Source organism: Pinus tabuliformis, chromosome X, assembly GCF_031772625.1.
Source record: "Pinus tabuliformis cultivar Carrire ecotype Pingquan chromosome X, CPIR1, whole genome shotgun sequence".
NCBI classification, from domain to species: Eukaryota; Viridiplantae; Streptophyta; class Pinopsida; order Pinales; family Pinaceae; genus Pinus; species Pinus tabuliformis.
In genome coordinates, this window is record NC_142308.1 from 333,008,019 (window position 1) to 333,080,107 (window position 72,089).

Here is a 72,089-nt window from a genome sequence, read left to right on the forward strand (position 1 = left end):
GTCTCGGCGGAGATTGGATCTTCAAAAGCAAAAGAGGACTCTGCAACTGTTATTGGGAATCTTTGTAATCACAGTGAAGATATTCGTGCATGTGTTGAAAGTGCAGATGCTGTGCCTGCACTGATTTGGTTGCTGAAAAATGGTAGTCCAAGTGGAAAAGAAATTGCTGCAAATACACTGAAACATCGGACTCTGTGGCGACTCTCATGCCATTGGGAAGAGTCGTGATGCGTGTGGCAGGGTACGCGAGAATGGGCGTGTGGTCCAACAACCTCGGCTCCGGAGAACCGTAACGAAGAAACCGTTGGACGCGTTATTGAAATAACCAGAGGGTTTCTTCAAAACTTCCAGCAAGGAAGCCTTTTTCCGGCTGCAAAGAAAATGAATTTGGTTTTCCATGAAAACCATTATGGTTTCCGGAAACTCGTACCCTAACAGCCATACGTTCAAGGCCGAGGATTTCAAGTAACGCAGATCTTCAGAAGGCGGAGGGGCCGCAACCGTTATTGAGTAGGCAAAACCCCAGAAAGCCTGTTTGTTCTCCTTCCAGTTTGTGTAGAAGGTCTTCATTCTTTTACAGAACAAATCTGCGTTGATTTCGTAACCGCCAGAAGAGGCCTTATAGCCCATTTTATCCTCTATCGATGGATATTATTTTCGTCCATTTGGACTCTTGAATTTGAGAATACGGGCAGTTCAAAGAAGGTACTGCTCGATACACCGGCCTGCCATGTTGTGACAATGGGGAACCCTCCTCGTCTCTCCTTTTCACTCTCGTCATGTTGCTGAGAAGACTATATTCACGTTTAACACCGACACCCATCACATGCATAGTATTATTGCCATTATTACTGCTGTTCTCGGAATGACTCATTAGCTGCAGCGAAGGACCAGACTGAGACAAGTAGTTTTAGAAAATTACTGTGCTACGGTGAGTGAAATTTCTCTGATCCGAGCATAAATTTAAGAGCACCGGAGCCACAGCTGCTGACATTGATAAGGGTAATTGTTTTGTTTGAATTTGTGATATATTTCCATACAAACGATGAGTTGCTGGCGACGCAGAGCGCTGGGCTTTGGGCTGTCATTGTAAAGACGTTCCAGAACTTCCACCTGCTCTGCTATATACCGAATGTACTTGCCGGCTTCCATTCCAAAAGGAGAAGCTACTGAATGAGCTGGATTGGTGGTTTCAAGTATCCAAACATACATGGCTGCCTGTAACGTTGGATAGATTCAAACGAACACTGGAGAGAAATCTATAATGCTTAGGGTATATTCAATAACGTTGGGTTCTATGGGAAATTCAGTAAGGTAGTCATGCTGAGCAATAACATCAAGGCCTCTGCAGCCAACTAAATACTTTGGGTGAGATCACCATTTGTTAACATGGGAAGTTTTGAATTTTGCTTCTCAGTATGATGCTATTTATTATCTCTGTATTCTTTTCTTGAAGACCGGTGTCTAGTAGAGTAAGTAAATCTAAGAAGCAGTAAGTAAATCTATATCTAGTCTCTAGTAGCAGTAAGCAGTTCTCTTTTGGTCCAAGGGCTTATAATTTCAGTTTTAATGCAAAGAACTTGCTTTGGAAATATAAGTTTCAACTGAAGTGACTACAATTTCAATATTTTGATTTTGTAACCTGGAGGGACGAGATATATCAGTGTTTGCCGTTTCAGCAATTTGATTTTGTATGTAAAAGGGGGCTGAGATTCATTGGGGATCATTTGTACCAATGCTAAAATATCAAGGGCGCATTGAGTAAGGGCAAGTCCAAGCCTTTCATTGATTAAAATAATGGGCACATTGTTTCATTGAATTTTGGTCATATATGAATGGTGTTTATTGGGTTGATGAGCATTTGAATGATTTGAGTCATTGGGTTTAAGAAGTTATAAATTTGCATGCAAATGGTACAGTTGTGAAATTGCCAGCTATTGAGGTTTTTGATTTGGGTAAAAAGCTGAGATGCATGTTACTAGTCCGTTTTAAAGAACCTGGATTCTGGGAACTTTTTGCTGATACTGATTTGAAAGTGAAGGAGTACTTGAAGGATCCAAGCAAGTTTGCAGTTGCTGCTGCCCTAATTGTGGCATTGTACTTAAAACTCATTATAGTGCATTGTTTCCTTGATTCAACTGCTTCATAAAGATTTTGGTGAGCTGATTGTAATCTTTTATGCTGCACACTGATCATTTGCTGACATTTATAAAGGATATTGCTGTGTATTGTGAGTAGATATTATTTTTCTGCATTAAGACAGATGGCCAGAATCAGTGAAGTATTAGAGTTCATGAAAACTCTTATATAATCTACTGTTGATGACACATTAAAAATCAGCAAAGGATCTCTCTCAGAAATTCAGACATGCTTATATAATGCCCAGGAAAAGATTGATTTTTTGCAGCTTGAATCACAGCTACAGCAAGAAGAGCTACATAGACATCATTCTGAACCTGTTTTTGTTCAGAACATTGAGACAACCACCCATCAGCAGCATGTTAATAATGTTACAGTTCATTCAAATAAAGCAGCAATTGTATATGCAGATGCAGAAACTCAGTCTGCACTTCCCAAGCCCATCATCAGACCTTGGGAACAACTTGTCCACAACAAGCACAGAACTGGTCTTGGATATGACAAGGACTTGTCCTTTCATATTCCAAACTATGCCAAGCCCATTCAATTTCAGAGTGCTGGATTCATTCATGATAGTTCAGCTGCTCCTCATGACAGTTCACCTCCAGCTGTTCCAGATTTTGCCCCTCTTCTACAACAACAACAACAACAACAAAAACAACAGATCGTGAAAATGCCAACACTGTGATCGAGTTGGCCATCTGAAAGATCACTCTTTTGATCTTCATCCATGTAAGCACTGCCATAAAACCAGTCATTCTTCACACAGATGCTTTAGAAATAAACGTCCTGCAAGAACAAAGATTCATCTTGGATGGATCGCTTCTTGGCAATGGGCATCAACAGCCAAGAAGATATTCCAAACACATGTCAGAACTTGTTCCAGAATATTGAACAGTCTTGCAGTTGAGTTTTCTCCATCTTCTCACCTTGTATCTGACAGGGGGGGAAATGATGGTCATCTACAAGCTTCAAAGTCACATCAAGCGAGCCTGAGCCACAACCTGCCACACCAGTTTCAGAGTTGTAGCCAGAGACAAAGATGCCTGAACATGCCTTCAGTTGGAAATCTGGGACACTTCCTCTAGCAGAAGACTCCAGCTTCTTGCCAGTTTTGGAAGAGTTCCAGGAATCGCAGAGTTGTTGGTCATCCTTAAACCATCACAGATTAAGAACACTTCCTCTAGCAGAAGACTCCAGCTTCTTGCCAGTTTTGGAAGAGTTCGAGGAATTGCATTAAGCATTCCAGAGTTGTTGGTCCTCCTTAAACCATCACAGATTGAGAACACTTCCTCTAGCAGAAAACTTCAGTTTCTTGACAGTTTTGGAAGAGTTCCAAGAACTGCACTAAGCGTTCCAGTGTTGGTGGTCATCCTTAAACCACCGCCCTTTATACCAACATTTCATAGAGCACATTCAGCCTAGTGTTGCCATGTATTTTTTGCACATTTTGTATTACAGCTCTTTTCTTGGACTCATACATAACCCTTTGAATTAAGGGGGGGAATGTTGGACACCTAATCCTAAAGGGTTAGTGTGGAAGCCGAAAAGACTAAGCAGTCCAAGAGACCTTGGGATCTGAAACCCAAGAGTCACATATTGTACTATAAATGTATATCTGATGTTAATAAAAAAATGTACTCTCCTGATTTATCTTTCACATTGTCTTGCTGTCCATCTGAGTTTAACACTATAGATAGAGATATCCTCTTTGTGCAAGCATTTTTATTTTAAATTGGCACCATTTATCTTTTAGGAACAAGGAGTAGGTTTTGGATGGTTTCTTGCAATTTAATACTCCCAAAGAAAGGCATGCCATGGTGCTCAAATTTGTTTCTAGGGTTGAAACCTAGTTTTCCATCTCCTACAAAAATATTTGTGTTTATTGCATTAAGGCCTTTAGCTATTTGTTTTTTCTTTCTAGGTGATCCATTCTATTTTATTCATCAAATATGAGGAGTGCCATCTCCTCCCCCATCTTCTTCATTTCTTCTTCCATTTTTCCAATATCAACAACTCCATTGGATTATCGAATTTTATTCCATTTGTGAGTCTTAGCCTTCTCTTGCTCAACCTCAAGTAATAATTGTGGTGCTAAGTGTACAAGGCACATTTTTCCTACCTTAATCCAATAATAGAAGGAAGTAGATCCTCCTGGGGATGGTTGCTCTATCGTTCTATCAACCTTGTGTAACTCTATTATCTATTCTTATCGCTCTATAATTTGATCCTGTTGTTGAGCACTTGGTCCTTCTAATTGTGTTGACAACTTCATTTCTTCATTTCTTCAGGAAGTGTTGGTTTTTGTACCACTGATATCACTACTTTCTTCTCTTATAACTTCTGAGGATCTTCTTTCTTAGGGCTAGGGATTTCTTCAATGGCTATAGGAGTGGGAGATGGAGGTTTTGGTTTTCCAATATACCACACTCTGGTACTTTTTCTTCTTCTAAAGTAAGAAGGTGGTTGAGTGGGCATTCTTGCCTTGTTTTTTGTTGGATTGCTTAGTGATACAAATGTAGCAAAAATTTCATTCTCTTCCTCCTCCAAAATATCTTCCCTTCCTTCCTGTTCCACATGGATTTATGCTGCCTCTTTATTTCTGCTTTTAGTTGGCCTTCTTTGTGGTTTTCCAAATTATTTTTGAGGTTTTTTTGACCCCTCTTGAGGCTCTGTTATCTTTGTATAATTCTGTCTATGGGGCTTCCATTTTAGCCCAGGCCCTTGCCTCTGCCAATTTTAACTCAACCATTATTTCCTCAACCATATCTACCTAAACCACTTCTTATTGTGGCTTTGATAATTCTATCTCACCCAATTCTGCCTCTAGTTTTCCTAATTCAGCTTGGGCCTCTAAAAAGACATGTTTATACATGTCAACAAAATCTATCCAAAGAATAGGGTTTTGAAGGTGTTATAGGGAATCCATGACTATCAATTTTATTAGGACATGATGGGCCAAGTAATTTTGTTTTCCCTCCACTTTTATGCTCATCTCTTTCATGGATTGGAGGTGGAAATGTGGGATGTTAAGCTCTCTTGACCCCGCAAGTCAACTTGGAATCTGAGTTGATACAGGAGCCTAAACTGATAAGCATAAACTATGCTTAATATTCTTTCATAAGAAATATATTTAAAGATATGTTATGATATCTCATCCCAGATATGTGGTAGGATTTCCCTCCTGATCCCGTTCTTCTCATCTCATGATTTCTCATCAGGGAGGGAAAATCTTATTTTTCCACTGATTGATTTGTGTCTCTCATTAATACATTTAGTCCCCTTTAGAAGGGAAATGACTCTATTGATGAGGTATTCATCAAGATATATGATCAAGCCCTTAACTATAGTGATTATTTCATGGCCTTCGAGGTGTTGTAGGTTTAGAGAAATTTCTAGGGAAATCTCATTATTACCTGTCAATTTCTCAAAGAACCCTAGCTAGTGACAATTTTCTAAGATATCACAGACCTTAGGATTTTGATGAATCTGAGTTGTTTTTGTAGTTTTTCTCCTATTGAATCCCCCTCCCATGGCACAAATTTTCATAAATATGGATAGGAACATTTTCAAGGGAATGCTTGCTCTTGTGTTGTTATAGGAATTAAAGTTTTCATGTGGTAGTAGGGGATCTTGTGTTGGGTGCAGGAATTACACTTACGCAAACTCCTCAACACTTAATTTGTCAACCCGGGGGATCCGTAAACTTAGAGATGAAGCATAGGAAATGCCAGAGATGGTATGAATCTTTCTAATATAAATCCCTACTTTCTTTAAAGGAAAGATTGCAGAATCAAATTAAAAAGAGAAAAAGGCAACTTGAACCATCAAAATAATCTAAGACTGGAACAAGGAAGAATGCATTTGCAAGAGGGAATTAAAGTTAAAGGGAAATCACTCTAGCTAATTATTGTTTAACTACTGAGTGTGTGTTTTTCTTTAGCAGAGACACTTAGTAGTCTCATCAAATGGGCCCTTAAACCTGCTCCTTTAGAGATTTCCTTCTTGCACTAATCTTTCCTGTACTATTGCAGTTTGCTGGCACTAGTGCAGGAACGGAGATTTATGCAGAAGGCATAAATGGTGTCTTTACTAAAGGCTTTTTACTTCCTGCAAGGACTTGAACTTTTCCAGGTTCAAAGCACTCATATCCCGTGGCAAGAAACTAGTTCTTGCACTAGATCAGAGCTTCTTGCACTTAGCATTTAATTCTTAAAATGAGTGCTTAATTATCACAAGTGATATTAGACTATTAAATCAAATTGAACACATAAAAAGTGAATGTTTCTGATCTTGATAGAGTGCAGGAATAAATAAACAATCAATATGCATTTATCCTGTCATAAGCATTTAATGAAAGAAAGAAGATTGCGGGAAGTATACTAAGAAGGCTTGCTGCATCACACCAACGTGCCCTGGTGCATGTTCATTTCTCCTGCTTGGACTAGGCAGGGAAAACCAATCAAATAGAATTGTAGAAAAGGAGATATCACACCAACGTGCACTAATGCAGGGTTATTTCTCCTGCTTGGACCAGGTGGAGGAAAACCAATCTAAAATCAAGTGCCGGAAAGGAAATTTATCTACTTCACACAATGGATCCGCTTTCACTCAGATAGGAATGTGTGTGCTTGAAATTAAATCACACTTGACAATGTAAACACAAATTACAGGAAAACATGAAATGGGGTAAATGTGCTGGGTTGGCTGGGCCCTAGCCAACCAGCATGTTTCCCCTTTAAATAAAAACGCTGCTCAGTACTTTAATCAATTCATCAGCTCAAATATAGAAATGCAATTTGTGAAACATGAGGCGGAGCTCCCTTTTATTAATTCACTGAGGCAAGTACATAAGTTAATACATCGTCCAGCCCAAATTCAGGCAATAACAAAATGCAACAACTTGTTACCACCTCTTTGGCTGTGTCTCCGTTCTATAAAAAAAACTCCCCCCTTTAGTCCTATTTACATTCTACATTATATAGATCTTTGGCCAAAGGCCAAAATATATCATTCAACCAACTACATAACCAAACGCAGAATTTAGCTTTTCGGCCTTTAAAATTAGACAGTTAGCAAAACTGGCTGTAGCCATTCTCCAGCTTTCTTTCTTCACAGATTCAATCTTGGCTCCCTTGGGTCGATCTTGCTGTCGTGGTTGAAGCTGCTCAAAATGAGGTGATTCGATCTCGGCTGCCTTTGGATCGATATTGCTATCATGGTTGAAGTTGCTCAAAACAAGGCGATGATCAAGGAGGTTCGGATCTGCTGCAAGGATTTGCTGTGCTGGCAACGGTGCAAGATCTGATCCTGCACTAGGATCAACGGTCACGGTAAGTACTCTAACTACCAAATAAACATTGGAGATATTGGTAAGTTACAAAGAGTGATTAAAAGTAAGAAATCATGTAATAAATGATTAATTAATGCCAAGTTAAATTAAAAGTATGAAAAACAAAGTTTATACGAAATATGTCACCGTGCTTGGACTGGTGCAAGATGAGGGTGTATAAGAGAGGTAAAACAATGGTAAATGGTTATGATTTAGGAAGGGGAAAATGGAAAAAAGAGAACAAATTAGGGGGCTAACATCCTCCCATCCCTAAGCTATTGTGTGTCCTCACACAACACTTTACCTTTGCAAAAAACCTTCAAAACTTTGAGCATTCCAGCTTAATCCTGCTCTGGCATAGTGATATCAGCCTATAATGTTTCGGACTTCTTCTTTCTGATGTTCTTTAGTTTCTTTGTCACCTTTCTAAGTCGCTTGAAACATTGCGCAGCTCGGTACTTCGAAACTCTAACTTATCTTTTCTTTTTCTGGATCTCCGCAGTTAATTCTTCTTTACTCTGTTCTTTATCCTCCTGTGCTTTAGCTATGAGCTGTTCTAAGTTCTGCACTTGAAGCCCTAGTTCAATTATCTGAGCAACAGGAGTTACCAAATCTTCTTCCTTTTCTGTCTCGACAGGGGCCGTGTCTTCCTCAAGGACCTCAATATCCCTCATGGTTACAATAGGAAATTCTTCTTCTTCTAGTTCTTCTTCCTCTGGTTCTTCTTCTTGCACTGGTTCTTCTTCTTCCATTGGTTCTTCTTCTTGCACTGGTGCAGAAGCGGATTCAACGTCTTGTGGGGACTGTGGTTCTTTGCCTGCACCAGATTCTTTATTCTTTTTCTGGGGCTTTTTAATGAAATTTTCCAACAGAGTGTCATCTTCTATCTCTGTAAATTTTGCTACGTCCACAAGGACTGACAAGTTGTCTTTTTCGGGGGTCTGTGCCTGTACTGGTGGCGTAGAAGGAGTCTCTTCAACAGGTGCACTAGCTATCTTCTTATTTGGAGATGGGGCCCTTTCTTCTTTTGATTTTTCAGGTCGTTTCCTTTTTGCACTGGTGCAAGAAGGACTCCCCTTTACATTCTTACTCGGACCCTTGCTTGTGCTGGTGGGGTCCTCTGTCTCCTTTCCAGTAGCTGTCTTTTTAGGTAGTTGTTTTAACAACGCCTCCCAGGTCATGCCTTTAACTTCTAATTGTTTCTGAACCAAAATATTTATCAAGCCATGGTGATATAACTTCTTGTCGGCCTAGTCTGCCCGTCCGTCCCACACACCTTTTGCCATTTTTCTAAGCTCTTAAGCAAAAAATAGGGGAAATTCATCCTCCATCGAATGTGCCGGGTGGCTTCAAAATGCTGCAACATCCTAAAATGGTACACAAAAGTGCGGGAGTACCTTCCCTCACAGGTTACAAATTTTTGTAGGATGAAAAGGAGGTCCTATCACTGTCCCAGCATGGCACTGCGCGAAACTCCTTCCTTCCAATCTACCTTCATCTTCTTGTCGACGACAAAACGCTACAATCGCTTCCTTTCTAGTTTCTGATTTTTAAACCACTGCTCACCAGTATTTTCCAAGCCTGTCGCTGCTGCTACAAACTCTTCCGTAACCTCAAATTTTAGAGGCCCAATTTTTACACGGCCATTTTTGAAACTTTTGGCAAACTGTAAGGCCACTTCACTATTGTGCCCGTCAAACTTTTGCAAGAATTGAAGAAAGCCTGAGTCTCGCAATAGTGCAAGACTATTGCGATACTCAACAGTCTGTTCTACCCTACTGAGAGACGAGGGTTCGCTTCGAACAGGCGGCATCACTGCTTAACGGTTATGAACAGTTGAGAATTTACATGCAACACTGGAAAAATTGGTTCTTATAGATAGGGATCCAACTGTCCACCATCTCTTCCATCTTATCACCCATTCATTCCACTGAAATAGTTGTGGATGCATGACATCTTTGAGATCACGCTGGATTGGTACTTGTGACGACATTTTAACAGCTAGGTGAGGTAATCATTACGAGTGAAGGACATCTAGGATTATGGCGGAAAGGGGAAATTATATCCAAGCAACGGTTAAACACTTCCGCACTCCTTCATAATTAAAAAAAAAAAGAACTTAGCATTCATTACAAAATGATCATGATTCTTAACTTAAAAATACCTTGTACTTTAAATAATTTTCTCCTAGTTAATATGATAGCACAAGTACTCATCGACTAAGTGAAAGGACTTCTTATAAACTTTCATGATGACCACTTTCCTATGACGTATGCTATGGAAAGAACAAATTGTACTAGGTTTCTGATAGGGTGCATGTTTGCACCGCTTAAACTATGCTATTTTGCTAGTACCTTTTTGCTTGCATTATTATATAGGATGACATGCTTCCACTAGTGCAAGCATAATATCTAAAAAAAGAACAGGGAATTTAAGTAAAATATAGGCTAGAATTCCAACGTGGCTTCCTCAACTTATATTGGAAATTTGCTTCGTCTTTTCTGATGTTTCATAGCATATCCTTTTGCTCTTTATGCACGAGATCCTGCAATGAATTCATGAGGGAACAAAGAAGTGGGAAAAGGGAAATTTCAGAATGGGAAGGAATTCTATTACAAGGATTCCAGGAATAGTACCACAAGAGGGAATAAACAGAAGTGGGACAGGGAAAAAAATTCAAGGGTAAAGTGGGGTTTTTACAAAACGGACAGGGTAAATTTAGAAGAATATGGGAAGGTTAATAATTCTGGGATTGAAGAAGAAAACTGAGGGAATATTACGAAAGTGGAATATGAAGAAAGGTAGAAAATTTTCTGGAAGGTCTGCCTGCACTGGTGCAAGAAAAATAACCGCAGTGAAAATTAAGCATTACTTGAATAAAAATATCCATGCTAATTACCCCAATTGTATAAGGTTGGTTCTGCTGAACCCGCTTTTACTTGGTGGTCGCTAACATATCTAAAGATCAAGCAACATTTTCTTTTTATTAGAAATTTTTGATCTTCCTACTAGCAAGCTAGTTTTCAGGTTGATCCTTCTGCAATCATGTCAACGAACTGATTTTCATAATTACAGGAAAATGTTTTTTTTTTCTTTACTTTTTAAAAAAAAATTGTATTATTTTTAAGAAGAAGAAGAATTCATGTTTTCAAAAGGTTGGTATTACCATTCACCACTACTGTCCCGAATTGTTGTTGGACTTGCTGTGTAAAATCTTTCCTGGCAAGTGGCTGAAAATACTTCTTTAATCTGTGTCCATTTACCAAGAATACTGAATTTTGTCCATCAATAGTTTTAACTTCTACTGCTCCATTCTCGAATACTCGGACCACTTCATAAGGTCCCATCCAACGTGTATGGAATTTCCCTTTAAAAAATTTAAATATAGAATCATAAAGGAGCACCCAATCACTTGGTTGGAATTGCTTTTTCTGAATAGACTTGTCATGCCACCTTTTGTGTTGCTGCTGAATTAGTATGTTCTGCTGAACAACATCCCTACGAAATTCATCTAACTCATTTAATTGGAGAAGATGCTATTGTTGTGCCTCAGAGAGATGTAGTCCTAACTGAACTACAGTTCTAAAAGTTTTGATATGGAATTCAATTCATAACAGAACCTGTCTGCCATATACTAGCTCATATGGTGTATGTCCCATGCTATTTCTCCAAGTGGTTATGTATGCCCACAAAGCTTCTGGTAATCTTTCAGCCCAGTCTTTCCAATGCATATTTACTGTTTTTGTAAGAATGGACTCGATCACTTTGTTTGTGGATTCCACCTGGCCATTTGCTTGCGGGTGATACGACGTGGATTTCTTGTGCTAGATCTTGTATTGCTCCATCACACCCTGTACCAGATTAGAAATAAACTGCGGAGCATTTTCAGAAACAATTTCTCTAGGCACACCAAATCTAGTAAAGATTTTAGTAAAAATAAAATCAACAACAACTTTTTCTGTAGCAAAGGAAACAACTTTAGCTTCTACCCATTTTGTAACAAAATCTGTACAAACCAAGATATGCTTTTTACTTAATAACGCTGGATTTATTGGCCCTATAAAATCAATAGCCCATTTTTCAAACGACTCAATCATAACTTGGGGGCATAAAGGCATTTCATTGGTTTGATTAGGCTAGCCCATTCGTTGAAAACTATCACATCGCCTAACATACTGTTTGGCATCCTTAAACAAGGAAGGCCAAAAGTAACCATCACGTAATACTTTATATGCAGTCCGCTTATCAGCGAAGTGGCCTCCACAAGGTTCATCATGAGCAGATTTCAATATGTCAAACTCTCTCTCCTCTCTTACACACCTATGGATAATCAGATCTGGACCAGTGTAAAAGAGATCTCCTTGAATCCAGAAGTATGCAACACTTTTCTGAATAATATTCTACTTTTCATGAGCGGACAAGTGGGGTGGTGTTTTCCCAGTAACCAAGTAATTAGTAATGTCAGCAAACCATGGAGAATCTGTTGACATAACAAAAATATGTTCATTCAGAAAATCATCCTTAACAGGAGTTGCTTCACCTGGATTATCTAATCTAGAAAGAAAATATGCTACAACATTAGATTTTCCTAGTCTATCAACAATAGTAATATTAAATTCCTGCAACAATAGTAACCACCTAGTCACTCTACCGCTAGTCAATGGTTTGTTCATCAAATATTTAATCGCGGAATGATCAATATGTACAAATACTTCATATCCTGTAATATAGCACCTGAATTTATTAATTGCAAAAATTACAGCTAAAAACTCTTTCTCTGTAATTGTATAATTTAATTCAGCGGAAGATAAATTCTTATTAATATAATAGATAGCATAGGATTGCTTATTTTCCTTTTGTCCTAAAGTCGCGCCAATAGCCAAATCTGAAGCATCAGAGGAAATGTGAAAAGACAGGGATTAGTTAGGACCTCTCAAAACTGGTGCATGTACTAACTTTTCCTTCAATGTTTCAAAAGATTGTTGGCAAGCTGTGGTCCAAGAAAATTCACTATCCTTAGCTAGAAGTCAGAAAAGAGGGGCAACTATCTTAGAAAAATTTTCAATGAATCTTCTATAGTAACCAGCATATCCTAAAAAACCTCTTACTTCCCTTTGAGTTTTAGGTGCAGGAAGATGCAGAATGATTTCAATCTTTGCTGGATCAACCTAGATACCTTTACCAGAAATCAAATGGCCAAGTACCACTCCCGCTTTGCACATTAATCTACATTTCTTGTCACTCAAGGCGAGATGGGCTTCCTAACAACGAAGAAGTACTTTCTCCAGATTTTTGAGAGCTTCCTGAAAAGAATCACCAAACACAGAAAAGTCATCCATATAAATTTATACAAATTCTAGATCAGCAAAAATGGCCAGGAATGCCCTTTGAAAGGTAGCTGGGGCATTACATAAACCAAAGGGAAGCATTCTATAAGAAAATGTACCCCATGGACATGTAAAAGTAGTTTTATCCTGATCTTCGGGTGCAATCTATATCTGGTTATAGCCACTGAAGCCATCCAAAAAGGAAAAGTATTTCTTTCCTACAAGGGTATCAAGCACTTGGTCAATGAAAGGAAGAGGGAAATAATCTTTGAGAGTGGCTTTGTTTAATTCTCGATAATCAATACAAATATGCCATCTTCCATCTTTCTTAGGTACTAGCACTAATGGAAAAACCCACTGATTGTTGGAAATAGGATAGATAAAACCGGTATCCAAGAGTTTCTATACTTCTTCCTTCATAATATCTCTTAGAGTTGGATTCATTCACCTTTGGGGTTGTCACACAAGTCGGGTTCCTTCCTGAATATATATATGATGTGCACAAGTTTAAGGATGAATACCCTTCATATCTTCATAGCCCCAAGCAAAGGCACTAAGATGGTTTTGCAACAAATTCACAAGCTGCTCCTGCTGAGATGAGTCCAAATATGAACTAATATGCAAGGATTTACTGGGGCTAATATCAACAAGAGTAGTATTAGGCTCCGAAGTACTCAAGGGAGTGGTCAAATGCAACGGTACAGAAGAATGAGAATCATGATTATCTTGAAAATCTGGCTCAATGGCTCAAAATTAGGCATAGTGTCTAGATTATTCAGGAAATCTTGAATTTCATCTTCTTGTGAAGACCCAATATAATGATGAATAAGGGAAATGGGTTGAGTCTCCTCATCACTACTTTGATCCAACCATAAAGTATCTTGAAGGTCTTGAAAGGATCTGGCAGGGGGGTATAAGGTAACTTTCTTCCTAGAATCTCCATACGAAATATACATATCATTGGAACGACATCCAATATATGCATCGGTTGTAGCAAGCCATGGTTGACCCAAGATCAAGGGATGTCCTCCTACTGGGTTCTTTGGCTGAAGCACAATGAAATCAGCAGGATATTCCCAAGAATCTAATGAGATGATCACATCATCCAATACTCCTTCTGGCTTAATTTTAGATCTATCTGCTAATTCAAGCACAGTGGGAGTAGGGCGAAGATGAGATAACCAAAGTTGATCCATGGTTTTCTTAGTCATGACATTAATGGCTACCCCCAGGTCTATAAGAACATTAGAGACAAGGACATTACCAATCTAAACTGAGACAACAGGGTTTCCGGGATCAGTATATTTTTCCATAGACACACATCCTGTCATCAACTCTGCTACCCTACCAACAAATTGAATGGTTTGGGGTTCCAATCTCTTCCTCTTGGGTTTCTTGAGACAGAGTTCCTTAATAATCTTGGTACAAATGGGGATCTCTTTGATGGCTTGAAGCAAAGGTATCTTAATGAAAAGATTTTGAAGCTCTGATGCTAAGCTAGTCTCAGAAATAGGCTCACTTCTTTCCATTACTAGCCTCTCTGGGAAGGGAGGCTGGTTGGAAGAAGATGGCAAGGATTCAGAGGGTAAGGGCTGCTTAGTGACAACTTTTGGAGAATGGTTAAGAGTTTCCTCTTCTCCTTTCTCTTCAACAATCACTCTAGGTTGCTTCTGATTTTCTGATGTTACAGTCCTTCCCGATCTTAATTGAATATCATGAACCCCAATTGGAATAGACTGGTACTCGAATGGTAAAGGTGGGTTTGTTACATAGATCATTTTCACTGCTTTATTATTGTTAGGATTGGGCATAGGTTGAGCAGGCAACTGAGGAGGTCGAAAAGGTGGAGGTAAAGACAATGGTGGAGTAGACTAACTTGGAAGTTCAGGCATTGAATAAGGTAGATGTATATGACTGCATAGGTGGATGGTAGGAATATGGAGAATAAGTTGGCCCTCTCCAATCTTGTTGCCACGGTTGAGAAGGTTGCCCATGCTGATATTGATTCCCATACTGCCATTGTTGATTAGTGTTAGGATACGAATATGCATGTGAATTATAACCAAAATAGTGTGGAGAAAATTCAGGAGCCATACCTGCACCTACCTGAGGCTAATTCCTTCTTGCTCCCATAGCATACAAGTATTCAGCTTCAGGCTGTCCCCCTATAAATACAGCTTTAAGTCCTGGTATAGAGGGACATTTTTCTGTGACATGGTCTTTTGCACAAATAGCACATTTATTAGTTTCTTTCAAATTAAGAAGACACTCTTTAGGAGGATGCTTGTCTCTACATTTAGGACAGAAAATACATAATGATTCTTGTTCCTTCATGAGTTTTTGCTGAAATTTTAAAGAGTCCAACTGTTTGGTTGTAGAAATTTCACTTGTAGAACAAACCGATATATGCAATGTCCTAAAGCATAATACTTGTTCTACTTCTACGAAACATCAAGCGTAAGCATAATCGAATTCATGAGCAACATCAAGTATAAACATGCATAACTGATCAAGAGAAATAATCACACATAACAGAAGATATATCCAGGGGAAAGCACCGACATAAAACCCCAACCATGTATTATCAATCAAGTCGAAATCCTCAACAACATACTAAAAGAATCAACTCAATAGCTATCCTGCTCTCTCTGTAATCAGAAGATCCTGATGATCTTCAATCAGAAGATGAAAATTATGGACTACCTAGGCCTCATTATATAGGCTGAAAATTGGCCTAATCATACTTGTTGTCACCTCAGGTCCACCTACATAGTCATAGAAGAAAACATATTTCTTCGTCATGCAAGGAATACTTACTAGTAATATCCTAGCATCTAATAGTACACTGTCCCTCATCTGATCTCAATTGGGTCTCTCACAGAACAGACATGCAACAATTATCCATGAGTGAATCCTCAGTTATCTAAAATAATAGTTGTCACATGCATGAAAGCATTAACAAACTATATTTTATTATTTTAACAACTTGTTAAAATAATCTAACTGGACTTGACTAGTTAGAACTAAGTCAACTGATTCTCTCATTATAGAACTCATACTTATTCCCTCAATCAGTGGAGGAAATTAAGGATAAATTCCTCAATCAGTGGGACAACTCATGTGCATGCTCACAAAGACTTCAAATTCAACTTTCCTTAACTAGTTAACTCAATTGAATTAATTAATTAACATTTCCAACTGCTGTTAAGACCAAAATTAATTTTACTTCCTATATATAGACTAGGGACTGCTATAAATAGGAAGGGACCCAGAAATGCTATTTTTAGCAGTTTCACCTCTCACCCAAGGTGGCCAATGACCTCACTGGCCAAGCTACTATTTTTAGACATGCCATTTTTAGACATGCTATTTTTAGTAGGTCTATTTTTAGCACATTCTAAATTTAGCATTTTTTGTTGCACATTTTTCAACACTCCCTCTTAGCAAGAAAGGCTTTCTCTCAAACCTGAGCCTGTAACTCTGGAATGTTCTGCATGCAACACATCTACCCGGTCCACTTGCTCCAACAACACTTGGAACAAAAACACTCTCAGCTGACCACTCTGTTGGACTAGGAACATACTCTGATGCTGAATCTCTACCTGCTGCTAACAAGTGCTCCCTCTCTGACATCTACGCTACTGCAACATCTCCATGCATCTCGCACCATTGCACACCTCATTGTGCCACCTAGCACTATGCAAAACACTTTTGCCTCTCGCATTGTTGCAGCCTGCTAGTTATGCACTGTCCTAGGATTCCCTGCACTCTTGGTCTCTTTGCCGCTCCATCCGCATTTTTCTATACCCAATCAGTTAGTTCCTGCTACTCCATATCAGGGCTCTTGTAGCAAGGTCTCATCCAAGAGGTTGGGCACCTAAAGGATCCTGACCCTCCTCCTTGGGGCGATCACTTTATATCACCCCACCTCCTACCTGGAGGTATGGCTGCATGTGATCCCTCAACCCACCTAGCTCGAATTTCCCCCCTACTGGAGGTCTCTGCATGAGTAGATGTCTCTACTCGATCTCCACTTAGCTTCCCTTGTTGTGGTTGCTCCACAACCTCCTGAAGCTGCTGCACCAATTGTGGCTCCTCCACAATCGTCTGAGACTTCTTCTAGCTCTGCATGTTGAGAGGTAATATACCCTCCCTCTCAACCACTAAGTCTCCATCAGTTGCCTTGCTGCTCAAGGCTTTGCATGCATCTTGAATCTCAAGATCATATAGGTTCTTGACTCGTGAACCAATCTGCGTCACCTGTCTAGTGATGATGTGTCTAAGGAAAACCTTTCCCTTACTGAAGACTACATCATAGCCTTTATCTTCCAGCATCGTGATCAACACCAAGTTTCTCTTCAGTCTTGGTATATACTTGACATTGGTCAAGGTAAGGCGAGCTCCATGCTCCCCCTAAAAAATAACCGTGCCTACACCTGAGACACTATACTTCTCATCATTACCCATCGTTATGAGTATCTGGATATCTTTCTCCTCCAAAGTACTGAACAAACTCTTGTCGCCAGTCATGTGGAAAGAAGCTCCACTGTCAAGAAACCAACCACTTCCCACCCTGGATGAAACCATGCATGCGAAGAGTGTGAAATCCAACTCAAACTGTGAAGCAAGTGCCTCACCTTCATATCCTTCCCCGGATCCCTTCTTGGATTTCTTCCGTGGACAATTTGCAGCATAATGGCCCACCTCATGACAATGAAAGCATCGCACTTTCGATTTGTCAACCTTCTTCCCATCATTGGAATAATTGGATTCAGAAAGAGAAACCTTCTCCTTCCCCTTCTTCGCCTTACTTGCTAAGGCATAGTTCTCCTCATCATGCATGGATGAAGAACTGTCTCTGGTGCTCCGTCTGATCTCCTCCTACATCAAATCCGACCATAGTCATTCCCAATCTGGTAGTTTCTCCCTTCCATTCACCGAGTCATGGTAGCTATGCCAGCTCTTAGGAAGGCCAAGGAGTGCTAGACTCACCATATCCTTATCTGATGTCACAACCCCTACACTTGCAAGCTCATCCCTGCATGTGATGAGCTTGGTTAGATACATAGAGATCGTCTCATCCCTCTCACACTTGATCTTTCGAAGTTTGTCCTTTAGTGCCAACTTCCTCTGATCACTGCTATTTTGATATAAATCTTTCAATGTTTTCCACATTACATGTAGAGTCTCCTTCCCATGGAGGCTCGAGACAATGTGATCTCACACTCCCTCCAAGAGAATTCTACTAGCTCTAGCCACACATTTCCTCCATTCCACCTGCCTATTCTTGTTAGTAGGCTTAGGGATTTCTTGATCAATGAAATCCTTAAGGCCATTATCTTCCAAAATTGCCTCCATGCGATCCTTCCAAGATATATAGTTTGACCTGCCATCAAGGGCATACTCAAGCCTCAAACCATAGAACGCCATCGATGAAATAGATGTGATAAGAACTTGAGATCTATATCCTTAATAATAAACTTCAAATTTCTCCTGCTAGTATACTGTTCTTGCTTGATCACCTGCGCTCCGATACCATGTAGAAATTTCACTTGTAGAACAAACCGATATATGCAATGTCCTAAAGCATAATACTTGTTCTACTTCTACAAAACATTAAGCGGAAGCATAATCGAATTCATGAGCAACATCAAGTAGAAACATGCATAACTGATCAAGAGAAATAATCACACATAACACAAGATATATCCAGGGGAAAGCACTAGCATAAAACCCCAACCATGTATTATCAATCAAGTGGAAATCCTCAACAACATACTATTGTGCTCTACAACAACCCCCATTTCATATCATTTTTATTCACAAAAACTATCATATGAAATGGGTCCCTTTTTAGTTTTGATTGGTATCAACATTGTATTATTCAAAAAAGGTCCGAAAACAAAATGAAAACATTATAAAAAAACCTTTTGGACAAACCAATTTTGGTCTTATAATATAAATAATCAATCTTTTATCATTGCGATAAAGCGATCGCAAGATCACATATCGCAATGACATAGGAGGCATACTTTAAAGGCCCATTGGTTTTCTCCGATGCGATAAAGTTCCTTTCGCTCCGATGTGATGCGATATCGCTATCGGCGATCGGCGATATACTATGCATGTTTTTAAAGCACCCTAGGTAATACACCCGATGTGATGCGATATCGCTATCGGCGATCGACAATATACCATCCATGCTTTCTTAAAGTGCCCATACTCCCGATGCGATGCGATATCGCTATCGGCGATCGGGGATTTCTAAAGGTGTCAATGTGAGGATTTAAGTTTTCCCGACGCCCGATTGCGATAAAGCCAAAAGCGCAAACTTCAAAAAAGCCGTTAAAACAGAGGGATATTACGATTAATTCATATTAAAGACCTTATCTGTCGAACAGTGATTTACCTGCGCTCAACCGCCAAAACATCCAAGGCATGCTTAAACAAATCATTCGGCCGATTAATGATATGATGGGCATTTAAAGGATTGGCAGGTTTTAAATGGCCATTTAATGTAATAGTAAGTCCTAAAATCTTCTCATAGATTTTATCCGCGGCCACTTTAAATTTAATCCCTCATCACGCATTGATCAATATATCTCGCTCATACGTGATTTTCACTACCAATTCTCTGTGTTACGCTTATTTTCACTCCTGTGCAGAATTCTTCCAAAGCAGAAAACTCAAGCAGAATGGGGAAGAAGTCTAAGAAAACCACAGTCGCTTCCGCTGTGCCAGCCACAGGACAAGCCGTCGCTGATCCAACAAATAAAAAGAAAGGATTGATATCTGATACTACATGTTCTGGTCTCGGCAAAACTACTTGGCAAAGTACCTATAATTTGATTGAGGCCGAAGAACCTGAAGTGACAACAGTACAAGCCACTGCAGATGCGACTCGGAAATCTGATGGTACTTTAAAGGACTTAGCCGACTCCTTCCTTCATCAGATAGCAGCTCGGGAACAAATTCTCCCATATACGGACGTAGTGAGGTGGGAAATTGAGGAAATTCCAATCACAGACAGAACTTTCTGCACCAGAGATGGGAGAATCTTCGGTTCATTCAAGGTTGATGATTTAAGGCAAATGTATCATTTGCTTGAGCCAGAGAAGAAGTACAATAAGGCGTTTTTGGAGAAATTCCGAAAAGAGAACGAAATTGAATCCGAACCCATCCGGGATTGGAGACAAAATCCGGCAAAACACAAGCATGAATCTTCCGGTAAGTACTCTGTTGATTCCCTATGTTCTCCTTATTGTTATGCTGGGATAATGATGTGTAGATTGTGGGGGTTGCACGATTCCTCTAATTTCACTATAGAAATGGTTCCCTTGATGGAAGCGGCGTGTAACAGTGAAATAATGGATTGGGCAACTATACTGTCAGATAAACTAGCAACAACTGTTCTTGATTTTAGAAACAAGACCTGCATTACTGAAAGGTTAATTCCCTCGTTCTACTACAGTGCCTATATTCTAGATACCCTGTGTTTTAATTCTGAATTTCCCATGCTCGACTGGAGGTGGACATCACAAGACCCCATGCCTATTCACATATACCATCAGAAATTGTGGAAATCTTCTTATAAGCACCATTTATACCAAGTCTGCAATGGCTTTATGTTACCCATTCATTACTCTATTTTTGATAAACCTGCTCCCAAGATTTCCTACCAAGCCAGGATTGATTTAACATCAATAGGAAGATGGTTTGGGGAGGAAAATTTCACTTATATAAGAGTTTTCGGTAGCCAAGCCGAACCTCATGTCCTTCCTTTGTACATACCTGATAAATTGCTGGCGAGGGAAATAGCTTATCAGATCATTGCCGAGGGAGTTACATAGACTCTCAAGAAATATAAGAAGCAGGTCTAGCCCTCTTTTCCTCTGATATGTGGTGTCTACACGTTGCATGACTTCAAACATGTAGAGAAAGAAGCTACAAAGATAAAATCATTAACTCTAGCAACTCTCCCTAATAGGCAATTTGATCCCAACAAAGTTGCCTATAATGCACTTGAACAAGCCAAATTGGCAAAGTTTGATCATAAAGAAGATATGTTCGATGACCTGTTCTCCTCAGCCGAGTCAATAATGCAGGTTAAGTCATTAGCCAGAATGAAATATCAGGATGAAGGGTTGGTTGAATTCAACAGACTTAGAGAACAGAGGTTGCAAACTCTGCCTCTAGATCTGTTAGCAACAACCCCAACAACAGCATCAAGCGAGCCTGAACGACAACATTCAAAGGAACCTCCGGTTACAACAAAAGAACAAGAGAAAGCACAGGAGGAAACTCAGACTAAAGAGCAGGAGAAAGTGCGGGAGGAGACCCAGACTAAAGAGCAGAAGTAGAGCAACATAGAAGTAAATGTGGATACTCATATTGATCCAAAACTGCTCCAGGAATGGCAGCAATTTGATTCTATTATCAGCAGTCTGGAATGTTCAAAGGACACTGAAACTTCGAAAGCAGCAGACACACAGGAAACCACTTCACAACAGGTTCCAAGTGGAACCAGCGACCTACCTAGTTTAAAGGAAGTAGAAATAATACCAAAGGACCCCTCCGATCAAATCATTTTGCAGGTAGAAGAGATTCCTCCCTTGGATGTCTTCTATAGCCCAAGGCATAAAGCTGTAGTAAAACGATAGAGGAAGAGAAGAAGGACTGATCAACCTTCCCTTTTCCCAGAACAGACGGTCACGGGCAATGTGGTTTGGAAGGAGGAATTTGACCCCTCTGATGACCTAACAAAACTATCACAATATGCTGGAGCCTATTCGGCAGCAACAATAGACAAAGCATCAGAGGTGAGTCTTTTATTGAAAACAAAAGACCAGGAAATCTTTTTATTGCAAGCACAGCTAACAGAAGCATAGCAGAAAGCGGAGCAGGCAGAACAACAATTGTTGACACAACAACAAGTAAATAATCAATTAACTCAACAATTGCAGGCAGAGAAACAAAGGATTGATCACAGCGCAATCCAGAAGCAGAAAGAGTTGTCTGAAGCCTTGGCACAACTGAGGACAGCAAATGAACAAATGCTGAAAACAAAAGATGAGCAAATTGCTCAACTATCAGCACAACTTGAGAAGACAAAGGGCATTCCACAAATAACTGAATTCAGAGTAGAGGCACTACAGATAAATACGACATTAATAGCCCAAATCAAGCTTCTATGTCAACAAATCGCCCAGGCGGAACCACTATGCGAATTGACGGCATCAATAAGTGAAAAAACAGAAAAGGCTAGAGCGGAATTGGATCAAGCTGAAGAAACGATAGCTGCATTTCTTGACTGGCAAGATACTGATCAGGGACAAGCGGCAAATTTACCAAGAATTTTAGAGTCACATAAAGATATATTGTTTACAGAATGGCAGTCCCAGTTAATGAAAGTAGAGAGGGCAATTTCAAGGTGCAAATCAACTACAAGCAATTTGGTTGAATTGGTTAATAATACTCTCTACTTGTCAAACATGATTTCCCAATGCACTCCAGGAAAATTGACAGCGATGAAAACATTGGAGCAGTCATGTTATCCAGATCCAGAGGAAAAGGGGAGATTAATTGCTGGAATTAAAAGTTTAACATGGGACACCTATTGGTTCTTCTTGGTAAAACCACACAGTCAAAGAGCCGCCCTCAAATGCCTTACAGATGCAATCGGGTATATTATCCCCGATATTCAGGATGCCACCTATGTCGCCCAGCTTAGCTCTTGCCTCAACAGACCACCCGAAGTGGAGCCGATGCTTGCGATAAGTCATCTCAGGTTTAAAGGCAAACAGCCTACTTGATGATTCATGCCGCCGACTGCCAGGTTGCTGAGAAAAATATGATCAAAATCAATTGATACCAATTAAGTAGGATTTCAGTTTCATAGATAGTTAGTTTAATTAAGTATTTATAGACCCTTTCATTGTTTTGGAAAGGATCGTAAAGTTTTGTACTTGACTTAAAGACTGAAGTTGCACTACTGTACTTCAGCCATATTCTTTTATAAAACTGGACCAGTTATTCTAATTTTGACAAGGAAGCTTTTATGCAAATGTGCACTACTGTCTTTGTTTGAAAGTATTTCCATGTTGGAAGAAGAATCTCAACTAGCGATTGATATTGGGAGTGACTAGCAGCTCATATGGTACTATTATCTATGTCTGAATTCATTCTTTTCATATGAATTGTTATTTGATTGCCTTTGCTATTATCGAATATATGTATGTGTTTTAACAACATTTCTTTATTCCCTCCACTATTGGATGTTTATGGGATGCTTTTCCTTTGATCGTATATGTATCGATGATATATAAGTGTAGCAATATTGCGCTAATCCCTTTGTTTAACGATTTAAGCAAAGTAATCCTTGAATGAATAAAAGTCCATGTTTATTAAATAGAGTCATCTACATGCCTGTTTATAAACATAGATCATCAAGCGCTACACTTTAAAGTACAATAGTTCCCGGGATTAGTAGTAGTTCTTTTATTTCACTGATAAATTAAGTTATTCACCTATCATTAGATTAGTCAATCAATCATTCATTCATCCCATTTACTCATTGCTGGGAAACTGATCCCATTATCCCCAGTCGGAGCCACCATTCCGAACGAAAAAGGAGTTGTATTAAGGTCCGGACCGGGTGGTTATCCCCCAATGTTGATACAACGATTTTCGGGGCATCAACACATACAAAAAGAATCAGCTCAATATCTATCCCGCTCTCTCTGTGATCAAAAGATCCTGATGATATTCAATCAGAAGATGAAAATCATGGACTACCTAGGCCTCATTATATAGGCTGAAAATTGGCCTAATCATACCTGCTTTCACCTCAAGTCCACCTACGTAGTCTTAAAAGAAAACAAATTTCTTCCTCAGGCAAGGGATACTTACTAGAAATATCCTAGCATCTGATAGTACACTGTCCCTCATCTGATCTCAACTGGGTCTCTGACAGAACTGACATGCAACAGTTATCCACGAGTGAACCCTCAGTTATCTAAAATAATAGTTGTCACATGCATGCAAGCATTAACAAACTATATTTTATTATTTTAACAACTTGTTAAAATAATCTAACTGGACTTGACTAGTTAGAACTAAGTCAACTGATTCTCTCATTATAGAACTCATACTTATTCCCTCAATCAATGGGACAACTCATGTGCATGCTTACAAAGACTACAAATTCGAATTTCCTTAACTAATTAACTCAATTGAATTAATTAATTAATATTTCCAACTGCTGTTAAGACCAAAATTAGTTTTACTTCCTATAGATAGACTAGGGACTACTATAAATAGGAAGGGAACCAAAAATGCTATTTTTAGAACTTTCTATTTTTAGTAGTTTCACCTCTCACCCAAGGTGGCCAATGACCTTACTGGCCAAACTGCTATTTTTATACATGCTATTTTTAGACATGTTATTTTTAGCAGGTCTATTTTTTAGCACATTCTAAATTTAACATTTCTTGTTGCACATTTTTCAACATTGATAACAGTATTCATTATATCAATTTTCATGTTTTCCATTTCGTTTTCTAGTCCAATAATCATAGCATCAGTAGATTCAGTTTTTCTATTTCTGTTTCAAGTTCCTCTACCGGATCTATACTGATTTCGTGAAAATTTCCTGCATAATTCACAAATTTGTTCAAAATTTTGCGGAGAAATATCACCTTGTCCTAACAGATTTAAATTATTTCTAGCATTATCAGTAAGTCCTCTTAAGAACAAGGTTCTAATGGTACTGGGATCAAGCTTTAGTTTCGACCTTTGTAAAATATACAGAAATCTTTCTAGGTAATCTTGAAGAGTTTCATCATCATCCTGTATGATTGTAAAAATCTCATCCTACATGTCCCAAGTTTTGCAATATTCTTGATATTTAGACAAAAATACTCTCTTCATTTGATCCCAAGAGGTTATATTGTTTCCTCCTAACCCCATAAACTAGCATAGAGCTAAGTCCTTGAGAGTAACAGGAAATAATATTAACTTCTAGTGTCAGTTGAATAATCATAACTTCTACACAGACTATCAAACTTGAATAGGAAAGAGTCAGGATCTTCATGAACTTTACCATGGAAATGAGGGAGAGCTGATGGTGGAATATTCATCATTTGCGCCACAGTATCAGAGTCCACAATTGGAAACACAAAAGTGGATTGTTCTCCACTTACCTGGTTTTCACCAGTCCTTTCCACATGATCTTCATGGTCCGCCATTGTTTCCCTTTTGCTCTCAACATGCTGAACCACACCTGAGCTATTGACACCAGAATCCAAGTGGACTATTCCTACGTGATGGGTTTGAATTGGATTGGGCTTCCTGCTCACAGAAGGAGACCCAATATGAGAATTGTCTTTAGAATTCTTTCGACCCTTAGTGGGCTTCGAACCCTTACCTTTTTAAGCAGTCATTTCAAAAAAGAAAGAAAAATAACCAACAACTTCTAATAAAAATGCTATCAGAAATCAATTAACACCAGTAAAATTCCTTCAAAGAAGCTTTTCCAAACAATACTGCAAAAATAAAGGAAAAATTACCTCTATTGTATAATCAGAAAATTCTTACCAAATCAAATCGCCTCCCCGGCAACGATGCCAAAATGTTGGGTGCAGGAATTACACTTAAGCAAACTACTCAACACTTAATTTGTCAACCCAGGGGATCCATAAACTTAGAGATGAAGCACAGGCAATGTCAGAGATGGTATGAATCTTTCTAATATAAATCCCTACTTTCTTTAAAGGAAAGATTGCAGAATCAAATTAAAAAGAGAAAAAGGCAACTTGAACCATCAAAATAATCTAACATTGGAACAAGGAAGAATGCATTTGCAAGAGGGAATTAAAGATAAAGGGAAATCACTCTAGCTAATTGTTGTTTAATTACTGAGTGTGTGTTTTTCTTTAGCAGAGACACTTAGCAGTCTCATCAAATGGGCCCTTAAACCTGCTCCTTTAGAGATTTCCTTCTTGCACTAATCTGTCCTGTACTATCGTAGTTTGCTTGCACTAGTGCAGGAACAAAGATTTATGCAGAAGGTATAAATGGTGTCTTTACTAAAGGATTTTTACTTCCTGCAAAGGCTTGAACTTTTCTAGGTTCAAAGCATTCAGATCCCGTGGCAAGAAACTAGTACTTGCACCAGGTCAGAGCTTCTTGCACTTAGCATTTAATTCTTAAAATGAGTGCTTAATTATTGCAAGTGCTATTAGACTGTTAAATCAAATTGCACACATAAAAAGTGAATGTTTCTGATCTTGACAGAGTGTAGGAATAAAGAAACAATCAATATGCATTTATCCTGTCGTAAGCATTTAATGAAAGAAAGAAGATTGCGGGAAGTAGACTAAGAAGGCTTGCTGCATCGCACCAACGTGCACTGGTGTAGGTTCATTTCTCCTGCTTGGACCAAGTGGGGAAAACCAATCAAATAGAATTGTAGAAAAGGAGATATCACACCAACGTGCACTAGTGTAGGGTTATTTCTCCTGCTTGGACCAGGCAGAGGAAAACCAATCTAAAATCAAGTGCAGGAAAGGAAATTTATCTACTTCACACAACGGATCCGCTTTCACTCAGACAGGAATGCATGTGCTTGAAATTAAATCACACTTGACAATGTAAACACAAATTAAAGGAAAACGGGAAATGGGGTAAACGTGTTGGGTTGGCTGGGCCCTAGCCAACCAACGCGTTTCCCCTTTAAATAAAGCGATGCTCAGTACTTTAATCAATTCATCAGCTCAAATACAGAAATGCGATTTGTGAAACATGAGGCGGAGCTCCCTTTTATTAATTCACTGAGGCAAGTACATACGTTAATACATCGTCTAGCCCAGATTCAGGAAATAAAAAATACAGCAACCTATTACCGCCTCTCTGGCTGTGTCTCTGTTCTATAAAAAAACTCCCCCCTTTAGTCCAATTTACATTCTACATTATATAGATCTTTGGCCAAAGGCCAAAATAGATCATTCAACTGATTACATAACCAAATGCAGAATTTAGCTTTTCGGCCTTTAAAATTAGACAGTTAGCAAAACTAGCCGTAGCCAATCTCCAGCTTTCGTTCTTCACAGATTCAATCTCGGTTGCCTTGGATCGATCTTGCTGTTGTGGTTGAATCTGCTCAAAATGACGCGATTCGATCTCGGCTGCCTTTGGATCGATCCCACTGTCGTGGTTGAAGCTGCTCAAAAAGAGACAGTGATCAAGGAGGTTCAGATCTGCTGCAAGGATTCATTGTGTTGGCAACGGTGCAAGCTCTGATCCTGCACTAGGATCAGCAGCCACGGTAAGTACTCTAACTACCAAATAAAAATTGGAGATATCGGTAAGTTACAAAGAGTGATTAAAAGTAAGAAATCATGTAAGAAATGATTAATTAATGCTAAGTTAAATTAAAAGTATGAAAAATAAAGTTTATACGAAATATGTCACCGTGCTTGGACTGATGCAAGATGAGTGTGTATAAGAGAGGTAAAACAACGGTAAATGGTTATGATTTAGGAAGGGGAAAATGGAAAAAAGAGAGCAAATTAGGGGGCTAACATCTTGTAGCTCAGAGAAATTCACAATATTCAAATATTTTAAAAGAAATTTATCAACCTATCACCCCATGCAACTTATAATTTCATGTTCTAAATAATTTTTCCACTTCAAGGAAACAAAATTATTTGATTGCTCCTCTAACATAGGAAATTCTGCTGACAGATAAACTGAAGAAATTTAAGCATCAAACTGCATACAAAATGTGAGTAGGAGAAACAAACTTATGTTTTCTTTGAGGAAAGCCTTGTTTATTAACTTATTTGAGACTCTATGGTTGTTTTGAGAGATAATTCAATATCTTGTAGTAGTTCTTTTGTAATCTATAACAGTGCCTGTAACAATTTCTCTGTATCATGTAGCAATGCATATAGAAAAAAATATCTAAGCTTAATATATGTAATTTACTCTTATAAGGTGGTAGGCATCATCAAGATTTTTTTAAGCACTGTTGCATGAAAAAAGTGAAGTGGAAAGCTCACAGTGTTCCCAAGTTAAATGGATTTGTTGTTGGTGGGTGATGAGAGGAGGATCAACATGCAATGGGTGAGATGGTCCCCACCTACTTCTTGTCATCCCTGAAATCACTCATCTTCCATGTATTTTTCCATAAATAAGTGACAACGCCTTACTTTTCAAATCATCCCCATTTTTTGTCTTACTCTCTTTCACATGTGTGGAGGACTTCAAGAAAAAGTGAAGTCTCCTATCAAATTTAGCTGAGACCCATGCTAGACTATATTGGCTATAAATCCCTACGTCTTTTTGCAATTTTAACTATTTTTAATGCTCTGGATAAGAAAAAATGGTGAGGTTAGGAGATTCATACCTAGTGCCTTACCTTGTGATGCTTTGGAGGTTGATTTTGATGATTTTGTAGGTGATCTGGTGTTGTTGTTGTTGAATAGGTGATCCTGTAGCAGTCTACAATAGAGCTTGTAGCTACTCAGGGTGATTTTTTGGGATGAGAGGTGTATATTTTCTATCAATGTTGCTTCTAAATATGTAGAAATTTTTTGCATGCAATGATCTTTCTAAGGACTTTTGGAGACTTGGGGGTATAGGGTTTTCATAGGCTACTATATGATTGTTTAGTCTCTTGTAGTTGTCACTAAAACTCTTCATGATCACCATTTTATTATTTCGACACATCATGGAGCTCTGATAATTCAAAGAGGAGGTGGTGATGGTGATGGAAATTTTTTTGATGGTATCTTGACAAAAAGACAAGGAATTTTGAGATGTTGATAAGAAGAAATGATGAACAAAGGAGGAATAACTAAGTGGTAAGGCATGTTTATGGAATGGTTGTGTCAGGGTGCATCTGATGCTTTTCCTCATCCTATATGTAGAGAAAATTTTCAATCAATGCCCTTTTAGCAAATCTAGGTTATATGTAGCATTACAAGACTTTCTTATATGAGCTCAGGGAAGTGGACATAGTTGCATGAAAAGGGGCTGGAAATGTTGAGATAATGTTGTAGATGATGGATGACGATGGAAAATGGTGTAGGGTTACCTTTTGGTTCTTCTTAGAGTGCAGAGATATACACCTTGGGCCAAATGTGTAGGTTGGTCTATCCAGTCAATCTTGTTTTTCTCAATGATATATGCACACAAATCAAGGTAAGATAAAAAAATCATAATTTTTCCCTCTTTTTTTGTCTTTATTCTCTTTTTCTTTTTGAGACCCACTAGATACCTTGTGGAGGTTTTCGTCTAGTAGGTTTTCCCTAGGGCCTCAAAGGAGGTTTTCAGTCAGGGATATTTATTCTTTTTATTTTTCTCAGACTCACAGACTACCTCACTAAAATTTTTAGCTAATGAGTATGGATCAAGTGCCTCAAAGGAGGTTTTCACTTGAGGGTTTCTCTCTCTCTCTATCTCTCTCCCTCTTTTTTTTTATTATTTTTTATTTTCTTGTTGTCATAGGTTGAATGGAGTGGGAGATTTGATGCTCTCAATCAAATTAAGCTCCTTCATTATTGGATTAGTAAATTCATCCATAGAGAGGGGCTTCTTGTAGAACTTAAAGCGATGACCATTTACCAAAAGTGGAATATACTCTTCATCTATTGTTATAATTCAGATTGAATAATTATAATAACATTTTTCAACTAGATAGGGTCCCATCCATCTGGTTATGAGCTTCCCTTTAAAATATTTAAACTTAGAGTCATATAAGAGGTGCCAATCACCCTCTTGGAAAGATTTGGTATTGAAATAATTGTCATGCTAGATTTTTATTTGTAGTTGGATGGATTTAGTATGTAATAGGGTCCACATCCTATATTCATCAAGTGCATTTAATTGTTGTAGCCTTTCTTTCTGCGCTTTGGTGAGATCCATGTCAAGCAAGGTTTCCATCCTTAGTGTGTTGTACTTTAATTTAATGGATAGTAAGGTCTTCTTTCCATATACTAGCTCATATGGTGTGAACCCAATAGTGGTCTTCCAGGTGGTTTTCCAGGTCTAGTTGGCCTCATCAAGTCTCTCTTCTGAATCCTTTTTGTTGTTGTTGATTACCTTGGTCAGTGTGCTTTCTAATGCTTTGTTAGTCACCTCTACTTGTCCATTTTATTAAGGGTTATATGGAGTGGATTTATTGATCCAGGTGGAGATGGGTATCCACTCGCCTATTCCAACTAGATTTCCTTTCGGTTTCATCAGTTTCCTTGTTTATAGCAGCATTTACTATTTTTCGCATTTTTTTAGGTCCTAAACTTCCATAACAGTTTTGACCCCCTAAACAATGTCTATTTGAGGTCCACAACAAGCCCATGGCCATTAGTAAGGGCCTACAGAAAATCTTGTAGTACTCAGAGAGATCTTTCCAAAGTGGTATTGTCCATGCCAAACAAAGATAATATGACCAAGTTACGATCCCGGGAAGTTGGATGCCCAACTAACCCCAACGGGGCCCACAAACTCTTGGCGTTCCATCTCACGGGGTTAGGGTTTTGGTTGTTTAGGGTTTTCCCTTGTTTTTTAATGATAAAAAGTCCCTTGAGCCTCATTGTAACACACTTCAGAGGCATGTAGCCACCACATCTCTTTTCAAAGATAAGCTACCATCATCTGAGCTAGTTTATTTCCATTTCTGTATGTAAGCATATTACAGTTCTTTGATATTAATGAAATGAAGTTTTATTTCTATTACATATTTGTGTTTATGTGTATATTTGTATTTTCTTGTGTTCCTATAGAAGTTTGGATTAGTGGTATCAGAGCAGTTTTCTCTTTCTCTATTTTCCTTTGCATGTCCCCAACGAGGTCAGGGTATAAGGAGTTAGGCCTCGAATTGGTTTAACCTTTGCAAGGCCAGCCTCACAAACCCTGATGACCTTGGTGGAAGAAAAGAAATATGAGGGGGCAGGAGATCCTTTCAAAATATTTCTCGAGGAAGCCATAGAGCGACAAAGGAATGCGATGATGGATAACTTTGTTGAGATCCTTCAGCAACTACCCACAGGTGACACATCTTCATCCAACAACTAGTCTGGAGCCGCCATTACTTTTAAGGTACATGTTAACTATTACATTCCCATATTTGAAGGGAAGATAGATGTAGACGTCGTAGATAGATGGTTAAGTTTGTTGGAAGGATATTTTCTAGTTCATGAATTTTCTAGTCGGGAAATGATTACTTTTTCACTCCTCAAAGTCACCCCACATGTCAAGGACTGGTAGGAAACCTACTACGAAAAAAAGGATGAGAAGGAATCCTCACTATTTTCAGTTGCACCCACTTGGAATTATTTTCGAGACATGATCAAAGAACAATATTACCCTGTTGGGAGCTATGAAGATAAATAAATAAAGTGGACCACACTACGGCAGGGAAGGGACCAAGATGTGCTGAAGTTCGTAAATGTTTTCCATACCCTTCGCACGAAGTTGGGTATCAAGGATACTGAGTAAAATTTGGTACTAAAGTACCGTGACTATCGACACAAGTACATCCAAGATGAGATGGAGTTCCTGGATATCTCCTCGCTTGGAACCACCTATCGATACGCTATCAAGATCAAGAATAAATTTAAATAGAAGAAGCGAGACTTTGTATCTGCGAATCCGAAGTAAGGGAAAGGTGACCCCAAACCACAAAACAAATGACAAAGCGAAGGCGAGGAGACCCAAGAAACCCACCGAAGCTGCAAGAAAAGAACAACACCACAAAGACAAATAAGGATACTGGGAAATGGTGTGATTTCCATAAGAGTCCCACTCACAACACAAGTGAGTTTCGAGCCAAGAAGTCACTGGTGGCTGAGTTGAAGGCTTATGAATTAGATGCATGTTCCGACTCTAAGTCAGAAATCAACAAGGGGAATGAAAAAGGGAAGAAGATTATCGATGCAGAGCTTAGTGCCACATTTGCCACCACCAAGATTTAGAAGGATGAGCCCGAAGATCCATAGGAGGGGGAGAGACTCTTCCAGTCATAGATGTGGGTGAAGGGTTCTCTGTTGTAGTTAATTGTTGACAACGAGAGAAAAAATAATCTCGTTTCAGCAGAAGTAGTGAATTTGTTGGGCATACTGAGCACACCACTCTAGCAGCCGTACACCATTGGGTGGCTTCAACAAGGGTGATATCTCCGCGTCAGCCAACAGTGTCACCTTCCCTGTAGCATCAATCCCTTCAAAAATGAGGTACTGTGTGATGTTTCTACTCTTGAAGTTTGTGATGTATTATTAGGCCAACCATACTTGTGGAAGCGACAAGTTGTGTATGAGTCTAGGCCTCACATTGTTATTATTACTTCAGGCAATAAGTTGTACAAGATATCAGAGGTAGCACTGCCTACCGCCATGTCTTTTATCATTGCAAAGCAATGTAGTAAGATCATTTCCTAGACTGAGAAATTTGTTTTCCTTATTATTTTCCCTTAGGGAAAGAAGAAGATTGTGGCCATGGCCTCTAGACAGGGCTCCTCCACATGGCAGCAACAGATGGACAAGGTTGTGGAGGAGTACAGGGACATCTTCACCTCACCCACATGGGTACCTCTACACTGTCAGGTTAAGCACTCCATTTATCTGACCCTGGGCATGTCGCTACCCAATGGACAGATCTATCAATGCTTTGTTATGGAGAATGATGAAATCAAGAGGTAGATTTAGGATTTATTGTAGAAAGGGCACATCAAGCCAAGTTTATCACCCTATGGGAGCTCAATAATGTTGGTAGAGAAGAAGAATGGTACCTAGAGACTCTGTATTGGCTATCGGGCACTAAACAAGATCACTGTCTGAAATAGGTATCTAATTCCACAGATTGATGACCTTATGGACTAGCCTAAGGGGGGGAAATATTTTAGCAAGATTGACTTGAAGTACATTTATCACAAAGTACCAATTGAACCCTCTGATGTGTGGAAGATTGCCTTCAAATCCAAGGAGAGCCTTTTCGAATGGCTGGTCATGATGTTCGGGTTGACAAATGCCCCCAAAACCTTCATGAGGATGATTGACAACATCTTGCGACCCTTCACCAACTCATTCATGGTGGTGTATTTGGATGACATTTTTATCTTCAGCTAGATTTGGGAAGAGCTCCTCCACCATATCCGACAGGTCCTACAAATCCTGTGATAACAAAATTTGTGTGCCAATTTGGAGAAATGAACTTTTGGTATGACCTAGGTTCAATATTTGGGTTACATCACTGATGAGCGGAGTGTGCATGTGGACCCAACCAAGATACAATTCTTTCAGGATTGGCCAACCCCAACCACTCTAACAAAGCTTCGTAGCTTTCTGGGTCTTGCCAACTTCTACCATGAGTTCGTGTTGGGGTCTATCATATCACTTGGCCTTTGAGTCAAGTCACCAAGTGATGAGTGAAAGCGAAGTTATTTTGATCCGAATCCGAATAGAAAGTGTTTTCCGAGTTGAAGCATCACCTCTACTCTGCACTAATGGTCACATTACCAGAACTACAACAACCATTTTAGATAAGACAAATGCCTTTGACTATGCTATATGTGCAGTTCTTACTCAGTAGGGGCATCTAATGGCATATCACAGTGAGACACTTTCAAACGCATTATGAAATTATCCCACCTATGAAAAAGAGATGTATTCCATTGTGTAGGCTTGCTGATAAAGGAAGAATTACATTTTAGGGAAGGAAATGGTCATCCACAAAGACCAATGACCTTATAGTTCATACAAACACAAGGGAAGTTGCAGAATGATCGCCATAAAAAATGGTCCACATGCCTACAACTGTTTCATTTGAACATTAAATACAAGAAGGGAAACACCAAAAATGTTGAAGACTACCTCATTCGATCGTTGGTCATGGTGCTAACCATTGTGCTCGACTCCTGTGGGCACAAGACTGCGGGGTGGCCGCATCTTTACAAGAGCCATCCAGAATTCAACAACACATACTAGACGCTCTTGGAAGGAAAGAAAGTTCCAAATTTTCACCTTTAGGATGCACTATTATGCCACCTAGGACACCTATGTGTTCCTTAAAGAGAGTGTGCCAAGATGATTTGGGAGGCACACTACAGTCAGTTCATTGGACATTTCGAGGTAGAGAAAATAATGGCAGTGTTGTAGAAGTATTTTTATTGGCCGAACCTTCGACAAGATGTTGGGAAGTACATTAGATCCTGCACTGCCTGCACCATTTCCAAACCGACCATCAAGAATCAAGGCATATATACTCCTCTACCTACTCCTAGCCAACCTTGGGAATCCATCTCCATGGATTACATGTTGGGCCTTCCTTTTAATAAGCATGGTAATGATTGCATTTTTATGGTCGTCGATAGATTCTTTAAGATGGCCATTTTAGCATACTGCAAGAAGAGTATCACAACAGAAGCCAATGCGAAGCTCTTCTTTGAACGAGTTGTAGAATTTCTTGCAAATTCTCTACAAATCTCACTCTAGGACCACGTACAAAATATGATTGTAGATTAACTCGATAATGCAATATACCAAAGCAAAATACTATAATCTAATTCTACTATCAAACTCACGGAAGCTTAAAGATCGAGTTGAATCAGAGCTGAACACATATAACCATAAGAAGAAGAATCAATACACATGAAACATAGAAAATACACAACGGGAATCCTCAGCGAAAAACCCCACTATTTGTATTATCATACAAGGTGGAAATACATCAATATTACACAAAGCCTTTAGCTTTCACAACTAACCATCTCTTAGTCAAATCCTCCTAGATGCTCACAGGCAAACAAGGCTTCTCACAAACCTTCTCCTCTACCCTCCAAGCCTCCTATTTCCTTGCGCAGTTTTCCCTGGGTGATCTAGTTGTTACCTAGTGTAACACTGATCTCACACACTACTCCAACACACTGTCAGAACTGCGCAATCCTCAAGGAACCTTATTCCTTCTATATGGATGAGTTTCCTTTATAGGAAAATTCCTCCAATTGATAGTACATGTCCCTATCTTTAATCTCAACTGGGTCTTTCTTTGAATAGACATGCATGAATTATTTATGAGAGAATCTTCAGTTATCTGGAGTACACTAGTTTGATGCATGCATGAATTAACTCACTGAACTCACAACTAGTTTCTCAAACTATTTGGAACTAATTTAACTGGACATAACTCAGTTAACTGAGCTAACTAATTACAACTCAAATACAACGTATCCTTATCTCCTTAATTAAGGGATAATCTCCTTAATTTAAGGGATAACTGTTGCATAACTCCACAAAGACTTCTAGATTGAATTTCTCCAACTAATTAATCCAAGATGAATTAATTAATTATTTTTCCAATCAGCTGGTGAGACTAAATTCGAATTTTAATTCAAGAACAAATTAAAATTGGAATATTCTGAATGCTAGTTTTAGCATTTCTTGTTGCTATTTTCAACACTCCCTCTCAACAAGAAAGGAATTCAACTCGATCCCGATCTTGAACCTTTGGAATGTTTTTCATGCAACACTTCTCTCTAGTGTTGTTGCTCCAGCAACTACAAAAACAAAAAAAACATCCAACTTGAATCAGTATGATGCATCTGTCATCAAAGTCTTTGACTCCTATTGCCTCTGTCGACTGAAAACTCTGCGCTTCTGCTGACTCAGCCTTTCTGCATTGTTGTCAATCCTTCTTTGCACTCTTCAGTATCTGACTACTCTAGCCTCTGTCACTTTGATATATGATTGCATCAATCCTATTGATTCCTCCCGCTACTATGTACATTGGGCTCCTATAGCAAGGTATGATCCATGAGATAAAACCTCTCAATGGACCCTGCCTAATTTTAGCCTTATTGAGACTATCACTTCACATCGCCCCACCTCACACCTGGAGGTATGGATGCATGTGATCCCTCTTCCCACTTGGCTCAAAATTTCCCCCTACTGGAGGTCTCTGCATGAGTGGATGCCACCACTTGGTCTCCTCTTAACATCTCCAATTGTGGCTCCTCCACAATTATCTGAGACTTCTTCTGGGATTGCATATTGAGCGGTAATTTACTCTCCCTCTCAACCACCAAGTATCTAACCTTTGCCTTTCTCCTCAAGGACTTGCATGCATCTTGTACCTCAAGTGCATATAGGTTCTTGGCTAGCACACCAATCTATTTCATTTGTCCCGCCATCACAAAATTTTCTGGAAAAAGAGATGATTTTAAATCAGCTATATCTCCCTGATCCGAACTCTGATTCAATCGATTTTTTTTTTTTGAATTTGGGTATTTTTTCGCAAGGAATCCAGATCTGCTATTTGTTTATGAAAATTTTGCACAAAAAATTTCAGATATGCTCTGTAAACTCGCGGCCCAATTTATTTATTTATTTGTTTATTTTCTTTTACTTTGAATTCTCTTCTTCGTATACTATTCACTGCTCCAATAAACTTGGATCCGGTACCATGTAGAAATTTCTCTATAGATCAGCTAGCTCTGATACCATGTAGAATTTCCTACAAATTCTCTACAAATCTCGCTTTAAGACCATGTAGAAAATCTGACTGTAGATTAACTCGATAATGCAATATATCAAAGCAAAATACTATAATCTACTTCTACTATCAAACTTGTGGAAGCTTAAAGATTGAGCTAAATCAGAGCTGAACACATATAACCATAAGAAGAAGAATCAATACACATGAAACACAGAAAATACTCAGGGGAAAGCCTCAGCTAAAAACCCCACTATCTGTATTATCATACAAGGTGGAAATACATCAAGATTACACAAAGCCTTTAGCTCTCACAACTAACCAACTCTTAGTACAATCCTCCTGGATGCTCATAGGCAAAAAAGGTTTCTCACAAACCTTCTCCTCTACCCTCCAAGCCTCCTATTTCCTTGCGCAGTTTTCCCTGGGTGATCCAGCTGTTACCCAGTGTAACACTGATCTCACACACTACTCCAACACACTGTCAGAACTGCGCAATCCTCAAGGAACCTTATTCCTTCTGCATGGATGAGTTTCCTTTATAGGAAAATTCCTCCAACTGATAGTACAATGTCCTTGTCTTTAATCTCAACTGGGTCTTTCTTTGAATAGACATGCATGAGTTATTTATGAGAGAATCTTCAGTTATCTGGAGTACACTAGTTTGATGCATGCATGCATTAACTGATTGAACTCACAATTAGTTCCTCAAACTGTTTGGAACTAATTTAACTGGACATAACTCAGTTAACTGAGCTAACTAATTACAACTCAAATACAACTCATCCTTATCTCCTTAATTAAGGGATAATCTCCTTAATTTAAGGGATAACTGTTGCATGACTTCACAAAGACTTCTAGATTGAATTTCTCCAACTAATTAATCCAAGATGAATTAATTAATTATTTTTCCAAGTAGCTGGTGAGACTAAATTCAAATTTTAATTCAAGGACAAATTAAAATTGGAATATTCTGAATGCTATTTTTAGCATTTATTGTTGTTATTTTCAACACGAGTGTGGGTACACTTTGGGATCCCATTGTCCATTACCTCAGGTTGGGACAAAAATTTCTAGGTACATTTTGGTCAAGTCTCTGGTTGATGTTGGAGACCAAGCTCACTAATTCCATGGATTTCCACCCCCAAACTGATGGCCAAACAAAGGTCATCAAGAGGATGATCATACACATTATGCGCATGTATAACTCAAAGAATTCACGCACATGGGATGAAAGTCTCCCCTATTTCCAACACAGCCGGAATAGATCTCTCCATATCTCAAATGGCTACATCCCCTTTCAGGTTGGAGTGGAAATCCAGTCACTATGTCCCATTGATGTGGCCATACCATTTGCAACTACTCAAGTAGCTTCGTCTCATGTCCATTCTGAAGCTGACAGGGCTAACAAATTTGTTGAGTGCATTCAACACATTTTCCAGTAGGTCCATCGCATATTGGACAGATCCAATCCTAAGTATAGGCAGTGACATGATCAACATCGGGTTCCACTCAAGTTCTAGGTGGGAAAAAAAGTTTGGCTACATCTACAGAAGGAATGAATCGTTGGGCCCCACCACAAGCTTCACTCACTCCGATATGGGCCATACACAATCACCAAGGATGTAGGGGACAATTCCTTTGAGCTCAACATTACACCATTCCTTGGCCTGCATCCAGTATTCAATGTGGACCACCTTCGACCATACTTTCCACCATTGCTGGACACATCCGACATTGTAGAATAAATCACACCAACGGAGTTAAACTTAGATTGCATGGAACAAGCCACAATTGATTAGATCATGGACACACATATTAATAATACTTTCCCATAGAGGATCCAACTATATCGATTTGTCAAAGCGAGCCAACTCCTTCACCAGGTCAAGTGGTTCACCAGGAACCAGGTTCAACATAAATTTCCTCACCTCATGGAGGCTTTGCACGTAATGGGGACCATTTCTTCCTAAGGAGGGAGGAATGATCCATGTGTATATTGGTGGCCACTTTCCTATTCCACCTAGACCTCCATTCAGTTTCATTATTTTCCTTGTTTATTACAACATTTACTATTTTTAGTAGTTTTTCAATTCTTGAACTTCCGAAGCAGTTTTGACCCCCTAAACGATGTTATTTTGAGGTCCGTAGTAGGCCCATAGCCATAGGTAGGGAATTATAGAAAAAATTGTAGTACTTACATAGATATTTCCAATGAGGTATCATACACGTCAAACAAAGATAATATGACCAAGATACGACCTTAGGAAGTTGGTTGCCCAAATAACCCTAACAAGGCCCACAAACTCTTGGTGTTCCATCTCCTAGGGTTAGGGTTTTGGTTGTTTATGGTTTTCCCTTATTGTTCAATAAAAAGGCCCTTAAGCCTCATTGTAACACAGTTCAAAGGCATGTAGCTGCCACATATATTCTCAGAGATAAGTTACCATTGCACAAGTTAGCTTATTTCCATTTATGTATTTAAGCATGTTTTAGTTCTTTTATATTAATGAAATGAAGTTTTATTTCCGCTACATCTTTGTGTTTATGTGTATATTTATATTTTTTTGCGTTCCTGCATAAGTCCGAATCATTTCTAGTGTCAAATGTGATGTTTCTCCATGATCCACTCGATTAGGTTGGAGGGAACTAAGAGCCTTGGTCTATCACCAATTCTCTTGGGAAACCAAACTTATAGAAGATGTTTTCCCTTAAGAATTCGACCACCTTTTGCTCAGTTCTTGCTTTCAACCCAGTCCACTTAGTCAAGCAATCAATGCACATAAGAATGTCCCTCTTTTTTCCATATGGAGGTTCAATAGTACCAATGAAGTCCATGCCCCACTTCTCAAATTGCTCAAAATCCATTTGAGGCTATAAAGGAAATTCATCCCACTTAGTGAAGGGTTGGCCAACAGTATCATGCTTGCATGATCTTGTAAGGTGTCCTCTTGCAAGCAAAATGGACTACATATGGTCCATCATGGCAATATAAGAGGATGTCATAAACTTCATCTTCCCTCACACATCTTCTCAGGATTTGATCAAGCCCAAATTGTAAGAGGTTACCCCTAATCCAAGTGTAAGAGGCACTCTTCTTGACAATTTTTCTTTTTTCCTTCAAAGATAAGTCAATAGGAAACTGGCCAACAACTAGAAAGTTGTCTATGTCAACAAACCATGGAGATAAGAGTGATGTAGAAAAGAGATGCTCATAAGGGAGTTGGTTATCCACCACCTCTTCATCATGATGTAGGAAAGGTTAGTCTTGAAAGAAAATATGGAACAACATTTTATTTTCGAGGTTTATCAATGGTAATTAGATCAAATTGTGATTATGTAAGCATTGAAATATTGTTTATTTATTAAATATTTGATTACTACATGATTAATATGCACAAATACCTAATATCCAGGAATGTAATGCCTAAATTTGTTTTAGGAATGTATGAAAATAAGGAGTTCTTTCTTAGTAACTGTATAATTAAGTTAAGATTTTTAAAGATTCTTGATGATAAATAAATGGCATAGGAAAATTTACCTTTGAGTTGTCCTAATGCTACCTCAACTTCTTTATCTAATGCATTTGTATGTATATAGAAGGGAAAATTCCAATTTGGACCTCTAAGGATAGGTGCAACCATTAGTTTTTCTTTAATATCCTCAACTGCCTTATGGCATAAATCTATCAAGAAAAATTATGCATCTTTTGTTAGTAAAGAAAATAAAGGAGAAGAATTCCCGCTAAAATCTTTGATGAATCTTTGATAATACCTAGAACTTCATAGAAAACTTCTAATATCTTTATATTTTTTAGGAACATGAACCTTTTTTATGATGACTATTTTTTTAGGATCCACATGGATTATTTTTGATGAGAGAAAGTGCCTTAAAATAATCCCTTCATTCATAAAAGGCACCTTTCATGGCTTAGGGAGAGGTTAATTTTTTACACCTCTACAAGTCTTTGTATATGTTGGAGAGAGAATCTTGAAAATCATCCTCGTAGGGTGTAAAATAATCTATGTAGATTTCCATTGATTCATGCACAAGGTTAGAGAAAATACTCAACACAACCCTTTGGAAGGTAGCAGAGGCATTGCACAGACCAAATGGAAGAACCTTGTAAGAAAAGGTTCCCCATGGGCATGTGAAGATGGTGTTATCCTGATTCTCAGGGTTGATATGAATTGGATTGTACCCACAGAAGCCATCCAAAGGGGAGAATATCTTTTTCCCTGTAAGAACATTAAGACTTGACCAATAAAAGGAAAGGAAAATGATCCTTTCTAGTAATTTTGTTGAGTTCCTTGTAATCAAAACATATTATCCATTTTCCATTATTTTTAGGGACAATTAATAAGAAAGACACCCATTCACTATCTGAGATGAGATTGATGAATCCCACAACCAATAATTTTTGCAATTCATCTTTTACAATGTCTTTTAATGCAGGGTTCATTCGCCTTTGTGGTTGGTGAATATGTTTATGACCTTCCTTGATGTATATATGATGAGTGCATATAGAAGGATGAAATCCCTTCATTCCCTTATAATACCATGCAAATGCATCAACATGATATTTCAATATAGAGATCAATTGGTCCTCTTGATCAACTGAAAGAAAGGGGTTGATTTTCAAGATTTTAGAAGTGATGATTTATATGGTTTTCACATTATCTTATTCATAACCAACAAATATCACATGTTTCTAGAATTTACTTGAGAAAAGCAAAGATGTCCTGTATATTCATCTTTCAAGTCGTTAACATTCATGGAAGCACGATATTTATTTTGCAAAAAATTTCAAACATATTATCTTCATCCAATTGTCTACTTAAAATAGTTGTTTCTATTGTACATATAGGGTACTGTGATGATAGAAAAAAGTATTTTTTCTTCTTCTTCTTATATATAAAAGTAAAATCAAACTCAATGAGGGGTTGAGTGGGTGGATATAATACAATTTGTTTTTTACATTTCCCATTAGTGATAGTCATATTTCCATCCCTACAATTGTTGTAGGCATCAAAAGTGGCCAACTAAGGTATTTCTAAGCTAATATGGTATCCATTAAACTTGGCCTTGTGCTGAAGGAAAAGGAAAATTTTGGGACAAATAATTAATGGAGACCATAACATATTCAATGATGCCTTCTAGTGCTACTGTAAATATATAAACAAATTGTACCACTATGGTGGTCTTCCTAGGAGATCCCTGGAGGTTGAGTTTGGGCATCGTCTCCTTAGTCATGAAATTTATTGTAACTCCTAAGTCAATAAGAGTGTTGGGAGATACAATATCATTGATGTGTACACATACTATTGGGCTTCCATGATCTTAGTACTTTGGGATGATGACTCTCCCAAGCATAAGATCAACTAGCTTCCCTATGACATTTATAGTATGAGCATCTCTTTTTTCCTCCCTTCCCTTCCAATAGATTAAACTTTGATGAACTTATTGTAGATAGGAACATCCTTGATGTCTTAAAAGAGAGGGATCTTGAAACACATGTTTTTCAGTTCTCTCATAAGTTCAACTTCTTTTGGGGTTTGTGTTTTGTGAATGGTCAACCTATCATGCTAGGGAGGCTTAGTTTGCATGACTTGAGGTGTGAGATTTTCCTTCTCTTCTTCGAGATATTTTGTTAGAGGTGGGTGAGCACCCAAAGATACCTTCCCCGACCTAAGGTTGATCTCATGAATCCCTACAACGTAAGTTGGATAGGCAGTTTCTCCACTATACACTGGTTAAGCCTGCTTATTGTTAGGATTTTGGTTTGGTTGGGTAGACATATGAGGCTATTTTGGAGGATTATTTTGGGGTACTCGTGGTTAGAGATGAGGATTCATCAATGCAGGCGGTTGGGATTTTTGAGGTATTCATCCCGAAGACGAATTACCCCATTGAGGAGGTTGGTGTGGATATGGTTGAAAAGGATGAATAACATTTTGGGGAGGATAAGGCCGTGGAGTGGGAATAGACCAAGGTGAAGTGTTAGGAGGACACCAAGGTTAAAAATGTGCATTGTAATTTACAATGAAAGGAGAGGGGTAGTTCATACCCTATTGATACTGCCTCAAGGCTTATGACCTCTTCTGGTTGACAAAGAAGAGTTGCTCCATGATCCCTTATGCTCCTTGGTTTACAAATTTCAAACCTTTGGAAATTTTTTAGTGGAGTGATTTTATTTACATATAGAACATATCTCTATGACATTTAAGGGATGCTCATTCCTAAGATGTCTTTTAGTGCATTTAGGGGAAAATGTAGCTAATGCCCTATTTACTTCTTCTTGTTTTATCTTGGTCTATAGTGCATCCATTTACATATAAAGGGTGTGTAAGATCTCATTTTTTAGGTCCTATAACATACCTCCTATATCATTCTTAGTAATTGTAGAGGAGGAAGAGGGACTTACCAAGCCTTTATTTCTCTACCTCTTTTTCTAGCATCTATAGAATGATTTTTTAATACCATTTTGATATCAAGATAGCTGAGATGATAAATGTATCTATTGGATAGAAGTTTGAGTGCTTCCATTAGTTCTTCTCTAACTCCCCATAGTAAGACTAGCTTCAACAAACCTTGATCTAGAGTGAAATTGTGCACTCTTCTGTAAATTAACTGAAATTATTCCTCATAATCTTTTAGACATTCATCTACTCCTTGAATCATTCTGAATATCTCATCTCTAGTATCTCTTGCTTTGCAATAATCTCCATATGTAGTGTTGAAATCTTGTTTCATCCACTCCCATGAAGTAATGTTGTCCCCTTAATGGCTCATGAACCAACAAAGGGTACATTTTGAGCTTCTACTCATTAGTTGTGTAGTCATAAGTTTTTCAAACTACAACAAACTCAAACATAAACGTGTCAGGATCTTTAATATTCAACCCATTGAAGTGTAGAAGGATAGATGGATTGATGTTTTTCATCTTGGCTTCTCCATTTGTTTCTATAATGGGAAATATAAATTCTTCAGGTTGTCTATTTTCAACCATGGTATTAGTGGGTTGTGAAGGTCTTTCTTCTTCTGCAAGCTCATCAGAGATACTCTATTGCTCACCTAAAAAGGCCTCAATATCCCTTATGGATAGGGTAGGAGGCTCACAATCAACAAAAATAGGTTAGGTTCTCGTGGAAGTGGGGTTTTTTATAATTATTTTCTTGATTTATCCCTAAATATTTGAGGCATAAAATAAAACAATACATTTTTCTGTCTTTATAATTTTTTTGGAATGAAAACGCAAAGCAATTTTTTTGCTTTCAAAAATGTGAAATGCCTAATGAGAATTTTGTTTCTTTTACAGAAGTTAAATGAAAGAGTGATTAAATCAACTAGGGAAGAAGATATTACCTACTTTGACACCTCCCCAACAATGATGCCAAAAATTGATGGCCCCTAGTATTACAACAAGGAGACTACAACTCCTAAAGGTCTCAACTTTAATTGTCAACTTTGGGTTTGTACAAAGGGGTCAAAAATATGTATACAATATGTACTTATGTTCTTACTTTATTGACTTTCATGAAAACACTAAGATGAGATCCAATTACTCATAGACCATACTAACTACTCTATGCTACAAGCAAAATTTTGAATTACATGAAATGAAAGGAAATAAGAAAATCTATACGATCTACATGAAAATGAGACAAACCATCTTAAATATGATGAAATAAAATTGTATCTATTATACCATGCAATGAAAGCAAACTATCAACTAATTTAAAGCATGTAAACACCAAAATCCTAATTCTGTAGGGAAAAGACATTTTCTACAATAAACTAGGCCAAATAATATACTTGGTCTCTTGCATTATAAATTGCATCTTTAGGGTTCTATGGATGTTGTAACACATAAAATAATATTAACCATGATTTGGATGCAATTTTAGATGAGTTTCAAATGAAAAATGAAAACTGCTACAAGAGTCCTTGTTTTGCTATAGGAGATAGTCCTGTGAGGAGGAAAAAGAGCTAAGGATGTCGTTTGAAGAAAAAATGAGCTAAGAGGAGGCTAATAAATTATTAAGAATCCATTTATATGTCCTCATGTCAATGATAGAATGGTTTATTCAAAAAATAGGTGATTGGAGAGTCTCTTGTAGCTCTACAAAACAAAGGATTGTAAAGTTGCAGCACATAGTAATGAGAAACAACAATTAAATATCAAAAAATAAAGTGAATTTAGGCACATAAAGCATGATAAATCTATTTAACCTTCCTAAGAACTCATTTAGGCTAAGAAAACATTATGAAGTGCAAAAGGGATGGTCTAATACAACTTTTATGTGCCTAGGAAAGGTTAAATGGGACTTATGTTTTACCTATTTGGGAGGCCCATCAAAGGGATGAACTCAAATGCAACCTCATCATTGATGATTGAAGTCCCCTTCCTTTTTCCTTGTGGCCATGGATGCATACCTATCTGTGTCAAAGTTATTCTCTCAAAGATGATAAAACCTTAAGGTAGAAAATGAAGAGAAAATATGTCTTATTTGGCCAAGCACATAAGCAAGTCTCACCTCTAATGAGTATGTTCCTCGATGCATATATATTATGATGATTGTAGTCTTCAATCAAAAAAAATTTATGAATGTTGAGTTGTTTCACTATTCTCAACGCTCGAAGAATACCAAAATATTTTGCAAGTTTATTGGATAGGGTGCCTAGACTCCATCAAAGGGATGATTCCATTGTTACTATGGAGTTTATAATTATCTCATTGGATCCCACCACTAGTATTAAATGAACATTAAATAATAGGATGAAGGGGGATTGATCATCTTTCTAGGCATGACCTCCTTAGTCAATAAAAGATGCCACCTTCATCATTTCCTTATAAAACTATTAGAATTATAAGTAATATTAAATTGTTACAACCACTTCACCTCATCCTTCTCTAACATTTGAAAATCATAATAGTGATAACCTTTAGAAGGTTTATGGCTTTAATAGCTACAAGCTTATGCTAGGTTTTCATTTGAGGGAGACATTACATAGATAGCACCATCTATCAAAAAGGTTTTTCCAAGTACCTAGTTTGCAGAATTGATGCTCAAAACTCTTCATGACCTATTGCTATGCTTTGGTTGTGAATTTGCATTCAAATAAAAATTCTTGGGTTGTTTTAGCATTATATATGAATAGGGAACACCTGTAAGGAGCATAAATTCCCTGCATAGCCAAATTTTTATTATCAAGATTTTTCCTTGCTCCAAAATCCAACAATTTTTTTGAATTTGGGAATGCCATGTATTTTTCCATATAGATGCTCTATGAGGGAGATACATATTATCCAAATATAGTCCAAAACCTTCATAGAATAATTAGTTGTTCCCCATAACATTTTATCAATGAGAGATATTCATTTTGGTGTGCATCTTTTGAGATTAGTGACTAGTTGGTGAATAGGAGGTGTTAATTCATAGGAGTGTCAAAACTCCATCTAGGCCAACAACATCTTGGGTCCATTTGGATATGTGAAATGAAGTTTTCCCTTGAGTTTCAAGCTAAACCTTTAGAGGGTACAATCCTTGATTGATATAATTGGTAGATTTCTCATGATGTTGTTGTTCAAGGTCTTGATCAGTCTTCCACTTTTAGGAGCCTAAGGTAATTTGGATTGTAGAATTGGGATGATGGCTCTTATGAGATTCAAAATGGGGAACATTTCTTTATAACATACTTTAATGACCAGGTTCTCATTATTTAGGTCAAAAATAAAAGTTCCCCTGTTGGCTCAAAAACTGTATGACTGTGTCCGTCTCATCAAGACGATCGCAATACAATTTGTTTAGCTGAAAACGGAGTCCGAATGAAGGAGAAAAGGCATGCTGTTCGTAAATTTCCTAAACAACTAAAAAAATTGCAGAAACAAGACGGAATGATGACATGGCAGTCCAATCAGCAAGGGGAATCTTCTTCAGTTTTTGCCCAATGGGTTTATGACAAGTGTCACCTCCATATTTTCCAGTTTGATTATGTGAAGGTGAAATTGCCTAAGTGGTCCTAAGATGAAATTTGAAATTATTTGTATATATATATATATATATATATATATATATATATATATATATATATATATATATATATATATATATATATATATATATATATATATATATATATATATATACATATATATATATATATATATATATACATATATATATATATATATATTCGCCCAATGGGTTTGACAAGTGTCACCTCCATATTTTCCAGTTTGATTATGTGAAGGTGAAATTGCCTAAGTGGTCCTAAGGTGAAATTTGAAATTTTTTGTATATCTATATATATATATATATATATATATATATATTTAATTAAATCTGAAAATTTGGCGGTAAATGTGAATTCAAATCCAAGTTAAATGATGGTAAAGTCAAGTTTATGGCGGGAAAACCCTTTGTATGGGATAGGCGAGGCGGGTTTGAACCTGTGGCCTTCCCTGCATCATTACCACCACCCACCATTGGGCCACGACTGTGGGACTTGAAATGGGTAGTAGCAGAGTTATACTTAAATGTTGCGGTTTTGCTGACGACGGGGAAGGAGGGATCTAGCCTTGAAGCCAACCCCCTCCCCATGCGACCAAGCACTGAAACCAAGGGCTAGGGCCAGCGCTAAGTGCGCCCATAATCATGCTTAATGGCTAATTAACCCTCTGTTAATGATGGATTAAGTTGGTGAAGATTTTGGAGGGAGCACCAAGTTTGGAAGAACTGCCAGTTTTGGCGGTGCTAATTGGAGTCTCCTTTAGCTTTAGCGAGGTTTCCTAGGGAAACATTGAATGAAGCATATCTTGCTCAATTTTCGACCAATTTTGGAAAATGAATAGTCAAATTTGGATGATTTCAACATTTTGAACTCATTGGTATAGGTTGCAAAGGCAATATAATATTTCTATAGGTGATTTTTCCATAGGGAAGTTCAGGGAAGCCTAGGGCCACCAAGGAAGGGGGTCATGCCCAAAGAAGCTAGGGTCAATTTTTAGAGATATAATAGTCATTTTTGGCTAATTTGGACATTATGAACACATTGGTGTAGGTATCAGGAGCCATAGATCTTTGTAAACAATTTTTTTTCCACATTGAGCTAATACAAAGGCCTAAGCCATGGAATCTGGACCAAGGAGATGTAGCCCCGGAGGGGTGAACTCCTTCATCAAAACATTGTGTTAATGTGTCTCTTTGATGGTTTGCTGCACTGTAAATGTTTTATATTCAATATTTCTTTTTGAATCTATTTTTCTCATGAATGTCTTGTTTAACTTAAGGAAATTTACCTGTTTATAAGCACCAACAACTAAGGAAACCTCATCACAAAAAGCAAGAAGCAAGCACATGTTTATAAATCTGTAATTGTTATTAGCACATCAAAACTAATAATACAAAAATAAATCAAGTTGGTATCAAAGAAAATTTTGAATTTCTTGATTGATTGAGTTTGTGCAATTAGGGTTTTAATGGTTGCAAAATTGTGATGCTTACAAGGTTAAAGTTGCAGAAAGGAGAAGGGAAGCTATTGGCTGCAACTCCCGAGGTAATGCCCAGAAAAAGGAGAGACACAAGGCCACAATCTCCACCACCCAAAGTTCCAATTCTAGCTGCACTCGAAACTCCTCAAGTTTTGTTTTCAACTGAGATTGAAGAGGTACAAGCGGTACAAATTTCTGAGCCTGAATCCATAGCCATTATGTCTAGAGAAAGAGAGCCTAAAGGTCCCTCTTTAGAAGAGGAAGAATTCAGGAAATCTTTCTATACTTTGACTGAGATGGTTAAAGTCCTCTATGAAGAGAGGAACACTAGAATGGTTGGAGAGAGTTCTAAACCACGACATGGAAAAGGAAGATCAAAGGCCCAGAAAGATGAGAAGAAGGATTCCAAAGGGAATGGTGGAAAGCCACCTCCATCGTTACCATCCTCATCATCCTCCTCATCATCTCCATCATCTCACACAAAATCATCTTCCACTACCACCACTGAAATTACCTATACTCATTCCAAAACCCCAAAAGGAAAGACTCCATTACTGAAAGTGGACATAAAATTTGAACTTCCCATGTACAATGGAGAGGTGAATGCATAAAAGTTAGACAATTGGAGGTATACTGCAGAATTCAGAACCTTCAAGAAGACGACATAAATATCTCATTGGCTTCACTGAGGCTAGAAGGAGCTGCACTAGTTTGGTGGGAAGCAAAGACTCAAGCGGAAGTGAGAATCCATGGTAAGATATCCATCACTTGGGTTGAATTAGTTTATGCAATTAAAAGACAGTTTTATCCTTTATCTTATATGAAAAAATCCATTATGAGTTGGTAGAATTTTAGGCAGCTTAAAGGCCAAACAGTCTAAGATTATACACAGGAGTTTAGAAAAAGGGCTTTGTTAATAGGAGTGAATTTGAATTCTCAAGATACACTGCTGAAATATATTGGGGGTTTACATTCCTATCTTAAACACACTATTCTTATGTTCAATCCAACTAATTTGGATGAAGTATGTGTGCAAGCCACACATCTTGAATCTAGAGGAAAGAACACTTATGAAGAGAGTAGTAATATAAAGCCACCTAAGGGTAAGGAGAAAGAGAAAGGAGGAAAATGGAAAGGGAAGAAAAATGCAAGTGTGAAGAAAGAAGGGGAGAAAATCACATGCAAACATTATTCCAAAGAGGGGCATGATGAAGCCCACTGCTGGAAATTGCATCCAGAAATGAGACCAAATAAGTTCAACAATAAAGGGAAATAGAAAACCACTGCTATCACTCAAGAAGATTTAGGTTCTGAATCAGGTGATGAAAACAAAATCATTGTCATGGGAATCAAAGGAAAACAAGATATTGCAAGCACTAGTTCAGAAAATTGTAACACTACTACTACTTCAGATGAAAAAAGACGATTTGAGTTATTTCATTTTAGGGTCATATCTAAACACACCAAGATTGACACACTCTTTGATAGTGGGTCACAAGTGAATCTAATCTTTGAAGACTTAGTCAACAGACTGAATCTTGAAACTATACCTCAAAACCATACCCTTTGAGGATGGATAACAAGAGACACCAGTTTACAGGTTACAAGAAAATGTTTGTTTAAGTTTGAAATCACCGCAAATTTTGTTGACGAAGTAGATTTCGATGTGATACCTGTTGATATTTCAGGTGTAGTATTGGGTAGTCCATATTTGTATGACCAGAAAGCAGTCTTTTACTGCCATGAAAACAAGTATCACTTGTTCAAGGATGGTGTGGAGTATATAGTGAGAGCCCATCACAAAAAGTTAAACATATCAGTTATTAATGCAGGGCAGGCAAAAAGACTAGTGAATTCAAGTAAAAGTTTGGTACTTCTCATGTTCAAGCCAAATGATGATATTGTTTATGAAAACATTGTTGCATGTAATGCAAGTTTCAATTCTGATTTTCTTGGTTCAGTTCATCAGAGTGATGAAGTATTTCAGGTTGTGAAAGAATCATCCTTCAAGGAGAAAGAAACTTCACATGAAATATCTTCTCAGAAAGAGGTTTTTCTTTGTGATGTTGGCATGCAAGGGTTGACAAAATTGCAAAGTGTAGAGAGACCAGTGAAATGAAAAATTTTGTTGAACAATGAGCTCATTTAATCATCCCTTATGTGATGTTGTGCATCGATGGTTATGGTGCCAAAGAGGAAAGGTAAGTATTTCAAGAAAGAGGACAAAATGAGTAGTTTTCGCCAAAGCAAAGTTGTAAAAAGAGGTTAGTGCAAGAATATACATAACACCAAACAAGAATGGTTTGTATGGATTTTAATGTTGTATGTTCTTTGTAGCACTTCTATTACATACATGTATTTGAATTATGGCAAAAAAGAGTCATTTCTTGAAGAAATTGTCCACTTGGGTGACATAAACATGTTTAGAAAGTTTTCTTATGCACATGTCATCTATGAAGGAAAATTGTTTGATGTTTTGAAGATATCAAAGTACAAGTTGGGTTTCACTTCTTTGATGCATTTGGGCCATGATATTGGAGGAGGTAAGTTGAAGGCAAGCCTCTCCAAGTTGGATGCCATTGTTGATTGGTTAATGCCCAAGATCGTCATTTTGATAAGAGGTTTGTTGGGAGCAACCCAATGTTGGAGGAGAGTTGTTGTTGACATTTCTTCTTTCGAAGCTCCTTGGCATGCATTGTCATGTGTGTGCAAAGTATTCCAGTGGGGAGGCAAACAACAAGAGGCATGTGTTGCTTCAAACCAAAAGATCAGTTCAATTCTTTTTTATGCTCTTTCAAACTTGAAAGGTTCATTTGAGTTTCAGGTTTATGCAAGCAACTTCACCATCTTATTTCATTCAGAGAATTTCCATGGTGTAAAGATTAAGTTGCAATGATTCATGCACTATCATTGGATGGATACTTGTAAAAAATTTCACTTGGTTAGAAGGTACAAAAGAGGTATAAGAAACAATTTCATTGTCATGCCTTTTATGCCTATTGGTTATGTAACTGTTGTATTTAGGCGTCATTGTGTTTTACATGAAAGTTATGTTCAGAAAATTTCATACTTTCAAGATGTACAATCAGGCTTGAGTCATGTAAACCAAGTAGTGAAATTTGTCATCCATTTGAATTATATTTTGTTGTCTTCATGGTAAGAAGGATGTTTCTTTTGATGGTGACATGGACAAAACCATGAGTTTCTATGAACGACTAAAAATGGTGCAGCAAACAGTGCAAGATCAAGTTGAAAAGGGCAAAGACAAGTACATGTATTATGTCAATTACAGGTTTCAAGTCGACGGTGCAAGATGGTGTCAGTTTTTCAAAAAGAGGCTTCAAGTTGTTGAACAAGGAGAGAATGTTTAGATTTCACATTCTGAATGTATTCTTACAGAATTTCTGAATCAGTTTCAACAAGATGCCATCTGTGACAGAAGAACGGGGTCCTCAAGGCAAGTGAATGTTGATTTCCTTAGAGAGGAGCTCAAGGAAACAAATTCGTTAAAAGCCAATTGGATCTAACTTGGAAAGGTAAGGGGACGGTACCCTCATTTACCCGTTAGATAATAGTGATCTTTTGGGGTCCAAAAGGCTTCTAGTGGGGAGGAATGATAAGGTGCTTAATATTTAGCTCAAAAATTAAAGTTCTTAGATTGGCTCGAAAATTGTACCACTACATCCATCTCGTCAAGACGATCGTAATGCAATTTGTTTCACTGAAAACAGAGCCCAGATGAGGGAGAAAAGACATGCTGTTCGTTTTCCTAAACAGCTAAAAAAATTGCAGAAACAAGACAGAATGATGACATGGCAGTCCAGTCAACAAGGGGAATCTTCTTCAATTTTTCCCAATGGGGCTGTGACAAGTGTCACCTCCAGATTCACCAGTTTGGTTATATGAAGGTGAAATTGCCTAAGTGGTCCTAAGGTGAAATTATATATATCTATATATATATATATATATATATTATTAACTATATATTATATTTAATATATATTATATATATATATTTTAAATATATTTAATTTTATTAAATTCGAAAATCAGGCGGTAAATGTGAATTCAAATCCAAGTTAAATGACGGTAAAGTCAAGTTTATGGCGGGCAAAACCTTTGTATGGGATAGGTGGAGGCAGGTTTGAACCCGTGACCTTCCCCGCACCATTACCACTGCCCACCATTGGTCCATGACCGTGGGACTTGAAATGGGTAGCGGTAGAGTTATACTTAAATGTTGCAGTTTTGCCGACACCGGGGAAGGAGGGAGCCAACCTTGCGGCCAGCCCCCTCCCCATGCAACCAAGCGTCGAAACCAAGGGCTAGGGCCAGCACCCATAATCACGCTTAATGGCTAATTAACCCTCTGTTAATGGCAGATTAAGTTGGCAGAGATTTTGGAGGGAGCTCCGAGTTCGGCGAAACTACCAGTTTTGGCAGTGCTAACTAGAGTCTCCTCCAGATTTAGCGGGGTTTCCTAAAAAAAAATTGAATGAAGCATATCTTGCTCAATTTTCGACCAATTTTGGAAAATGAATAGTCAATTTTGGATGATTTCGACATTTTAAACTCATTAGTATAGGTTGCATAGGTAATAGAATATTTCTACAGGTGATTTTTCCACAGGGAAGTTCATGGAAGCCTAGGGCCATCAAGGAAGGGGGTCATGCCCAAAGTAGCCAGAGTCAATTTTCAGAGATATAATAGTCATTTTTGGCTATTTTGGACATTCTGAACACATTGGTGCAAGTATTCAGAGCCATAAAGCTTTGTAAACAACATTTTTTCCACATTGAGATAAAACAAAGGCCCAAGCCATGGAAGTTGGACCAAGGAGATGTAGCCCAGGAGGGGTGAACTCCTTCATCAAAACACTGCGTTAATGTGTATCTTTGATGGTTTGTTGCACTGTACATGTTTGTTGTTCAATATTTCTTTCTGAAACTATTTTTCTCATGAATATCTTGTTTAACTTGAGGAAATTTACCTGTTTGTAAACACTGACAACTAAGGAAACCTCAACACAAAAAGCAAGAAAAGCACATGTTTATAAATCTATAATTGTTATTAGCACAAAAAACTAATCATACAAAAACAGATCATTTAAATCCAAACATATTCTCTTTAAGCCTATAAAGTATTTGCTCATTAAACATTTCTTCCACCATTCAAATTCCCTTATAATTCTATGTGACAAACAAAGTTATAGACTTAATAATAATCGTGACATCAAAATGAGAAATCTAGTCCTAAAAGCCCATATTTTGCATTGAAAACATGAAATAACCACCACCTTCACTAGAAAATCGTCACTAGTGTAAGCAAATTCACAAAATTAGCCCTTTTTTTGCAAAATAATGCAAATATTTTAATTTAAATAAAAATTAAATTAAAAAATCAAACTAAATAGTTTAATGATTAAAAAACCAAAATGTAAAGTAATTTAGAGGAAAAAATATTAATTAAAAAAAAATTGTAACAAGTATAATATGCAGCGTTGTTGCTTAGTATATGCCTCTTATGTAAAAAAGTAATTAAAGTAATTAGATAATACATTTATTTTTTTCTAAATCTGGCAGATGGTTGTTGGAATGACAAGTTTGAGTTGTGAAGTATGCACAATCTGAGTCCCCCATAAGTTTTAAACAACAAAAAATCAAAATTTGATAAAAAATTGTATGACCAAATTTTAGAAAAAGAAGCTCAAAATGTGGAATAGTTAAACTAATATTCTAATGGGTTTTAAATAACCAAAAATTAAAATTTGGCTAAAAATTATATGAATAAATTTTAGAAAAAAGAAAAAGAAAAATTTCTTATTTAATACATCTTTTTAAATATATTTTTACTTTTTAAAATCTTTAAATTAAATTTTTTTTGGTCGATCAAAGGTTCTTTTTTATATTATCATAGAAAAACATAGTACAAAATGTGTCTCCACGGCTCCCTTGGCTTCACTCTGACCAAATTTTTTAGTGAGGAGAGTCGGAGAATGCAAAAGATATGACCATAAAACCATTATTTTTGGTAGGTTGATTAGCCTTACAAAGAAAAAAGAAGACAAAATAGATAGAGAATCTGAAATCATCATATCACGAAGGTGGCTGAGGAGGAAGAACAAGAGGTGCTGCAAATAGGCCAAATCTCTCATGCATGTGGAAGTCAATATGCTCTACTTGGGCCTCCAAGTCATGTAGCCGGTCATTGATGTGACACTGGCTTTGGTGGACGTTCTATTCTAGAATTTCACTTTCGTTGAATTGAATATCGTTCATATACGCCACCAATTAATTTTTGTCTTCATATTAATGTTCCTAGAGGATGTCCAGGATGTACTGAACTACTTGGAGTCGATCAGCGATCAATTCCAATATAGCTGGTGCATCCACTAAACCCGAGGAGCGATTGCGGGCATGGGCCACCTCCCCCTCATGCTCCTCACTTGCCGAGTCAGTTGTGGCCGAGCTCTGACTATTGGCTTGGTGCATTACAGGGCCTTGCTATCCTCCTCTGCAGCAAAGCCAACCTTGTTGACGACGCATGACTGGTGGCACAAGACAAACTCTAAACGAGATCACAGGAGGGAACCCAACAACCCATAAGGAGTTGCCCACCGAAACATGACCAAGAGACCCATGAACCCACCACAGACATAGTGAAAAACACCCAAAGGAAAGACATGATTCACACAGAGCAGGGGTGGCTAGACTAATGAACAACCCTAGCTAGAATCACTAACCTGAGGAGGAGAGGCTTGACTTCAATACTCTTGACCACCCAATTCCCTAGGCCGACACACCCAAGACAACAAAACACAACTAAGACTGAAGAAACTTGACGACAACCCTGAGATGGAGACTAAAGGAAGGCGGGGTCAAAAGAAGTTTAGATAGAACCAAGCTTGTATTAATAAGAATAATGAGGGAAAGAAGACGAACAGACTCCCAAAATGCAAGGTGTTTACCACCCAAGGTCCCAACTTTAAGGCCTCCCCCCCACAGACCTTGAAGACCCCAAGTGGTAGCCACATCAATAGAAATCCACACCCAATAACTTTCACAATCTCAATTCCTCTCGCCCATAAGGAGAAGGAGATGCAACAATGGCTAGGAAACAGACACACCCAGTACCTGACTAACATAAAATGAACATAGGCAGGGAAGCAAGTATACTTAAGATTCACAGGGGGATCGACCGAAAGGAACACCAAACTACTCACTGTAACTAGGGCTTCCACAATTAGAACCCAACTCGCAACAATACCTTGAAGTTCTGTACAATTGCGCCCGAAGGTCCCAAATGAAGGCATAGGAACCCACCTTGGATCCCTGTTACAACCAGACTAGTTACCTTTGTGTAACGCTGATTGCTCCATATTGCTCCATATCCCTAGCGAGCGCGCATGGCAACTGACTCTCAAACCCAACACCTTGCAATCCACATTCATCTCCTAAGACACATTACCCTTATTGTTAGGCCTATTCTACATTATATCAACAATGATTACATCGAGATTGTTCGGATGACAGATGCCCCGTCTAATTACTTCGACTTTAATCATGAAGTTACTTGTCAGTGCCTCGTGGGGAGCTCCCCAAGGCTAGTTAACCACTTGTTTTCCCATCCCATCGACGAAAATCTATAAATTAATATTGATAATACGTTTTTATTTATAAAAAAAATTAAAATATTTTATAATAAAATATATTTTAAAAATTTATATTACAAATTTCAAAAATAAATATAAAATGCTTTTAAATATATTGCATTCATATATATATAAGATTTATATTATTTATATATACTAGATAACCATTCATAACATTGTACAAACTTCTTTAGATAATTTTGAATTTGTGGAGGAGAAAATTCATCTTAAAAATATTTTATTTTATTTTACTATTAAAACCTTTAAATTAATGTTAATAGTATATTTCATTTATCAGAAATTAATTAAATTTATATTAAAATATATTTTAAAATTTTATATTAAAAGTTGTGAAAAATAAATATTAAAGTTTTATAGTGAATATTTAAATATATTGCGTTTAATATAATTAGAGTGTATATATTATTATATTATTAATATAAATCTTTTATCTATAGAATACTAATATGTAAGTAATCATTATTATTTACCATGTATAAATATATTCATAATTAATAAAAGAGAGAATTTATTAAAAAACGATTTCTTCAAAATTATTTCATGTAAATATGGATGTGATTTTAAAATGGAGTTGTTTATGGAGGCGGAGGTATTGCACGGATGGCCAAAAGTGGTCGAAATTCGGGCAAAAAAAAATTCAAAAAATCTTGTAGAGGTAGTGTTTGAATCATGTTTTTGATGGTGGAAATGGATTCAACACCATTAAAAACCTCTAAGGCACCTAAAATTTTGAATTTTAACCATTGTGACTTGGATTTACAAAAATCCCTGCCGAATTTTCTCAAAAAAACAGTCTCGTTAGACTATGACTACTAAATAAATAATTTAAAGTGGATGTGTATTAAAATAAATAAATTATTTATTAATATGATTGGACGTGATATTAAAACAAAAATATTATTTATTAATATGATTATGGATGCAATATTAACTAAATTTCCTCGTGACTTGCATCTACCATATTATGCCAAAGAGACATTGAATCTCAAGACATTAAGACATGTACAACACATTAAATTAATATGATTTTGGATGCAATATTAAAATCTACGCGACTTGCACCTACCATACTATGCCATAGATATATTGAATCTTGAGACATATATTATGAGTTTTTTTTAGTGATATTTTTTGGAAGCTTTTTTGGTCGGCTTTTATGGTTTAATTTCTCTAAAATCTGGCGGGAATTTATTGAAATCACAAGTTTGATGGATAATCCTTGCACAATCAAAGCGCCCTAGGGGGTTTTCAGGGTGTTGAATCCATATATACAGTGAAAAAATCAGTTTAACTAACACAATTCAAGATTTCACCTCAATTTTTTCCACCGGATTCTGACATCAGAAAGTCCAAAAAATCGCACTAGGGACAACTCCCATATATTATGCTAGAGAAACATTGGATCTCGAGACATTAAGAAACATGCAACGCATTAAATGATCATAAATGATCATATTAGATAATTAATTTTTTTGAGGGAAATTGTTATTGTGAGATTTTTTTTGGTGATCTAGATGAACCCAACAACCCGCTTGACAAGTAACTACTAGTAAACCTCTAGGGGTCTTCGACCTATCTTCTTCTCTGTAAATTGGGTCGCAAATAAGAGAATTTGAACCTAGGTCTCTCAAGTTTCAACAATCTCACATATCTTAGATTACCAATTAAATTGCCCATAACAAGATTTTTTTAGATTTTTAAATTTTAAAAATATTTTTTATTTCTAACCATTTAATTTTAAACTACACAAAAATGGTCAATTCATATACCTCTATCCATTAAAAAAAAGAAATTTAATTTTTAAAAATTCAAAATTTATTTTTTAATTTTTGATTTTTACAAAACCTTTAGTAAACTTTGGAAATGTCCGACGTTAGTTCGATAAATTAATTACAATATGCATTTCTTTGGGCAAGTATAAAAGAAAATAAAAATAGAATTAAGCTAATTAAAAATATACGTGGAAAAAAAAAACTTATTTTTAAAAAGTCAAAAGATTTATTTTATTTTGGACAAAACACGATTGCAATATAAACAATGTGATCAAGGATGCTTCCATGTTCATTTGTTATTAATTAATTTTGTGTGTGGGTCGGTGGACGGGGTTTAAGGGTAAGTCCATTTTATTTTAGTTTTAAAGTTAGTATTTTAGATATTTTTGCTTTTAATTATTAAGAAACGAAGGTGTTTTTAAGTGTTTTTTTAATAATAAAAGGTGATTTTTTCTATTAAAAAAAAAATATTTGTAATTTTTTTCTCGATTAAAATTTTTAATGTAAATTATTAGGAAAATAATTGATTAGAAAATAATTGATTAATAATAAAAAAATAATGTAACATTATTTTTAGATTTAGAGTTGATTTCATATTTTTTATTTTCAAGGGTAACATTTATTTATGCGATAATCTCAATTAATTTGTAACTTTAATTCTAAAAATAAAATAAAACTAAATAAACTTGAAAAATGCTTAAAAGACAAACATAAAATAAGAAAAGAAAGCTAAACAAGCTTTAGGTGTTGATTTTTAAGGTTTTTCGTAGTCATGTTATTTGGTCTTTAATGCCATGGTTGAAAAATGTTGGAATTGTAACACTAAAAAAATTGTGATGCCGCAGTGACTACTTTTCCATGTTGGAGTGTTTATTCATGCCTTTCATAGCCATGGTATTTGGATTTTAATGTCATGGTTGAAAATTGTTGGAATTTTAACCATAAAATAATAAAAAAGTGTGATGCAACATCACCACTTTTCCAAACGACCATGAAAATCAACACTAAATGCAACCTCTAAAAGCACAAGAACCTGATCAATTTTTTATTTTGTAACTTTGTTGACAATGTTCATCATTTAAATGAGGGTTTATGGATTCTACCTTGAGGTGTGTTTGTGCCACTTTAGTTCCTTGTGTTTCTAGGATGTCTAAGGTAAGTCATATCCATAGTTATTTACCAAGCCAACTCTTTCTCCTTTTTAGCGATTACCTCTCTTTTTTCTTTATGGGATTTTTGGTTACTCTTAGGATTTACCTTCTATGACCTACTTTTCCTTATCCTCATTTGATCCCCCATCTTCCTCTTGCTAGGAGCTAGTAAACAAAGGACGTTTACTTGACGACTTAGGGAAATCCTCTTCTTGGTTGGGGATGTTACTTTTTGTTATAGGAGATGGATGGATGTATGGATTTTCTTCGATAATTGGAGGGTTTATAGTGGATTTGTCACAACTAATAAAAAATGAGGAGAAACATCACAAAAACATCATTTTGAAATATTATTTCCAATTACTAGAATTACATTCAAGTCGAGTTTTTGAATTGACATCTTCCCTATAGAGATTCCATGTTCCTTGGTTGAGGAGGAGATAAGAGAACCATTTTCAATCCTTTTTCATTGAATAGGTAAATGATTGTGAGATAGAGCTAAGAGAAGAGTAAATAACAACAATAACCAAGGGAAAGTCTTGTAAAGGTAACATAGATTTCCTGAGTGACCTTAAACTTTGCTCCCATCAAAATAGTTGCGAAGAGGCACAAAAACATGGAAGACTCAACCAAGAGTAACATAGAAGCAATCCTAAAATTAGTATGCCTGCATCTTACAAAATACCAGGGGAGAACCAAAATAATTCCACAAAGATTTGTTATTAATCTCCCTATTGATTCAAGGGAGTGATGCTATGGAGAGGAGTGTGTGTTAGAGTGAATGCGATGTGTCATCATACCCTCCATAACTATGAAATATCTCACTATATTGACTCGATTCATCCCAATAAAATTTTATTTAGTGTCCTATGAGCTTGATTAAGGGATGGGCTTAAATGTGATATCATCATTGATGATGCAAGTCTATTTCCTTTTCCTAATGGCAATCATTGGATGCATACATATCTTCTTCAAAACTATTATCTCTTAATACATAATAAAACCTCAAAGAAACATAAAAGGGAACATGGTAGAGGTTAGGGTTTTGCTGATCTGTGGCTCTTTTCTTCTCGTCAATGTGATTCAAGGTTCCGCCTCAAACCAGATGATAGTGCCATGGTGTGGCGAACGATCTCTAGATTATTCTCTGCACAAGGATTGATTTCTTCTCCCACTTTTATTTTTAGAGGATAGATCTATCTTTGGCTTTGATTTATATATGACCGATGAGGGAGCTGATAGAAAGGAAAAATGTTGGAACTATTCTCTCGAATTGTATTTACATGGAGAGGGGAACAAATATCAATGCTACTTCATGGCTCCCATAGTGTCGAGACTCTTTGTACTGTATATGGGTCGCAGAAGCCCCAAAAATTTTCTGACAACCTCAGACATGGTCTCCTACACTTCCATTATTGCAGAAGGAAAAAGTGAAGCCCCCAAATCCAAAGTAGTTGCTCAATCTCTCGGGCGAGTACAGGAGGGGGTGATGGATCCAACGAAAAGTACCAAGGTTATTCAAACCGCGAGTTTTGATGACATAGTATTCCAAATTGTATTCATTATGTGCAGTGTCTATCGACCTCCCAAGAACATATCGAGACAGACTATGGTGGAGGGTCTTCAACAAACATCGCTTCTCCTACAAAAAACGTCGATATCATCATTTCTCCTTGGATATCTTGATATTCTGAAGAGAGGAATTTCTGGAGAAGAGATTATCTATATATCAGCATCCCCTTCTCAAAACACAAGATCTAAGCCCACGAATGGGTTATACCCAACGTACTTACTAGATCCTCACATGGGATCTACAAAACAGGGCCTCTGGTTCCAATCATTGCACTATACTCGTGACCTCCTGCTCTTTAATGATGTCGAGATTCTAGTTGGGGGTTTTTTCTACTGCTTCTCTGAGGTTTTAGTATACACAAAACCGTGACAGGCGAGAGATGGGTATGGAGTCGTCCTTGATTTTCAACACGAATTGAACACATGTAGAGAGTGCAGATTGGTTGAGATTAATAAAAGGATGGATCTTGAAGATCAATCACCAACACTGCCCAAAGGAGCCCCGATCCAAATCTTTATCAGAACACTGAGAGGGAAAACAATTTGTATGAGGATTTGGACTTAGGAGTGGGTACAAGATCTTAAACAAAAGATTCAAGAAAAATTGGGTATCCCAACAGGTCTTCAAAATCTGATTTATGCAGGGAAATAATTGCACGAGGACTACAAGTTATAGGACTATGGCATTGGTCCTGATTCGACCATCATCCTTAACTTGAGACTTATTGGAGGATGCCCTGGATCTAGTTCAAAAGGTCCAGGTTCATTCAAAGGTGAAGTTAAAGGGAAGGCGGAGCCACAAAACAACTAGAATAGTCTCCCACTCTTCCTGGTCCCTATATTGTGGAACATATGACCCAGGTGCCAACATTGACAGTCAACCTGACTGAGGTAAATGAAATTTATGCTGATTTCCATGCAAGAGCAGTTATATGAAGATTTAATGGCTTCTGGCCCAAATCAGAGGCGCTACATTAATGGATTTTATCTACTTGGACAGAAAGTTGTGATATCCATCTATGCTCTAGGGGATTTTTCATTGTAAAATTTGATATAGCAAAATATAAGGATTATGTATTGAATGAGGGACCGTTGTTTTGGGGAAATACGAGACTATTCATGATACCTTTGTTTCCGGGATTTGATGCAAACAACAAGGAAGTTTCCAAAATTTCCGTATGGGTTAGGTTACATAATCTACCATTGCATTTTTGGCACCACAAATTATTAGAAGGAATTGGGAATTCATTGGGGAAATTCTTAAAGGTGGATGCAAATCGAGTCTCGAAATGAATTTTCACCTTTGTCAAAATTTGTGTAGAGGTAGACCTTAGTAAAGGTTTACCTGACTGCATTATGTTGTTACACAACACTATGCAATGGACATAACCCCTACATCCCGTGTCCTTGTTGTTTTGATGTTCATACATCAACAATGTAAACTTTGAAACAGGAACTATAAACTCAAAACGAGAAATCTGGCCAAAAAACCCCCAAAAAACATCAAAAACAGTGCTAAAAACGAAAAGTGTGTATACTAGAACGATGTTTTTATTTTTTAGGCGTTAATTTTGAACATGTTTTAAAAATGGCAGTAACTACGAACTTTACTATGAAATTTTCGTGCAAAATATAGCTTCAAAATGAAAGTGATGATACTGGAATAATGATTTTTTTTTTTTTAGGGTCAATTTTCAACATTTTTAAAAAATGCTAATAAAACCAAATTTTTATGTGTCAAACAAAGTTGTTTATGAGGAAAAAAAACACATTAATGTTTTTGGTAGAATATCATTTTTCTTTCCTAAGTATAAATTTAACATGTTTTCAACCATAACATGCTAGGGTGGGCGCCACAGCGCGACTCGTCCCCTACCTCTAACCCCCCTCTCGACACCCTTACTACCTTCACCCACAACCCACACCCCTGGCCCCTTTAATCCCTACCAACCCAACCCAACGCCTGCCCGAGCGCCCTCACCCTTCCCCTTGCCCGGCCCGGGTGCCCTCTCAACCCCCGCCCCCCCAACCCTCCCAACCCCCCCCCACCGGCCGGGGTGCCTTGCAACCCTCCCCGCCCGGGCGCCCACACAACCCCCCGTGCCCAAACCCTCTCAACGCCCCCCTCCCCTGGCCCGGGAGCCCTCACCCTCCCCCAGAACCGACCCCCCACCCGGCCCCGGCGCCCTCACCCGCCCCCCGACCCTGGTGCCCTCACCCACCCTCACCCGCCGACCCACCCGGCCCGGGCACCCTGCCAACCCCCCCCGCCCGGGCGCCCACACAACCGCTCGCGCCCCAACCCTCTCAACCCCCCCTCTCACCAGCCCGGGCGCCCACAACTGCCCCCCCACCCGGCCCCGGCGCCCTCACCCACCCCCGGGCCCGGGCGCCCTCACCCACCTTCACCCGCCTGCCCGCCCGGCCCGGGCACCCTCACCCGCCCGCCCGCCAGGCCCGGGTACCCTCACCAGCCCCCTCGCCCGGCGCCCTCACCCGCCCCCCCACCCGGGCGCCCTCACCGGCCCGAGCGCCCTCACCCGCCGGGCCCAGGCGCCCCCACCCGCTTGGCGCCCTCACCCTTCCGCCCCCCCCGCGTGCTCTCACCCGCCTGGCACCCGCCTACCAGCCTGGGCGCCCTGACCCACCCTGCCTCGGCCGCCCTGACCCACCCTGCCTCGGCCGCGCCCCCGCCTGGCAGGCGGCAGGGCGATTCCCGGAATCACCCTGTCGCCTGCCGGGGGGCGGAGCGAGCCGCCCGGCAGGCGGCAGGGCGATTCCGGGAATCGCCCTGCCACCTGCCGGGCGGGGGCACGGGCTGCCCGGGTGACGCCTGGCTCCGCTGCGCAGCGGCGCGACCCGGGCGGCCTGCGCCCCCGCCAGGCAGGCGGCAGGGCGATTCCGGGAATCGCCTTGCCGCCTGTCGGGCGCGGGCCGCCCGGGTGGCGCCTGCCTCGGTCGCACCACCAGGGCGGCCCGCGGCCCCTCCCGGCAGGCGGCAGGGCGATTCTCGGAATCGCCTGGGCGAGCGGGTGAGGGCGCCTGGGCGGGCGGGTGAGGGCGCCGGGCGAGTGGGCGGGCGAGCGCGCCAGGGCGGGTGAGGGCGCCGGGGGGGGGGGCGAGCGGGAGAGGGCGCCCGGGCGGGTGAGGGCGCCGGGCTGGCAAGGGCGCCCATGCGGGTGAGGGAGCTGGGCGGGCGAGGGCGTCGGGCGGGCGAGGGCGCCCGGGCGGGTGAGGCGGGTGAGGGCGCCGGGCGGGCGAGGGCGCGGCCGGGCGGGCGGGTGAGGGCGCCCGGGCGGGCAAGGGCGCCCAGGTGGGTGAGCCTGGTGAGGGTGTCGGGCGGGCGGGCGAGGGCGTCGGGAGGGCGGGCGGGCGAAGGCGCCCGGGCGATGAAGGCGGGTGAGGGCGCCGGGCGGGCGAGGGCACGGGCGGGCGGGCGCCCGGGCGGGTGAGGGCGATTCCGGGAATCACCCGGGCGGCAGGGCGATTCCGAGAATCGCCCGGGCGCCCTCACCCGCCTGCCCGCCCGGCGCCCTCGCCCGCTGGGCGCCCTCACCCGCCCGCCCGCCGGGCTAGTAAGGCGGGTGAGGGTGCCGGGCGGGCGAGGGCAGGGGCGGGCGGGCAGGTGAGGGCGATTCCGGGAATCGCCCGGGCGGCAGGGCGATTCCCGGAATCGCCCGGGCGCCCTCACCCACCCGCCCGCCTGGCGCCCTCACCCGCCCGACGCCCTCACCCGCCTCACCCGCCAGGGCGCCCTCGCCCGCCCGCCCGGCACCGTCACCCACCTCACCCGCCCGGCGCCCTCACCCGCCTCACCCGCCCTGGCGCCCTCGCCCGCCCGCCCGGCACCCTCACCCACCTCACCCGCCCTCACCCGCCCGTCCGCCCGACGCCCTCGCCTGCCCGGCGCCCTCACCCGCCTCACCCGCCCGGCGGGTGAGGCGGGTGAGGGCGCCGGGCGGGTGGGCGGGTGAGGGCACCCGGGCGATTCCCGGAATCGCCCTGCCGCCCGGGCGATTCCCGGAATCGCCCTGCCACCCGGGCGATTCCCGAAATCGCCCGGGCGCCCTCACCCGCCAGCCCGCCCGGCGCCCTCGCCCGCTGAGGGCGCCGGGCGGGCGAGGGCGCCGGGCGGGCGGGCGCGTGAGGGCGCCCGGGTGATTCCGGGAATCGCCTGGGCGCCCTCACCCGCCTGCCCGCCCGGCGCCCTCGCCCGCCCGGCGCCCTCACCCGCCCGCCCGTCGGGCGGGTGAGGCGGGTGAGGGCACCGGGCGGACGAGGGCACGGGCGGGCGGGCGGGTGAGGGCGCCCGGGCGATTCCCGGAATCGCCCGGGCGGAAAGGCGATTCCGGGAATTGCCCGGGCGCCCTCACCCGCCCGTCCGCCCGGCGCCCTCACGGGCGGGCGGGCGGGTGAGGGCGCCCGGGCGATTCCCGGAATCGCCCTGCCGCCCGGTCGATTCTCGGAATCGCCCGGGCGCCCTCACCCGCCCGCCCGCCCGTGCCCTCGTCCGCCCGGCGCCCTCACCCGCCTCACCCGCCTGGCGGGCGGGCGGGTGAGGGCGCCGGCCGGGCGAGGGCGCCGGGCGGGCGGGCGGGTGAGGGTGCCCGGGCGATTCCCGGAATCGCCCTGCCGCCCAGTTGATTCCCGGAATCGCCCGGGCGCCCTCACCCGCCCGTCCGCCCGTGCCCTCGCCCGCCCGGCGCCCTCACCCGCCTCACCCGCCCGTGCCCTCGCCCGCCCGGCGGGTTAGGCGGGTGAGGGCGCCGGGCGGGCGAGGGCACCGGGCGGGCGGGCGGGTGAGGGTGCCTGGGCGATTCTGGGAATCGCCCGGGCGCCCTCACCCGCTCGCCCGCCCGGTGCCCTCGCCCGCCCGGCGCCCTCACCCGCCCGCCCGCACGGCACCCTCGCCTGCCCGGCGCCCTCACCCGCCTCACCCGCCCGGGCACCCTCGCCCACCCGCCCGGCACCCTCACCCACCTCACCCGCCCGGGCGCCCTCGCCCGCCCGCCCGCCCAGCACCCTCACCCGCCTCACCCGCCCTCGCCCGCCCGGCCCTCGCCCGCCCGGCGCCCTCGCCCGCCCGCCCGGCGCTCTCACCCGCCTCACCCGCCCGTGCGCCCTCGCCCGCCCGCCCGCCCGGCACCCTCTGTCACGCCCCCAATCTTTTTTTTTTCTTATTGGGCGGAGCGCGGCACCACCGAACGCCCACTCTTGACCGAATGCACGTTTATGGACTACGCCTTAACCATAACACTTAACTTATTTCTTAAAGTGCATAAACATTCATTAACAGTTATAACATTCATCAATATACATAACCGATATCAACCACATAAACCAGCAATAATAAACACAATAACACCAAGGTATATGGGAGGGGCAACTCCCAAAGAGCTCGCCCAACCTTTTTATTATGAACTGATTTCAATCTTTTACAACAGTGTGCCGGCTTAACCACGGCCACACATAGCCAAATATCAGAAATTACAATGTGCGCCGGACTGACTCACGGCCGCACTGGAACAATTTACCAAGTTTACAACTCGTGTGTCGGACCTGGTCACGACCACCCTTAACCGATTACAGAACCGGGCCACCGCCATTTTACCGTGCGCTCGTGCCTATGGTGGAAAGTGCCCACCCGAGTCCCCGTTCCCCAACTCGGCCCGCGCCCTGACCGCACTGCACAATACCCCCAGACTTCCGAAGATACGAACTGCGCACGACTGTTTTACTGTGTACCCCGAGCCGCAGCCAACTCGGCCTGCGCTCTACACCGAACTGTCGTGTCAACCCGCCTCAACCAGTCCACCGAACACTGCGCACCGCTCGCACTGCCCACACTAACAATCTGGTGAAGCTCGCACCTTCTCTTGCTGCGCAAGAGATATGCGCATAACCATGCCTTTCACCTTCGTGCGAATGTAGGAAGACCAAGACTCAAGACTTGCTTGATTGATTTCTCATTCGAATGAGCCTCCTCTTATAGTCGACTCAACTCTTTGTTGAGGGGCGCTTACCTCATAAGCCGACCCCAAGGAATTACATTTCGAAGCCCGTTCTTGTTTTGTGGGCGGGTCGGCCCTTGCCCAAAGCAAGGCCGACCATGCCCCCTTATAAACTTCGCGGCCTCTTGTATTCCTTTACGTTATAATTCATGGTGCTCTCGAAACGCCGCCCTGCTGTCCATTCACCCGCATGGCTGTTCGCACTGCTCCATGTGTCGTCGTGCCTTGTCGCTGCATAAAGGATCGCCCGCCGGTCGTCTCCCATTTGCCTTCGCCCGCACGCCCAACCACTGTCCGTTCACATTCAGCTCGCCCGTGCCCAGCTCGTTCGTGTCCGCTCGCCCATGTCCGCTCGTCCGGGTCTGCTCGCCCATGTTCGCGTTCCTGCCCCGTTCGTCCATGCCCGCTCGTCCACTTCGCGTTCAGCTCGCCCACGTCTTAGCTCGTCCGTGCCCGGGTGTGAGTCACCCTTGGGTCGCCCGCCCGTTTGGTGCGGGTCGCCCTCGAGTCGACTCGCTGGTCCACTCACCCGAGCTTCAACCGCTTCGTCCGCCGGTCTGGGTAGCCTCGCCCGGGTGCAGTTTGCCCGCGGTCCACCTCGCCCGCCTGCAGCTTGTCTGCTCCCGTTTCCGCCTGCCCAGACCCGCAACCTTCATGTCGTGCACGGGTCGCGCGCCCGGGGCGCCCGCCCGTCGTGCACGGGTCGCCCTCGGGTCGCCCACCCGGTCGCCCGCCCGCACACCACATCATCGTGTCTGTCTGCCCGCTGGGTGGGCGCGCCCTCGCCCAGCTCGTCGCCCGACTCGCCGTTCCACCCAACCGCAGTCCTGTTCACCCGCCCGCCGGGTCGCCGTGCACGGCTCGCCCGCGGGTCAAGTCACCTTCGTGCCGAAATGTCGTGCACGCCCTGCCCGACTCGCTAGGGCGTCACACTCTCCTCCACCCGAAGACGTTGTCGTCCCGACAACTCATCAACCACTGCCAAGGCTGATAACTACTATGATGTAGGCTCCCTCATACAAGGTAACCATCAACCTGTATCGAGTCTGCCTCCACCAAGTCTGCTTCGTATATGTAACCAAGTGTCGACCTCATGTCAACATCTCACGGCCCCATGCCCAGATCTATGGGAACCCCCATTTTCTGCTGCATGTCCACATACCTGTCCAATCACCAAGTGAGGGCTCATTGCCTTGAACAGCCAACAATGAGCCCATCTCCTTTTGTCTTCTAAGAAGATGTATGAGGAGAACCTGGAGGTTCCCCTTTATCAACCAGCTCCATTTCACTATCAGGATCCTTATTCCTTGCTCTTTGTCGACATGACCCCCGATCTTCCTCCTGGATCTTCGGTACTTCATGCATATCATCGATGTTGTCTCTCACTTCCTCTAGTCCTTTTAGCACGTCCAAATTACTACCAGAAAGTGTTTCAACAACCAAGGGTTGTTCCACAAGCTTTGCCTTACTACCAAGCAAACGCTTGCCCTTCTTAGAATCATTTCTCATCATGTCAATGGTTGGAACACTAATGGGTGTGTCTTCCTGACCATCATAGATGAAAAGTTTCTTCAAATGTGGCACGATTAAGACCTCATATTGCTTCATGAATTCCATCCCCAATACGGCCTCATAATCGTCAATTCTTACTATGGTGAAGTCCACCTTCCCGGTCCATGCACCAAGAGTGATTATTACTCCTTCAGCCATACCGAAAACGTTTGTTGGAGGAGAATTAACTGTCTTTATTTGCGCCTCTATAGGTACAACTTTCAGTCCAAGTCTCCTCGCAGTTCTTCTACTCATGAAATTGTGTGAAGCCCCGCTATCGACCATAGCAAGGACATTGGTTTCACCAAGCTTTATCTGAACATATTCCAAACCATGTTCTTTCGAATCTCTCCCTTCGCCTTCCACTTCGATTTCTACCCTAGAGGTAGCACTTGGGTCAACCTCATTTGTAGCCTTACCGTGAATTTCATCGGCGGAAGAGATTTCCACTATTAAATCCTCTTGAACTTGTGAGATTTTCTTTTTTCGTTTCTCTCCAAGTCTGAGTTCTTCCTTCAAGACTTCGAGACGCCTTTCAAGGATCAAGCAATCTCTCTTTTTCTTGTTCATTGCATGCCTTATCCTTAGTTCTTTGAATTCTGCTTCTATCAAGATCCCTTCGTGTGTAAGTCGACTGACTTCGCCCTTATCTAGGTCCAAGGTTCCTTTTTCCACCAAGGCACGGAGAGCATGCTTCGTTCTAGACAACCTCTTGCCGCAACTCATGTACTCTCGTCTTAGTTTCTCGGTTTCTTCAAGAACCTCCTTCTCGAATTCCTCCATAGTTGCATAACCCAATTGTTCCGCTAGAGACATCTTACCGAATCACCTGCTTTAGAACAGCAGATTCACCTTCAATTTTCAACCAAGACAACCCTGTCCAAGTTCACAATGTTTCAAAACCAGCTCGTTGACCGAGCTCTGATACCACCTGTCACGCCCCCAATCTTTTTTTTTTCTTATTGGGCGGAGCGCGGCACCACCGAACGCCCACTCTTGACCGAATGCACGTTTATGGACTACGCCTTAACCATAACACTTAACTTATTTCTTAAAGTGCACAAACATTCATTAACAGTTATACATTCATCAATATACATAACCGATATCAACCACATAAACCAACAATAATAAACACAATAACACCAAGGTATATGGGAGGGGCAACTCCCAAAGAGCTCGCCCAACCGTTTTATTATGAACTGATTTCAATCTTTTACAACAGTGTGCCGGCTTAACCACGACCACACATAGCCAAATATCAGAAATTACAATGTGCGCCGGACTGACTCACGGCCGCACTGGAACAATTTACCAAGTTTACAACTTGGGTGTCGGACCTGGTCACGACCACCCTTAACCGATTACAGAACCGGGCCACCGCCCTTATACCGTGCGCTCGTGCCTATGGCGGAACGTGCCCACCCGGGTCCCCGTTCCCCAACTCGGCCCGCGCCCTGACCGCACTGCACAATACCCCCAGACTTCCGAAGATACGAACTGCGCACGACTGTTTTACTGTGTACCCCGAGCCACAGCCAACTCGGCCTGCGCTCTACACCGAACTGTCGTGTCAACCCGCCTCAACCAGTCCACCGAACACTGCGCACCGCTCGCACTGCCCACACTAACAATCTGGTGAAGCTCGCACCTTCTCTTGCTGCGCAAGAGATGTGCGCATAACCAAGCCTTTCACCTTCGTGCGAATGTAGGAAGACCAAGACTCAAGACTTGCTTGATTGATTTCTCATTCGAATGAGCCTCCTCTTATAGTCGACTCAACTCTTTGTTGAGGGGCGCTTATCTCATAAGCCGACCCCAAGGAATTACAATTCGAAGCCCGTTCTTGTTTTGTGGGCGGGTCGGCCCTTGCCCAAAGCAAGGCCGACCACGCCCCCTTATAAACTTCGCGGCCTCTTGTATTCCTTTACGTTATAATTCATGGTGCTCTCGAAACGCCGCCCTGCTGTCCATTCACCCGCATGGCTGTTCGCACTGCTCCATGTGTCGTCGTGCCTTGTCGCTGCATAAAGGATCGCCCGCCGGTCGTCCTCCGTTTGCCTTCGCCCGCACGCCCAACCGCTGCCCGTTCACGTTCAGCTCGCCCGTGCCCAGCTCGTCCGTGTCCGCTCGCCCATGTCCGCTCGTCCGGGTCCGCTCGCCCATGTTCGCGTTCCTGCCCCGTTCGTCCATGCCCGCTCGTCCACTTCGCGTTCAGCTCGCCCACGTCTAGCTCGTCCGTGTCCGGGTGTGAGTCGCCCTTGGGTCGCCCGCCCGTTTGGTGCGGGTCGCCCTCGGGTCGACTCGCCGGTCCGCTCACCCGAGCCTCAACCGCTTCGTCCGCCGGTCCGGGTAGCCTCGCCCGGGTGCAGTTTGCCCGCGGTCCACCTCACCCGCCTGCCGCTTGTCTGCTCCCGTTTCCGCCTGCCTAGACCTGCAACCTTCATGTCGTGCATGGGTCGCGCGCCCGGGGCGCCCGCCCGTCGTGCACGGGTCGCCCTCGGGTCGCCCACTCGGTCGCCCGCCCGCACACCACATCATCGTGTCTGTCTGCCCGATGGGTGGGCGCGCCTTTGCCCAGCTCGTCGCCTGACTCGCCGCTCCACCCAGCCACAGTCCTGTTCACCCGCCCGCCGGGTCGCCGTGCACGGCTCGCCCGTGGGTCAAGTCACCTCCGTGCGGAGTTGTCGTGCACGCCCTGCCCGATTCGCTAGGGCGTCACACCCTCACTCGCCTCACCCGCCCTCGCCCGCCTGGCGCCCTCGCCCGCCCGCCCGACGCCCTCGCCCGCCAGCCTCGCCCGCCCGCCCTCGCCTGCCCTCGCCTGCCCGGCGCCCTCACCCGCCCGCCCTCACCCACCCTCGCCCGCTCGGCGCCCTCGCCTGCCCGCCCGGCGCCGTTACTCGCCACACCCGCCCGCCCGGTGCCGTTACTCGCCACACCCGCCCGCCCGGCGCCCTCACCAGCCTCACCCGCCCGCCCGCCCCGGCGCCCTCACCCGCTTGCCCGACAGGTGCCCTGACCCGCCTACCCCCCCGCACAGGCGCCCTGACCCGCCGGCCCCCCCGGCCACCCTCACCCACCCTGCCTCGGCCGCGCCGCCCCCGGCAGGCGGCAGGGCGATTCCAGAAATCGCCCGGGTGGCCCTCACCCGCCCGCCCGCCCGGCGCCCTCACCCGCCTTGCCCCCCCAAGCGCCCTCGTCCACCCGCCCGTCCGGCGCCCTTTCACGCCCGACACCCTCACCCGCCTCACCCGCCCGGGCGCCCTCGCCCGCCCGGCACCCTCACCCGCCTCACCTGCCCGCCCGCCCTCGCTCGCCCGCCCGCTCGGCGCCCTCACCCACCCAGGCACCCTCGCCCACCCGCCCGACGCCCTCACCCGCCTCACCCTCCCGGGCGCCCCCGCCCGCCCGCCCCGGCGCCCTCACCCAGCTGCCCGCTCGCCCGGCGGCCTCACCCACCTCACCCGCCCGGCGCCCTGACCCGCCCGCCCCCCTGTCCGGGCGCCCTGACCTGCCCTCCCCCGGGGCGCCCTCACCCACCCTGCCTCGTCCGCGCCACCCGGGCGGCCCCCGCCCCGGCCCGGCAAGTGGCAGGGCGATTCTGGTAATCGCCCTGCCACCTGTCGGGCGGGGGCGCGGGCCGCCCGGGTGGCGCCTGCCTCGGCCGCGCCACCCGGGTAGCCCGCGCCCCCGCCTGGCAGGGCGCCAGGTGAGGGCGGGCAGGTGAGGGCGCCGGGCAGGGGGCGGGTGAGGGCGCGCGGGTTGGGCGGGTGAGGGCGCCTGGGCCGGGGGGCGGGTGAGGGTGCCGGGGCTGGGTGGGGGGGTGGTTGGTGGGGCGGGTGAGGGCTCCCGAGCCGGGGGTGGTTGAGAGGGTTGGGGCGCGGGGGTTTGTGTGGGCTCCCGGGCGGGTGGGGTTGGCAGGGTGCCCGAGACGGGGTGGGGGGCGGGTGAGGGTGGGTGAGGGCGACGGGGTAGGGTGGGGTGTCGGTTGGGGGGGCGAGTGAGGGTGCCCGGGCCGGTGGAGGGGGGGGTTGAGAGGGTTGGGGCGCCGGGGGTTGTGTGCGAGATTCGCAGACATCAAAGATCCATTAGAAGAGGAAAATGAGCAAAAGGAAACATAAAATATTGTGGAAGAAGGCAATGATGAAACTCTAGAGGACGAAGAGTTTGGATTACGTGACATTGTTGATTAAATTTAAGTTATGCTTGTAAATCAAGCTTTGCAATGTTTTGACTTTGACATTTTATGAGAAGAATAAACACTCAATTAGGGTTGTTATACGTTCAATATCTGTAATATGTGATTTTCGCATTGATTTTTAAGTTAATCATTATTTTTTGAAAAAAAAGTGATTATTATTATTTTTTTGACATGAAATTCATAAAAAAAGCTATTATTTAACCATTTTTAGTTAAAATTATCATATAAAAATTGCGATTTTGACATGTCAATTCTAGCAAAAAATTATCAAAACGTGTAGTTTTTTAGTTATATTTATGTTAAAAATGGTTATTTTTATGTCCATTGTTATAAAATATTGTTTTTTAGAAACAATTATTTCATGTGGATTGAAAAATTAA